This window comes from Populus euphratica, unplaced genomic scaffold, assembly GCF_000495115.2.
Source record: "Populus euphratica unplaced genomic scaffold, PopEup_1.0 scaffold5.1, whole genome shotgun sequence".
In the NCBI taxonomy this organism is placed as follows: domain Eukaryota; kingdom Viridiplantae; phylum Streptophyta; class Magnoliopsida; order Malpighiales; family Salicaceae; genus Populus; species Populus euphratica.
The window spans coordinates 4,590,863-4,652,211 of NW_011499848.1; the positions used below are offsets into that span (position 1 = coordinate 4,590,863).

The 61,349-nt window shown below is 34.2% G+C and overlaps 8 protein-coding genes and 1 long non-coding RNA gene across 17 annotated transcripts in view; 5 read left to right on the plus strand and 4 right to left on the minus strand.

Moving 5' to 3' along the window:
* The window catches only part of LOC105117700 (BTB/POZ domain-containing protein At3g19850-like), a 3,499-nt gene extending 1,242 nt beyond the window's left edge, over nucleotides 1–2,257 (plus strand). For both annotated transcript variants that reach the window (XM_011015459.1, XM_011015451.1), the window contains exons 2-3: nucleotides 1–438; nucleotides 1,690–2,257. The exon at nucleotides 1–438 is cut by the window's left edge. In XM_011015459.1, coding sequence (XP_011013761.1) covers nucleotides 1–438; nucleotides 1,690–2,130 — 879 coding nt within the window. In that variant the 3' untranslated portion in view covers nucleotides 2,131–2,257. The remainder of the gene's footprint in view (nucleotides 439–1,689) is intronic.
* Nucleotides 2,258–7,155: 4,898 nt separating this feature from the next.
* LOC105117737 (protein BPS1, chloroplastic-like) lies at nucleotides 7,156–8,552 on the plus strand. Of its 3 annotated transcripts, none has more exons than XM_011015495.1 (2): nucleotides 7,156–7,352; nucleotides 7,401–8,552. In XM_011015495.1, the coding sequence occupies exons 1-2, from the start codon at nucleotides 7,291–7,293 to the stop codon at nucleotides 8,527–8,529; spliced, it is 1,191 nt and encodes a 396-aa protein (XP_011013797.1). In that variant the 5' UTR covers nucleotides 7,156–7,290; the 3' UTR covers nucleotides 8,530–8,552. The 3 variants fall into 3 exon arrangements, with proteins under 3 accessions (XP_011013797.1, XP_011013805.1, XP_011013812.1); XM_011015503.1 differs by having other exon boundaries at nucleotides 7,156–7,346; XM_011015510.1 differs by having other exon boundaries at nucleotides 7,156–7,316; nucleotides 7,370–8,552.
* A 2,262-nt stretch (nucleotides 8,553–10,814) lies between these two features.
* LOC105117715 (uncharacterized) lies at nucleotides 10,815–17,662 on the minus strand. Of its 3 annotated transcripts, XM_011015470.1 has the most exons (12): nucleotides 16,719–17,661; nucleotides 16,427–16,543; nucleotides 16,145–16,337; nucleotides 15,790–15,956; nucleotides 15,498–15,672; nucleotides 14,820–14,881; nucleotides 13,287–13,368; nucleotides 12,717–12,774; nucleotides 12,428–12,552; nucleotides 11,288–11,371; nucleotides 11,126–11,196; nucleotides 10,815–10,971 (listed from the first exon to the last, which is right to left on the minus strand). In XM_011015470.1, exons 1-12 carry the CDS (start codon nucleotides 17,240–17,242, stop codon nucleotides 10,845–10,847), a joined length of 1,785 nt encoding a protein of 594 aa, XP_011013772.1. In that variant the 5' UTR covers nucleotides 17,243–17,661; the 3' UTR covers nucleotides 10,815–10,844. The 3 variants fall into 3 exon arrangements, with proteins under 3 accessions (XP_011013772.1, XP_011013780.1, XP_011013787.1); XM_011015478.1 differs by lacking the exon at nucleotides 10,815–10,971 and having other exon boundaries at nucleotides 11,166–11,196; nucleotides 11,288–11,361; XM_011015485.1 differs by lacking the exons at nucleotides 10,815–10,971; nucleotides 11,126–11,196; nucleotides 11,288–11,371 and having other exon boundaries at nucleotides 12,434–12,552; nucleotides 12,717–12,830; nucleotides 16,719–17,662.
* Nucleotides 17,663–21,585: 3,923 nt separating this feature from the next.
* On the plus strand, nucleotides 21,586–23,642 carry LOC105117759 (uncharacterized). 2 transcript variants are annotated; one of them, XR_840804.1, is made up of 3 exons: nucleotides 21,594–21,703; nucleotides 21,864–22,107; nucleotides 23,344–23,642. It is a non-coding gene; the product is annotated as an uncharacterized LOC105117759 (long non-coding RNA). The 2 variants fall into 2 exon arrangements; XR_840801.1 differs by having other exon boundaries at nucleotides 21,586–22,107.
* Nucleotides 23,643–24,533: 891 nt separating this feature from the next.
* On the minus strand, nucleotides 24,534–27,090 carry LOC105117765 (cation/H(+) antiporter 4-like). Its single transcript, XM_011015526.1, has 2 exons — nucleotides 26,264–27,090; nucleotides 24,534–26,091 (listed from the first exon to the last, which is right to left on the minus strand). The coding sequence occupies exons 1-2, from the start codon at nucleotides 27,059–27,061 to the stop codon at nucleotides 24,967–24,969; spliced, it is 1,923 nt and encodes a 640-aa protein (XP_011013828.1). The 5' UTR covers nucleotides 27,062–27,090; the 3' UTR covers nucleotides 24,534–24,966.
* A 2,063-nt stretch (nucleotides 27,091–29,153) lies between these two features.
* Nucleotides 29,154–40,303, minus strand: FTSH12 (FTSH protease 12). The gene is made up of 19 exons (XM_011015544.1): nucleotides 39,762–40,303; nucleotides 38,418–38,602; nucleotides 38,060–38,286; nucleotides 37,198–37,475; nucleotides 36,431–36,508; nucleotides 36,101–36,343; nucleotides 35,875–36,015; nucleotides 35,603–35,770; nucleotides 34,669–34,781; nucleotides 33,973–34,189; nucleotides 33,274–33,345; nucleotides 32,527–32,646; nucleotides 32,322–32,438; nucleotides 32,025–32,201; nucleotides 31,704–31,823; nucleotides 31,510–31,584; nucleotides 30,867–30,974; nucleotides 30,439–30,519; nucleotides 29,154–29,983 (listed from the first exon to the last, which is right to left on the minus strand). Exons 1-19 carry the CDS (start codon nucleotides 40,176–40,178, stop codon nucleotides 29,909–29,911), a joined length of 3,012 nt encoding a protein of 1,003 aa, XP_011013846.1. The 5' UTR covers nucleotides 40,179–40,303; the 3' UTR covers nucleotides 29,154–29,908.
* A 3,387-nt stretch (nucleotides 40,304–43,690) lies between these two features.
* On the minus strand, nucleotides 43,691–47,857 carry LOC105117773 (ATP-dependent zinc metalloprotease). The gene is made up of 8 exons (XM_011015534.1): nucleotides 47,149–47,857; nucleotides 46,953–47,012; nucleotides 46,555–46,803; nucleotides 46,185–46,261; nucleotides 45,272–45,348; nucleotides 44,695–44,827; nucleotides 44,419–44,609; nucleotides 43,691–44,315 (listed from the first exon to the last, which is right to left on the minus strand). The coding sequence occupies exons 1-7, from the start codon at nucleotides 47,558–47,560 to the stop codon at nucleotides 44,457–44,459; spliced, it is 1,161 nt and encodes a 386-aa protein (XP_011013836.1). The 5' UTR covers nucleotides 47,561–47,857; the 3' UTR covers nucleotides 43,691–44,315; nucleotides 44,419–44,456.
* Nucleotides 47,858–49,707: 1,850 nt separating this feature from the next.
* LOC105117793 (phosphoglycerate kinase, chloroplastic) lies at nucleotides 49,708–53,604 on the plus strand. The gene is made up of 6 exons (XM_011015555.1): nucleotides 49,708–50,506; nucleotides 51,217–51,294; nucleotides 51,373–51,633; nucleotides 52,179–52,496; nucleotides 52,607–52,765; nucleotides 53,254–53,604. The coding sequence occupies exons 1-6, from the start codon at nucleotides 50,087–50,089 to the stop codon at nucleotides 53,461–53,463; spliced, it is 1,446 nt and encodes a 481-aa protein (XP_011013857.1). The 5' UTR covers nucleotides 49,708–50,086; the 3' UTR covers nucleotides 53,464–53,604.
* Nucleotides 53,605–56,224: 2,620 nt separating this feature from the next.
* LOC105117801 (phosphoglycerate kinase, cytosolic-like) lies at nucleotides 56,225–59,636 on the plus strand. 3 transcript variants are annotated; one of them, XM_011015566.1, is made up of 6 exons: nucleotides 56,225–56,336; nucleotides 56,442–56,650; nucleotides 57,857–58,195; nucleotides 58,435–58,811; nucleotides 58,923–59,106; nucleotides 59,190–59,636. In XM_011015566.1, the coding sequence occupies exons 2-6, from the start codon at nucleotides 56,456–56,458 to the stop codon at nucleotides 59,382–59,384; spliced, it is 1,290 nt and encodes a 429-aa protein (XP_011013868.1). In that variant the 5' UTR covers nucleotides 56,225–56,336; nucleotides 56,442–56,455; the 3' UTR covers nucleotides 59,385–59,636. The 3 variants fall into 3 exon arrangements, with proteins under 3 accessions (XP_011013868.1, XP_011013882.1, XP_011013875.1); XM_011015580.1 differs by having other exon boundaries at nucleotides 58,435–58,752; nucleotides 58,948–59,106; XM_011015573.1 differs by having other exon boundaries at nucleotides 56,242–56,332.
* Nucleotides 59,637–61,349: the final 1,713 nt, after the last annotated feature.

Below are 61,349 nucleotides of genomic sequence, written 5' to 3' on the forward strand. Positions count from 1 at the left end.
GCAGACTACGCTGGTCTTGCAGGCACAGCTGTCCATGGGGTGAGCAGAAATTCATTTTCTTGCAGAGGCCTGTTTTCAGTATTGAGGATAGTGTCTGGATTTGGTCTGAGCACAGATTGCAGAGCCAAGCTGGAGAGATTGATTGGTGGGATGCTTGACCAAGCAACATTGGATGACTTGCTGATCTCTGGGCATGATGATAGGGGTGTTTTTGATGTTAATCTGGTAATAAGATTGGTGAGAATATTTGTTAATAGTGATTTTCTGTCCTCACAGAAATTGAAGAAGGTTGGCAGATTGATTGATAAGTACTTGTGTGAAATATCTCCTGATCAAAACCTCGAGACCTCAAAACTTCTAGGAGTTGCAGAAAGCTTACCCGATTCTGCAAGAGATTGCTTTGATGGGGTCTACAGAGCCATTGATATCTACCTAGAGGTAAGAATTGAAAACTTTTTTTTCCTTTTTTGTCTCTCTTATCGAAGATGGCCAAATAATTGATGGTTCGGATAAAAAAGAGGGAAACAACAGACAAATTTAACAGCTGAGACAAAATCGCCCAATAATCTGTAATTATGGTCTTCATTAGTTTAATTTAATTAAAATCATGCTTTAATTTCTTGAGTTTCCTTCCCTTAGCTGATCATCTGGGGAGAAATACAGCATTTTACCCCTTCAATAACATCGAAAAACAAATCTATAACTTGTCATTTCAAGCCAGACTCAGGTAGTGTGTGTGTGTGTGTGTATTAATTTTATTTTTTTTGTAGAAACAAAGGCATCAGCACTGCTAGACTGGATGCAGTGAACCATTTATGCCATGAACAAAACATCTTACCTGCACGAAACCCAGTTTACTAGAAAAAACACAGCACAGACTCTGCTATTTCTGTGAAAGAATTTCTAACCATCGGCTAAATGTGTTCTTTTCCACAATAAAGGTGGTTTGTCACATAGGGACGGGCCGACCTTTGGCTGTCCAATCCAGCAGTAGTGGATGATAACTTAATTATTTATGGCCCGGCCAACCACGTATAAGTTTGTGCACGTTCTTCTTCTCAACTGTAAATCTTTTGTTTCTTTCCCTTTTCAAGTCCGTGTAACTCACGGCGACTCTTTCTGCTACCATCAAGATCATTTGTCGTGTGCTTAAACAGACAAGAACTCACAGATTTTTCAAACAATGGATTGACAACAAACAATCTGATCTCTTACTTCTCCAAGGGCCATGCTACTCATAGTCTAGTGTTCAGGAAAGTATAAATGCTTGTCTGGTACAGTATGGACGCCAAATTCTTTACCTTGTGCCAAATTGATGAATTGAAGTCGAATGTCACTTGAACCTGGTATGGTATGGCTTATTAGTTTGCTAGCTTGTCTAAAGAGTTTTCGCTATTCTTTCACTTCAAAGCTATATAGGCTAGCAAATAATCCCATAAACAAGAGAATTTGTTTTGAACATTTGTGATGCTAATTGTGCCGAGAAAAAATCACTTTTGGAAAATCCTCATCTATTTTATGAGTGAATCGCCCCATATACCTAATGTTTGGGATTCTTTGAAATCTATTCCGATGAGCAAAATATATAGAAACTTGTTCCTTGATTGATTACGATGAATCATGAAGTCAGTGTGATCAGATTGTGTAAATATAAATCTTTTGATTCATTCTATTTGTGGGAATTTGCAGTCTCACCCAACACTTTCATTTGAGGAGCGATCAAGATTATGCAGCTGCCTAAACTTTGGGAAGATGAGCCTTGAAGCATGCAAAGACCTTGCCAAGAATCCTAGAATCCCTCCAAATATTGCAGTTCAGGCACTCAAGTCACAACATTCTAAAATACCACAAAGTGGTTACCCTGTCTCTGTCAAAGACGTTGAGGGTCCAAGCACGAGCAGTTCCTCCGGCCACATGGTCTTGCACAGTGATAACGTTGAGAGGCTTTCACAGGAGACGCAAGAAATGAAAATGAACATACAGAGGATGCAATGGAGGGTGATGGAGTTGGAGAACGCATGTAGGGAGATGAATGGTCGGGTCTCAAAGGTTGTTAGGCAAGATGTCAATGTCACGAGTAGGACTCCCCCTTATAATTACAGTAGATCACCTTTCCCTAGACTATGTTGAACTTAAACCTCTCCTTCTCTCTCACAAAAGTAAGACCAGGGATACATGTATATCATCCACGGATATCAAATAAAGACTTTAATTACAGCCCGATTTGATGTTATGGTAAAAATCTAACTTTGAGGAATTATTACTGATTCTTTAGTTATTTTAGTAAATTCCTGTATTACCGATGAACAAGAATTCTCAATGCAATTGAGATCTCTACGTAACTGTAACCTTATATTGCTGGTTTTTGAATCACAGTGAAAGGAAGTTGCAAGAAATAAAACAAAGAGAAGCTGGAAAGTGGTTTTCTGTTTGATTAATAGAGTTGCTGCGTATAGACTACGATGCGCAGCATGTTTTTTCCTTCTCCTTTTTTTCTGGTTCACGAGCGCCTAGAATTTTTTTTTGAGAATTTGATACATTTCCAAAAAATAAAACATTTTAAAAAACAACTCACTGTTCATGAAATTAAACCCAGATTTATTGAATTCATTCAGGCTTCTCATCTTAGAAACAGACAAACGTCTTCGTTTCCTTGTTCGATATGAAGTGGAGAAAGGAGCCCCCAAGCACCGATTCGCCCATGGATGTCCTTGTTGATACATTCTCATGACAGAATTGTCACAACGCAAGATGGCCCAGGAAAAAAATGCATTTCCTTAACTTCTGGTAATGGAAAGATACGATACGATCAGAAATTCAGAAACCACTAGTGGCAGCCTGTGGTCCTTTTCAAAACAGTCGGCTCGACAAGTTCTTGGTGGTGGTTTGTCTGTACATATATTATATATCTAACAGATACAGATGAGGGTGACCGGTATTGTCAAGATTAGTAATCCCGTGATCGCATTCACTGATTAACGAGCTGAAACACCACCGTAAGAAACAGAGCACCCACTTAAGATTGTCATAAACTCATGCTCTGGTCTCGTACTTAAACATCACCAACTTGCGTCTTTACAGCTTATCACTCTCTGTAGTCTTGGCCACAGGAAAAAAAACAAAACAAAAAAAAACTCCACTGGTTAATCACGCGACTGTCCTGCGAACTTCACTGGTCGTATCTTTGGTGACCTTTGTGATTTACTCTCGGCGGAGGTCTTGAGGATGAGGCCATCAATTCTCCCAATTGATGAAGCACATGTGGATCACTTTGTAGCTGATGTGCTTAATTTCTTGAGATATTTATGGTGTCCAGGGAGATTTGCTCCTTTATTGTTTTAAAATTTAAATCTTGAGGTCAACTTCTAGGAATGGTTATTTTCACGAACATTTCATTATATTCTTAAAAAAAATATATTTTTAAAATCAACTGAAAAAAAAAATTATTTTATTTGATATATAAATTAACACAAGTATTCTCAGGATCGTAGAGTCAAGCAAAAATAGTACAAATCTATTTGGTTATTTTTGAGCAAAATACAAACACCATCCCATGCCCCAAACATGTGTCTCATTTCAATGGTTTTAAGTTTATTTGAAAGGATAATAATAATTATTTTTTAAAATATTTTATGTATTAAAATAGTTTTTATTTTTAAAAATTATTTTTAAAATTAACTCATCAAACAATCCAAAATATTTAAAAAAATTAAATTTTAATAAAAAAATTAATTTTTTTAAAAATATAAATTACCTTACATTTCCAAACAGATTTATTATCTCAAAAACAAGCACATTATATTAAGCTTTTAAAATTATGGTTTTTAAAACTGTGCATAATCAAAACCTTATATGGAAATATTAAAAATAATTTTTAAAAAATAAAAAATATTATTTTAATATATTTATATAAAAAAAATATTATATAAAAAAACCGTGTTTTTAAATGCGAACTACATTTTTGAAAACACAAAGCCAAACGTCAGGAGTTTGGCGCCGCTGTGATTCACCAAGCCTTGAATTTGAGAGAGGGTAAAATGGTGGCGGCTTTTTATCAGGTTTCACACATGCACGTCGAAAGTGGGGTGCAGCTGCACGTGCGAGGAAGAGACCGCCGCTGGATGATTTATAATTCGCTAGCTCATTCCCTTGAACGAATCTCCTCCTAATGGTGCACAATATCATGACCCCTGATATGTTTCGGATTAAGATATAAAAAAAATTTCAAGCTCAAATAATAATACAAATTCAAGCATTGTTAACACATCTCCTGCAAAAATAAAGTTTAAAAATCAATTATATATTGAACGATTTTTACCTGCGTCAGATAAAATTAACCTGTAAAATCGAAAAGAATAATTTTATAAAAAATAAATTAAAAAATTTAATTTTTAATTAACTCATCATTAAAAAATAAAATTATAAAATAAAGTAATTAATTAAAAAATAAATGAATTTAAATTAACTATCTAAGCTCATGATATAAGTTATACATGTTATTAGACTAAATAATTTTTTTATTTTAGATATTAAATTTTTATTTAATTATAAGACAATAAAGCGCATGTTACTTCTTTTTAATGTGAAATATTTTTTAAGAAAAAAAAAACCATACAGGCACATTGTATTGAAATAGAAAAGGTAGATTATTGATAACAATGAATGAAATTATATTTTTTTTAATTTAAATAAAAAATATATTTTTTAAATTAAAGGATAAAATTCCATTAAACAAGAAAAAAAGAATTAAACATTATAGCTTAACATATTAAATTTGCAATCCAAGGCATGAGCTTAAACAAATTCAATATTTTTTTTAATAAATTTATATATAATCTAAATAAAAAAAACTATATAAAAAAAAGCTAAAAAACATCCGTGCAAGGCCCTATGACCTAGCATTCTTTTTTTTTTTTTACGTGGGGTGTTCGGGTCAGCTTGTGCGCACCACGACTAATCCCCACGGCCCACTGAATACCCTACAAATCCAGTAGGCATGTAAGGCACCGCGGGGGTGACAGACATGCATACTAGAGCTCGAATCCAAGTGCAGTGGAAGGAGACAAGCCCCTTCCACCGCTAGGCCTAACATTCTTGTGTCTATGAAAGGAAGAGCTCGTGTGCATGAGACTTCAAACACATGCCGTCTAGCGGTCCATTGATCAGATAAATCAATGCATTCAGAACAAAATAAATAAAAACATGTTAATTGATTAGGATAATTGATAATGGTAAAATACCCCATTGAAAATTATCTCCAATCCCTAGTGGATACATAGATCAATACAATTGTCAAGAACAATATAGCATTGGATTTAAAGCAAGTAATTTGGATAAATTATTATCCAAATATAATTGTCGATGATAATTAAGCTGGGATGAGCCGGCGTCCCTGATGGAAGCATCTTGAAGCCAGTAGAAAAGGGTGCAACAAGCCATAAACACCTGGCCATCATTTTATCACACTAACATCATAACAACTACTATAATAAAAAGAAAATGACAAAAATGTCCTGAGATGGTCTCGAAAATCACCAGCGTCCGAAATAACGTCTCTAATCCGACAAGAGATGCGGGAGTGACGAGACCATGTCGTTCTCCCTTTTCCTTCCCGTGTCCGAAAACCCAATTACCCAGATTAGCCACTCACCGGACCCAACAACCCGTCATACACTTCCTGCGCTTTCCCAGTAATTCGAATAATTGGTGATTTTAACAATTATTTTTAATATTTTTTTATTTGTAAATATATTAAAATACTAAAAAAATAAAAAAATATTAATTTCAAAAATTTTCAAAAACACTTTTTAAATAATTTAAATATATAATTTTAAAAAATAAAAATTTTCAAAAATACTTGCAAAAACAAATACATTTCAAATTACACAATAACAGCAGCTACAACCATTACTTAAATATAAATATAAATAAAATCACAAATTAAAAAAAACTCCTAAGACAAAAATATTAATTAAATATTTAAAATTCAAAAATATATTTTAGAAGGTGTTTAACAATGTAACCAAAATTATATTTATCTAAAATTTAATTTTTCTAGTATTTTTATACTTTAACACTTAAAATAATAAATAAAATAATACAATATAAAAAATATTTAGAAAAAATAATATAATTTAAAGAGTAGCAAATAATCATAAATATCATATATAATTCTCTTTAATTCTAAAAATACACTTATATAATTTATAATAAAAAAGAAGAAGAACGACGAAAAAAAAAAGAAAAAAACTTAAAACAAATCAAAACTCTAATAATAACATAACTGATATAGTTAAAAAGATACTAATAAAATAAATTTAATAACACCAAAAAATATTATAAACGGTAACCATTCTACCCCATGAGTTATCCAAATATATCAAGAGCTCATTTGCATTCGAATAATTTGTGTGGTATACTCCAGTCGTTGATGACTGTTTTTTTATTAGTCTTATAAATATCTTTCAAACGGTACTAGTAGCATCAATATCGGATCTTTGGTATATTTATAAGGTTTTTTTTTTCTATATATCCATAAATTACAAGGAAAGAAAAAACGAAAAAAAATCTTAAAAACACACTAAAGTTTTGAGAATAAATCAGGAGGAAACGAATCCATCAATATTAAAAAAATCAATGATAATCGGAGTGTATAACTAGAGCCATTCAAAGATAAATAAACCCCAATATATTTAAACAACTCATATAGCCTACTTTAATTACCGTTATTGATTTTTTTATATTTTTATAATAATATCAGTGATATTATCATTAAAATCTTGATGTTTTCAAAAAATTTTTTAGTATAAATCATAATATCAGTGATATTATCATTAAAATCTCAATGTTTTCAAAAAATTTTTTAGTATAAATCATATCAGTTAATTTTTAGAATTATAGAGTCATAACTATAATGGAAACTTGTGACTCAATAATTTATTAGAATAAATAATTTAATGAAATAATAAAAAATATTTTATATCAAATATTATTTATTTTATAATGTAATAGAAGTAGTTAATTCTATAATATTTAAATTTAAAACAATAACCAAATACATTAAATTACTTTTTCTTTGATATTAATTTTAATTATAGTTTTAACCAAATATCTATTTTTTTAAATTAAAAATATTTTTTAAATCAGTACCGCAATACCAACACACTCGTTATCCGGATCTGCACCGCGTCATGAGGTCAAAGGAGCGGGCAGCGACTTTACCATCGAGCATCCACTTCATGCCAACTGCGCGGCAGCTTCCTCTTTTCTTTCTTTTCATCTGCTTTTCGTATGTTTAAAATCCCAGCCACCATTTTCTCTTTTGATTTTGATACGCATTATATTTCCTTTTCATTTCATTTCTCATCATCTCTTTTGATTTTGATACGCATTATATTTCTTTTTCATTTCATTTCTCACCATCATCTATCACCAATCACAATGTTTCTAACAGAGACTTCCATTTTCCCTTCCTTCTTCGATCCGTTTAACAATACGAAGAAGAAGAACAAGAAAGATGCAGCCCATACGAAATTCGACCTTTTCTCTCACTCCTTCGACGAATCCCTTCTTCGTCGTCTCAAAACTTTAACCAATTCCTCCTCCTCATCTCCACCGTCCGTTGCAATAAATCTCTCCTGGCTTTCCTCAGCCCTTGATTTTCTCTCCTTCACACATGACGAAGCCATAAATCTACTTTCTTCTCTCAAGCTCGATAATTCTTTGGATTTTTACCTGGATAACAGTGTTAAGCTCCTCGATCTCTGCAACTCGATCAGTTCAGAGATCGAACGCTTCCGCCATCGCCGACTTGTCCTCAGTTTTGCACTTCACGTTCTTAACAACAGCAGTGAAGATCAAGAGAGGCTGACAAGAGCTAGGGCTTCGTTATCTGATTGGGTAAATAATTACAGAGGACCCATATTTGATAGCAACAGCAATTTGGAGAATTTAGCGAGAGATTTGGCATTGAGGCTTAAGGAGGTTCCACGTGGAAAGATCTCAGCCGATGAAAGGCTTGTTCGCCGTACGATCCACGCCGTTGGGTTAGTAACGGTATTCGTTGCTGGAGCTGTGGTCACGGCGTTACGTGGATCCACGGGCTTAGTTGTTGCCGTCAGAGCGCCGCCTGAGTATTTGTGGGCCGACTCGTTCAATTTTCTCAACACAATGATTTCAAATAGGCCAGACAAAACGAGGCATCTACTCAACGAGCTTGATGAGGTGGAGGCGCGTATTAAGGAAGTGAGTGGCGTCGTGGTCGACGGTAGCAGAGAGAACGGGGAAAGGTCAAGCAGTGCCGTTAAGGAGCTGGGGATGGTGACGGAGAGGTTAGGAGAGGGATTGGATAGGTTGGGTAACGGCGTGAATGAAATATTCAATTCGGTTTTGAGTACTAGAAAGGGGATGCTGGAGAAAATGAGAGTGGGTCCACAGGAGAAACGAAGCGATGCCAAGAAGGTTACAAGTAACCCAAACACTAAGCGTGTACTGGATAATGTGTCTCCCGGTGTTTCTAAAATAGTTTAAAATACAATAAAAAAAATTTATATTTTTTTATGCCATTACATTAGCATTGAAAAATTAATATATAAAGTGTTAATTAAATTAGATTTGCGGTCCGGGTTTCGTTCCGGACATTAAATAAAATAGCAAAAACAAAGCTAAAATAGACAAACCATCTTGACCTCAGCATTAAATCAAGAAGCTAAACTTTAATCAATTTAATATTAATTAGTTAAATCCAACCAAAAAAAACAATAAAAAAACAATTTTAAAAAAAGTTGATTATTTTTAAAATTAGTGAAAATACAAATAAATAAAAATAAAAAATAAAAATTAGATTTGAAAAATAAAAAAATAAAATAAAGAAGGATGAAATAGAAAAGAAATTTAAATTTAATAAATTGTTTTAAAAAAATTTTAAATACTAAAGCATGAAATTGAAAAAATATCAATTTAAAAAATTAGTTAAAAAACTCAACAAAGAATGATAAAGAAAAAAACATTAGATAATCAAGTTATTTTTAAAACCAACAAAATTTTTTATAAGAAGTAAAAAATTACAACCTGGTATCCACTTGAATAAATATTGAAAGATTAAATAAAAAAATATTTTAAACTTGATCAAATCTTTAAGAGTAACAACATGTGAAAGCTTAAATCTAGATTCAATTAAAAAGTTTATTATAAGTCAATTTAAAAAATTTATCAAATAAAAAATAAAAAATAAAAAAATAAGAATAAACTATAATAGGATAAAACTCAAAGGTGGGAGAAATTGTAAAACAAAATAAATTTTAAAAATAATTTCAAATTAAAAAAAAATAGCAAGCAAAGGATGAAGATCAATTTTGAAAGATGAGAAAAATTAAAGAAGGTAAAATTTAAAAGGCATTGTAATTTTAAATTATTTAAGATACAAAAAATTTAATAAAAATAAGAGAAATTAAATATGAAAAATTAATAAATCAAAAGGATATTTTGGATTTTTTAATGGGATGACATGAAAATCTAGGATAAAAGATAGGAAAAGAGAAAAAAAAAATTATTACTAGCATCAAACCTCAAGAAATCCCAGAACACACGTCACCTTATTGCGTAGAGGGCGTTGTAAGGATTTAAACGCTCTTGGTGAACATGACTTTTAATTATCAAGCATCCCTTACTCAAATGGTGCAAGGGTTGTTCACTTGAGCATATGCCATCAAGTTTTTTTTTTAAAAAATATTTAAAATTTATTAAAATACAATAATACCTGTGAATGTGACCATAAAAAGACCTAAAGACTTGCAAGAGAGTTTATTTGATTGTCTTACAAGGCAATAATGTATTTGCACTATTTTGAAAAAACTAAAATACCGGAACATTCACGAGTGAAAAGTGAAATATATTATATTTTTTTATTATAAAATTAAATTAGTAATTTTACAATGTAAAGAATCAAGATGACTAATATAACACCATATAATTTATAATATATGAGTATATCATCGTAAAAATATCAATTTATCCCGAATACATAGTTTATGATTAAGGGATAATTACATCATTTCATTATTACACTAAACAGTGTCATGAGCAATGTCTTGAAACGTGCACTTTATAGGAATTCGTCCAAAAAAGTCTCTGGAAAAAAAAGCTCTAGAAAAGAAGGCTTTGTTATAACAAGATCCACTGTGTATGACTAATTCCATTACATTACCACTCACCAATTCAAAGTTCCTACTTTCTCAATTTTATTTTCTATTCGAATTACTGCACGTTAAAAACAACAAGTGATTTGCTTGTTCAATCAGAATGAGAAGCTTTAAATAACTTACAAGCTACGGAGACAACCATCGGTTCCTTCGTACCCTTAAAATATTAGTTCATCAGAAACAAAGCAAAGGCTACGCGTAGCTTAAAAGTGGTAGATACAAACCAATTGGAGTTCAATAGTTGTCAGGTTGCTTTCATGCAGTCGAGGGTGTGCGACAGGAGGAGGGAAAAACATTAAAAAAAAGAGGCAAAAGAAGGGTACTTTCCTCTCACAAATGGGAAAAACCAAAAAGAAACGGAAACCAAAAACAGATGACATTTAATAAAAACCATTGTCCGGTGTGCATGCCCCTCTTGTTACAAAGAAACGGAACGGCCGTGTCATCCTCGATCATCCTCTCTTTACAAGCTGCTAACTGGAACTCTGGCTGCATATAACCTACACCTCTATCCTAGCTAAATACTCAGATACAACAACTTACAAGAAAAAGACATCATTTCCTTCTTGGCATCAACAGGACAAGATCTATCACTAGTTGAGCCCTATAGAGATGGTAAGTGTACATGCAGAAAATTAATGTCTATTAGCTGCTGTTTTGAATCGGTTGTGAAGCACATCTGTCTTCAATGGCTTCAGAGTTCAAAATTTTTCTAAGAGAGCGATATTGTAGACGAACATTCTCACCACTACCAATAATCTTAAGCAAGTACCTGAAAGAAAGGGAAATATCTTTGCACTTTGCATCTAACATCCAAATTAAACAACGATTCTCTTTAATATCCACACAATGTTTCAATTTACCAATTCTGTGATTATCAGAATGCAAGTAGTGTTTAACTGCTCTAAAAAGCCATCTCAACTCACCAGCCATTCAAACACTGTGAAGTGATGATTGCTTCCTTTCCAACAAATTTTTCTGGTGTCCTCCTATTTCCCTGCATGGTTCAACACATCGCTCAAATTTTCATTCATTCAAATGACAACAGCTAAAATCAGAAAACAGGCAACAGAATGCTAAAAACTAACCTTAATCATTACTTTCTCATTTACAGAAAAAGGATACTGCACTCCTCTATGCAAGCCATCAGCAGCAGCAATATCTACATTCTCCTAGGGACAAATAAATAATCAGTTAAAATGCATAACAGAATGCACCATTCACAGTAAAAATTTCAGCAATTCATTACGGTTTTGATCAAAAGATTATTTGCTGATAATTTCATGATTTAAGCTCGCTTAACAGCCTCTGCTAGAAGCAAAATTTAATAATAGACATATGAAGTGGCAGTCCAACATCACCAGCAATTACGTTAAAATTAGGTCAGATTTGATACCCTATGCAACATGTAGCAGTTTCAGAATTAACATAGTTGCCACAAAACATTCACCCAAGTACGTTGGAGGTTCAACTGTGGGAGATAAACATATTCTAAAATTCAGATAAAAAACAAGACTGTAAACAGCCAAAAGAGGAAAAAAAAAAATCATTTCAGCAATCACCAAGGAGAAACTGTCTTCCACAAACCAGCTACCTTTCCAGCATGCCGGTTGTGGAAACAAAAAATTTACAGCATTGATCATTGAAAACATCAAACATGCAGAATCCTTTTGATAATACAATGCTCCTTAAAGAGTTACCAATGTTCCATATCAGTTGAGGGAAAATATACCAAATTGAGGTTCCTCACACCAATTCCTAATGATTCAATTGTGGTTTCAGTCATCATCAGATTGTAATTGATTTCAAAGCATTTAAAAAAGAATAATAAAAAAAGAGTTAAGTAGTTCTGATCACTGAATCACTGACAAAAATCAGAACAGAACCCTTTCAAAATAGAACGCTACAGGAAGAGCTATCAATGTTCCATAACAGCTGAGGCAAAATATGCCAAAATCAAGGTTCTTCACACCAATTCTTAATGCCTCAATTGTGCTGTAAGTCACCATTATATAATTATGGATATCACCTACTGTCTACAGAGCCAATGCCTATGTTGAAATTTATACGAATTTTCTAAGTCACACATCCAAGTTCCCTTTGCATTGCCTTCCCGACAACCACTTCAAAAATAAGTAGTTGATGATTGGATATCCTTGCATGCTTGTATCAGTGCATTTACAGGATAACTAGATAATAAAAATATCAGGCTCTGATTCGAAGCATACCCTGTGTTGTCTCTTCATGGAATCTGGGTGATCACCCATTTCTTTGCGACGCTTCCGCAGGGTTGCGTTATAAAATAGCCTTCGATCATCTTCATTCTTTACAGCTGCAGCTGCAGCTCTAAGAGCTGCATACAAGTTAAAATATTAGAACAAAAACACAAAAAGATACAGTTAGGAGGTTCAGAAAAGGAATTGGTATGTAGCAAGACCAGGCATCAAAAGGATTTGTGTGAGAGAGAAAGAGGGCATACACAAGACAAAATACTCAAACAAGTCAAGTAGAGCCTACCATAATTAGGAACCAAAGATCCAGCCTCAATTTCTGCATTGCAAAGTGTACATCTTGACTGCGATGCAAACAACTGGAGTTATGATTCTTGTCTCCTATATAGACTAGAAAAGTCTATTGTACAAAAGCAGCGGACTAGTACTCATAAGAATATATCAAAGAGTATGTCGCATCACAGGGTAGCAATCCTTGAATAACAGAAAACATAAACAGGCTACACCTCTGTTTTTGTGCCTATGCAGTAAGAGCAATAAATACTAGCTGAAACAGTTGATGAAGCGTCAATTGAAATCTAGGTGGGATGGGGATTGTAATTCTTTCCACTGCTCGGGGTATAATGACAGACCAAGAGCAAGGAATTTGATGGGTGTCCAAGTTTGTTGCTTGCTTTCATGTCATGCCATAAGAATATATGAAACATGCCCTGAAACTGCCTTGAATGTATGACACTACATCCAATACAAAAACATAGAGCATCTAGTGTTTTTTACAATCTTACATATTCTTCCTAAGCTGCTATGAAAATTACTTCTAATTTCCATTAAATAAATAGCAGATAATCCTACTTACCATGTCAAGGACTCTTCTCAGCATCATACCACCAAATGAATGTCCACAGGAAACAACCACGGCATCCTCAAGGAATGCACCTCTGAGGCATCATTAGATAAGTGGGCGGAACAGGAATGACCCATTCAGTATTCACATAGCACACATTAGAATAGCAGTCAATTTCTTTGTATCTCTAAACAAGAGAGGTAAAATCGATATATGGATAAGAAGACCATGAATGTAAAAGTGATTTTATCATAATCACATAAGAAGTCACGCAGCCAAATAGAAAAAACTTTTCGAATTACTCTGATTTTTAATTCAACATTTCTTGCTTTTCTTGTAAACTTAGTCTTTTTAGTAATGTCCAGCTTAAGAATTTAATGCTACTTGGGAATTATGGTTTATTTAGGAACTTGGAATAATAATGAGTGCCATGTATGGTTTTCCTTTTTCAATTTGGATTTCTATTACCTGTTTAGTTCAGAATTATTAGGGCTGTGGTGCCTATTATAGTTATATGTAATAGATGGGGACTTCAATGATGAAATTATAAGTCTTTCAGTTTAGTTTGAGCAGTAGCCTAAGAGTGTTTCTTTTTCTTTTTTCTTTTTTTTCTCTAAGTGCTACTTTCTTCTATTTCCTTTTTTAAGCTACTAGTAACTTCGGTTAAGGGTTTTCTATTTTTTTATGACAAGGAACCCAGAATTCTGCTGAGGGCACCAGTAGATGAGTTTGTCCAAAAACTTAATGCATATAAAGTTGGTCCTTCACAACTACTTCTAGGAATACTCTCATGATGTATACATCACAAGCACAGACACAATGATTCACCCTTCCATGTTTTCTATTTTTTTTATGACAAGGAACCCAGAATTCTACTGAGGGCACCAAGAGATGAGGTTATCCAAAAACTTAATGCATATGAAGTTGGTCCTTAACAACTACTTCTAGGAATACTCTCATGATGTATACATGCATAGGGAGACCAGCAGTGCTGCAAACTTCTCACTACATATCAATGAAAAGGAAACATCGCAGAGATGAAATATAGACAAAAAGATTCATCACCCATCTTTTCCACCAACAACCTAAAAGTCTTAGTTACAGAGATATATAACCATACAAATTCCATGGCATGTGAAATAGGTTATTGTGTTTGATCCTAAGAATAATTTCAGGTTACGTATTTTTCTTTTATTTCTGAGTTACTCTCGAACTTAACACATGGACAGAAACACCATTAGAGAGGTTGATTGTGAAAAAACAGCAAGAAAGAATCTGCATAATAGTTTCTTGCATTGTTCATATATGTTTATAAAAATTGCCACTCTGTATTAGTAGCAGGATGAAGTAGGGAATAAAGATATCTTAACCGGGTGAATTTAACAATATAATATAAGCCATGGAAAGAAAAAAGTGCCAGTATCACATTGAATTGGAATAACCCACTTGATTCCAAGATTTGAAATTGTAACCCAAACTTGGATGCCAGTATATCAAATCCAACAAGCATAATGAAAAAACAGAAGCAAAGACAGAAGAACTCACGATAGGGGATCTGAGAGAACACTTCTTAGTGATGGTTCCTTATTCACATCATTTTGAGCAACCTGTAAATCCAAAATTTAATATGAAATCTCGTGTGACAAAATTACAATAGAAAGTTTCAGTGGATCAGCAAACAATAAAAGGTAAAGCATTAAACTAGACAATAAGAATGAAAGTCTTGACCCACATGAATAAAGAACAAGGGCAGACAAGAAACCGCATGATGATCTAATATTCTTTCACATTGTGTACCTTAGAGAACCACCTCATTTCAGCTAAATTATTCAATATTTTCCTTTTCTCCAGATGTCAAAGTCGAGAAATATTAGTTTTGCAAACCAGTGAAAATCACAGAATAGGAACTTGATCAATTACAACATGAGTTCCATGATTGTTACTTGTGCAGGGTCTTTGAGATCCAATGTTTGCAGTGCAAATTCTATTTGTTGAATGAAACTGACTGAAAACAGGGTGGACAACACAGATGTCTTATAAAAAGATAAACTTTATCCACTTCAGCACAACCTACTCTTAACAACCTTTAGAGAAGAATAGAGAAAAAGGAGAGGACACAAAGCACAACAAACAAAGAAGGGTAAATCTAATATACAAAGTTTTGGTTAGTGTACATTCTTTTTACTCTTACAGCCTTACAGGCAAACTCCAGTTGGAACTTACATGAGTATTGTCAGGTCGATTGCAATTTACATCCTCCTCAGCAGAAAGGTCATCCAAAAACTGACTCACAGATATAGGCACATAGCGCTGGGGAATAACATGACCAGCTGCTGCAATAGGAGAACAATCTAAAATGGCATTGCCCTGTGGCATGAGTCTAAATGCCAGTGAAGTCCTGTAGCAGTTAAGTTAAATAAGCAGCCTAAAGATGAAAAAGAATTGTAACAAATATAACATTTTTAAACATAAGATGCGTGAGAATAATTAGTTTCAAATAAAAAAATAGTTATACCTGCCACCACTGTTAGCACCGGATGAGTAATCAGAAGCAGCTCTATATAAGGCAGCAGGACGAAGTCCTGCAGTAGTGTGGCCAAGTGTCTTGCCAGTAATGAGTAAAAGATTCCCTGGAGCTGAACTACAATCAGCCAAGTACCAATGACCATCGGGGTCACAAACCTAGGGCGAAAAGCATATAAGATGGTATAAAACAAATTACATCTATTACTCATGGCTTGGGAAAAAGAAAGAAGAAACTTTAGAATTAACTTGAACCCGCAAGTGCTATACTAATCGGGAATAAATCTCCAACACTAAAGAATAACAATTGTTATAGATATCATTTTGTTTAAAAGACAGAAAAACACCTGCAACCCAGGACTGTCCGAGGAAATCAAAGTCAACAGTCCCTTTTCAGCTTCCCCATTAACTGCCAGCTTCCCTCCTCCAATAGCCCCTTTTCCATTTTGTAAGGAAGTATGAGAATAAGAGGCAACAAGCACCGAAGAAGACACCTCGCCAGCAGGCAATGGCGTATCATCAAGTAATTGATTGAAAACGCTGCAGTCAACAAAATTTGCAAGCTTCATATCATTCATAAAAGTCGTAGCCACCACAAACTTTTAAAATAAAATATCCACCATCCTTACTCGCTCCTTAAACGAAGATGTCTTGCTATTGCACATAAAGCAGAACGCGCTGCCTTTCCCATGCACCTAAATATTTCAGCCATACACGGCGGAGACGAATCACAATCTTCAACTGGCCTGCCACGCATTTATAACAAAAGAAAAATCAATCCTGACAGAAACCACAACTATTTACACACTCAAAGCTTTAAGCTTTACACTAATTACACACAAAACCATTTAAAAGTTTCAAGTCTTCCACTAATTACACACTTCCAATCAAAATTCACACTAATGAAACAAACATTTTAACCTTCCAGCCCTGTACATGTAAACTCCGCGGCTGCTACAACCTTTAACGACACCGTTTTGAGATCGACTCCTAAAATACAACCTTGCAGCCTCGAGGCCACACCGCATAAGTGAGGCTTCTGCACTCCCCAATTCAATAACCGCAGCGTTATGCTTCATTAATGACCCCGATAGCGCCTCAACCGCCCGCACGTAGGGCCCAGCAGGAGCCCCATCGTAGGGAGAGATATCGGAGAGACGAACCCTAGCCAACATGAGGGCTGGCTCGGCGGAGTGGTGGGCCGCGCAAGCGATCGGGGAAATTACATGATCGAGGGACGGTGGCGGTGGCGGTGGTGGTGGAGGAGGAGGAGGGGGAAAGCGGTGAGAGGAGGAGGAGAGTGGGACCAGAGAAAGGGGGGTTTGGGATTGAGTGTGGGAGGGTGTAGCCGGGGATCTATGGGTGGGAGTGGAGAGAGGGATTGGGTGTGGTGCTACCGTGGAAGAGGTTTGCTGGTGCTGATGTTGGATCATCATCAAAACCATTAATCATTGTTTTGGTGTTAGATTAATTTTGCTTGGTTTTTGGGGGTTTTGGTGGATAATTGTGGGAAATTAGGGTTTTGAATGTCAGGTTATTTTTGTTTCTTAAAATGGAAAAATTGTACAGGTAACAGCTAATAACTAATACCCAGGTGAGGTGGGGACTTGTGTTTTTTGGAGCTTTTGGTTTTGTTTGTGAGAGAATGAGAGAGAGAGTTACTACAGGCCGGGAATTGTTAATGGGTCCTTGTATTTCATGGCTGGGTTTCAGGCTTTTCTCTGAGTGGAGGTGGCTGCATGGAGGAGGGAGAGGATGAGAAGCTTTTTGCTCGGCCCTCTCTCTTGTATGATAAAAGTTTCCCTGCAATCTGTGAACTTCAGAGGTGCGGGAGCTTCCTGCCCTGTTGGGAATTGACTGTTGATTGTTACTAATTCGAGATAACATGTAATATTAAAACACATATTGTTGGATAATAGACCATGTGGATTATAGCTTGTGCATATTAATAAAAATTAGAAAAAAAAAGCCATATAAACTTAATTAACTATATTAAAAATAAATAGACCATGTGGATTATAGCTTGTGCATATTAATAAAAATTAGAAAAAAAAAGCCATATAAACTTAATTAACTAGATTTTAAATTTATTTTTTAAAAATTCCAAATTTGAATTTTATAAATTTTATCACCTATAAAATAATTAAGATACGTATAAATTCAACCGAATATTTATATTAATTAAAAAAATATGCTGTACTTCGTCATTATTTTCCAAAGTTCACAGGTTCATGTGTTAACTCTTATAAATCTTCATGTGCTGAATCGGAATCACGAACATGGACAATCATTTCATGGACGAGTGAAAATCTCTATTACGTGTTGAATAGCAGAATTAGAGGTCTTATTTCAATAATGAGCACACAAATTGACGATTTTACTCGAATTTTTATGGTGATAGGTGGGTGACTCTAAAAAATTATTTTTCAATATTAATTATAAATATTTTTAAAAATATTTATAATTTAAAATGCTTGAAAATATAATAATAATTATTTTTGAAGTGTTTTTTAAATATATTAAAATAATATTTTTTATTTTTAAAAAATAATTTTAATATTAACACATCAAAATGATTTAAAAATATTAAAAAAATAATTTGAATAAAAAACAATTAATACTTTTAAAATATAAAAACAAACTATTTTTTTAATCTACAAAACCACAAAATTTTAAAATATCAGATGAAGGATGAACTAGACATTTATTATTTTACTTGCAGCGAGGAGAAAATCTCATAATCAATTGGAAGAAATATAATATAGGGAGATACTCTCCCCATAGTTTTACGTGGTTCGGCTGCAATGTCCTGGTGGCAAGAACAACAAAATGTAAGACTATGCAGGGGTCTCGCATCTTATAGTGATAAAAAAAAATAAAAATAGATGAGGGACCAAATCTGAAGATAAAAATAATTAAAGGAAATCGTTGAAATTTTTTAGATACAAACGACAGCCATCCAAAAATACAAAAAAAAACGTGTTGCCGGTCAAGTAGAGACTATTGAGGGGATTCCATTGCCACCCTGGATGCTATCATTTGGCCACGTAAATTAAAATAAAAAAAAATTAGTCCTATGTGTCACCACAAATTCGGTGACCCCATGCTCCTCTAGATTAATTATTTATATAATATTATATATGTGATAAAAGACGCAACAGCCCCTCTCTCAACTCGATAATTATCGCGGAAACTAAAAGGAAAGTACATAAATGCCCTTGCACACCTGTCTCTTGTTTTGGATTCCAAGAATATGCTCGACAATTTATTGTGCAATTAATTCTGAAACGCTTAGAATACATTGTGACTTAGGCATGCCATTTTGCTGTTAAAGGAAACAACGTCATTGCAGTGTGAATAAGAATGCATGAAGACCAATCTGCCCTCGATTAATTAAACAATGCCAAGTAAACCTCCGTATGAAAAGATGAAAAATACCCTTAAAATAAGTTTTTATCAAAAAGGACATGGATGCCAGTATAATGTTTCACTCTACGGTATTATAAGTCCAAGGCCACGATAAAAATTAAAAAGCCGGTGACTTCGGGTTATTTTTTTTATTTTTTTTTTGTGATTGGCAATTTAAAACCGGCCAAAATTAACCCTTGCAAAACTTTCCCCTTCCCAGACCACAACAACAGGATGGCGATTTTCTTTTTTGGATAATATAACTCTCAACAATTTATATGCGAGAAACAGTGGGATAAATTGGGCCCGCGAAATTAAAAGAAATAGCAAATTAATCCTATCATGTTTTTTAGAAACAATATAGTTAAACTGTGCCTTTTTTTCTCAATATATCTTAACAAAAAAAATTTAAAATTATTAAAATGAGAGAATTTTAATAAGATTTTTTATATCTAAATATCTAACTATATAGTGACATAATTGTTATTATAATGAAAATAATCTATGAATTTTTTTTAAAAAAAATTAAATGTGATTCATTGATAAATCAAAAGTTATAATATTTTTAAACTGTCGTTTTAATTTATATAGTCAGACCTCCTTTTACATCTAAACCTATCTTAATATTATGTAAATGTATTTATTAAGCCACCTATATAATATATTTGAAGTATATTAATATTTAATTATAACAAGTTAATATATAATTGTTCAAAAATACTCATCATTACATGAATAATAACTTATTTAAATTTTTATTATAGTCTAATTTTTATTTAATAAGTTGTACAAAAATATATATTGTGAATATAAAATATATTTTAAAATAAAATCATAAAATTATTATTTTTTATATAAAATAATTTATCAATTAATATAATTGAATTTAAATAATCAACTAATTTAGATAAAATAAAATAAAATTTAATTATATCATCTTTCTAAAAGATGATATAATTAAAACATATTATTTTACCAATTTGTTTTAACATGTATCAATTCACCCATTTTTTAACCGTGCTAATTTCTTCTTCTTTTTTTAAATCCGCAACAGTGTGGTTGTAGCCAAACACAATTACAATGTCCAAAGCAGGCAAAAAGAAGGTGGCAAGATCATGATGGCCTGTGTACGCCGCGACGTCCTCTGTACTCTCAAAAGAATACTAAAAGATATGAGTGGAACGCTGTTGCCCGTTCTCAATTCTCACACCTGTCATGCCATGTTGAACCGGTGACAAGTTTTAGATAAACACAAGCTACTTTATCAACACTTTACCGTATATTGTAATTTTGTCTTAACAAATTGTAGGGTATGTAAACTATTTTAATATATTTTTAACAAAAAAAATTAAAAAAAATTAGACAAACATCTAATTAAATATAAAAATAATTATCCATGTAAATAAACAAAAAAATTATCAATAATAACAACATTACAAAAATTAAAAAAATATACAAATTAAAATACTTAATCATATCAAATAAGATATTTATTCAATTGTATTTACTAAATTATTTATTTAATATAGTAAAATATAATTAAAATAGAAATAGAAATACATATAAGGTTGCGCATATCAAAAATATTATTTAAAAATAAATATTTTTTATATTAAAAAATAAAGTTCATTTGAATATATATATATATATATATATAAAAATTAAAAAATCATATTAAAAAATCAAATACAAACAAAATAATTTTAAAATAAACTTACATTAAAAAAATATCTTCAACTCTCGTGGTCAAGATTATGAAACCGAGATAAAATTATAAAAAAAATTAAAAATAATCATATAATCAATATTTTTTTTATAAAAAAAGGTAATGTGGAGCGATAAGATCATAAAAGAAAAAAAAGATATTGAGCAACATTAACTTTTTAAAGCCATGATCCGGATTATTAGATTGTAAGTATTATAAATGAAAAAAATATAAATATTAATTTTTAACAAATCAAATATTAAATGATAAAATAGAAAAAAATTGACTACAAAAAAATAAAAAAAAAATTTATAATTAATAGAATAAGGATGGACATCAAAATAAAAAACAAATTAAAAATAAAAATTTTCAATCAAAAGGTTACATTGAATTAAAAAATAAGTTCAGTAAAATAAAAAAACAAATCAAAAAAATAATAATCAAATTAAAAAAATAAAATAACATAAATTTTAATTAAATGATAAAACTAAAAGTAAATAAAACTTCAACAAATGAACTAGTAAATTTGTTTATAAAAAATTATAAGAAAAAATTACAAACATATAAATTTTTAATAAAAAATAGAAAGAGTAATCATATATTTATTTTAGTAAAAAAAAAATAATCACCAACAAGAATTCGAGGATCATATATCGCTACACGCCACACCAGTTGAAAAAAGTAATGATGCCGCTTCCAATAAAAACAGGAGCAGCAAGCATGGCTCCTGTCTTTTCGTCCGAAAAAATGGGAAGGAATCATGGCAACAAAAACACTGCTACCAGTAAAAAGTGTACTGGATTAGACTGCCACAGTTTGCATCTGTTTTTATGTTATTTTCTTAATTAGAGTTATAGTGTGGGGAGGCAGATTTTAATTGATTTTTTATATCTCATCGACTACGTGGCTTATTCGAGGCCAAGTTTTAATATTTTTCCCTGTTTTTCGACCAGAAAGAGAAAGACAGGAAAGTTGAAGGAGCATCTGCACATGCAGAGGAGGGAACCTGGAAAAAAAGGTGTTCTTCCCAGGGGCTGTTTAGCATGGCAACAACCAATCAACCGGGAAAAAAATTGATTGGGAGGCTTAGGGTTTGTAATTTGTGTTTTAATCTGGTAACTGGGGTGGAATTTGAGAACTAGAATTTCATTGACTGACTTGGAAAACAGGAGGAGCGACACGAGAAGCAGTGGCAGGGTCAGTTCTTTCCTATGGCTTGGCACAGTTATTTTAAAGCACTAATAGTAACTCGGATGATCATGATTCCTTTTTGTTTTTTGTGTTTTATGTACAATGACGTTGATTCCTCTTTGTGCTGCATGATCTTAGGAGGTTTTTGAACGTTGTAAAGATCTCTTGCTTTCTCAATTTACTGTATTTTGCTGCACTCTGTTTTTTCTGCATCTGTACTGAGTTTGAGCATAACCAAGAGCAGGTTGCACTGGACACGGAGGATGTCAACTCTCCTGCTGCAAATATAAGTAAATTCTCATCAAGTTCACAAAAAGAGATTGGTTCTCCTCTAATACCTTAAATGGCTTTCATGTTACTCAGATACTGATGCTGTCCATTGTCTGCAATGACTGGAACTTTGCTTCCCACTTCTAATGTGCTGGATAGATCTTGGGTTTCTCCCTTCGTTCTATGTTCCTGCTCAATGGGTATAGAGGAGGGCAACACAAAGCTGCATCAATTAGTTATAAAAGCCATCCTTTTCCCGTAGTATATGATGACCTTCATGTGTTTACTGTAGATGCATAATTACACTGGTTGATGCGGTTGTTGGAGATCAGAAACTAGAACCGAGTTTATAATAATAGTAAGCTCCACCATTATAACAAATTGCACTTCCGTCCCCTCACTGGCCGGGTTCCTGGATACCAGTCAGCTTAGAACTTCATCAAAATTCAAGCTTCAGCATTGCTTCCCAGTGGATTTAAAACCAATTGCACAACTATCATTTTTTGGATCTGTTGCATCTTCTTAATTATGATCAGTTCAACAATCTTTTCGTTGGCCTTTTCTGTTCTTGCTTTGCGAGACTGTTTAGAGTGGAAATCACCACTGCAAATGTTGTCAGGTGTAGGCTGCAAATTTGTTTTCATCGCATTTTTTCACACCAATTCTCCACATTCTTTGACTGCTTAATGGATATGCCATGGTCTCTGTTTTTGCTTTGCCATTCATGCATATTGAGTGTTCAAGCAGCAGATGCAGAGTTCCAGATCAGATGTCACTCAAAAAAAAAAAAAAATCTAGCTAGCTATAACATGTTGTATACGAGATGATCTCCTGCTATTGAAATAGAAATTCGAATTAATTCTGAACAGCCACCTTTTTTTTTCCGTGTTTAAGCCTCGGCCTTGCCAAGTATAGCATTAATCTATTTAGCCTGTCATCGATCCACCTAATTTATTTTGTTTTCTATTGCAGAAGCAGTGAAGAGCTAGGCGGCCTGCACAGACAGCACATTTTGCTAATGACTCTGTAAACAGATGCAACTCTTGGGATGCTTCTGGATTATATCTACCAGGCTAGCTTCTGAAGAACTAGGATACCAGTAGTTTGCTTAGAATCAGTGCAGCCTTTTGATCTTGGTTAATGACTTGTTGACAGAGTTATTGTGACAATTTCTTAAGCTGCTCTACTAACTCAAACTTAACGTTGTGCATGTTTAGCATCTAAAATTTTTTTCCATAATAAACTTCTCCAGTAACTAACATTTATGAGTCTGCACGTTCTTTTTCTTACGAAAACTGTCACAGAAAAAAAAAGTTGAAGTTTCAAATCCGATCCCAGCACAGCGTCGGCAACAGAACCAGCCAGGAAGAAACTACAAGAGGATGGATCGCTTTTGCAGTTTCTCAACCTTAAGCGTTAATTTATTAGCCATTCTTTGTTGGAAAATATTTTTTTAATTTATTATTTATTTATTTATTAGAAAATATTTTTTAAAATAAATTATAAAAATTAAATAATAAAAAAATACATTATTTTTTAAAAATTTATTAAAATAATAAAGAATAAATTTTACAAATTAAAAAGTTGAATGAGAATGAAATTGAATTTTTTTTATAAATTATTTTAAATAAAATAAATAATAATTAAAATAATAAAGATCAAATTTAAAAAATTAAAAATTAAAATAATAATAATTATCATTTCATAAATTATTTAAAATAAAATAAGTAATAATCAAAATAATAAGGGTAAAATTTGATAAATAAAAAATTTTAATTAAAAAATGATAAGAAAAAAATGAATAAAAATTATAAAAATAACAATCAAATTTAATATAAAAATTAAATTTTAAGAGATGAAATTAAAAAAAAATTATTCAAAACAAAATATACACAGCAATAAAAAATTTGAAGATCAAATTTGATATAATCAGTAAATAATATAATTTTTTTAATTTTTTTTAATTTTCAAAAAATATTTTCTATTAAAAATATTTTCTATTCAAAATAAAATAAAAAAAAATACTTTTTTAGAAATCACACTAAATTTTATTAAAAAAAAATATTTTTTTAGAAATCAAACTAAATTTTATTAAAAAATATTTTTAAATTTAAAATATAATTTTTTAAAAATTACTTTATGAAAAATAAACGCACCTACATGGTCTCCAAAACTCAACCCACGGAAGCTGTTGTTGAAGCAGTATCAGCATTATGAATCCTTTAATTCATCTCCAGCTTCGTGTATCATTAACAGATTTCAAGATTTCGTTGTTGATGCAAACCAAAATTCTATTTCCACCACCTATTTGCCAAATCGATTCATGAAATTGGGGCCGAATTAAATCATTAGAAATGAACAAATAGGAATTCGTTAAATAATATATTAATATGGTGCCTAATTTTTACAGAGTCACTTAAATGAAGTTATCAACACACAATTAAAGCTAAAGCCGTGTGAAGCTTATCTTCACAACTCACAAGATTTGTAATAAACAAGGAGGTGTTCTGAAAGTTGTAACTAGGATGAGTGGGTAACCGTGTTTATTTCTTTTACATTTTTGGCAAATGTTTACCTGCATCTTCGAACCATTAATTAATTTGAAGCTGTAACATTTACTTTCTTCCTTTGTTGTTGAACCACCAAAACTGAAACTGGATTAGAAATATATTCAGATGCAAGCAGGTCCCCCATTGGCCCAAGCTCTGGAAAATCAATCCATTCTGCAGATAGGCCTGCTAAAGCTTGAGGTTCATTGTCATGTTGACGCCCTACCATGATAAGGTCGCGATCCTCTACAATTGATTGAATTACCTCAGATGTATCAGATCCGTCTCTCACTGTCTCCTCTATGTAATCGATGTTCTTATTGCCTGACATTTCTGCTTTCACTTTTCTTAAAAAGTCATCATTGACCATATTCTCCCAATTATGGACATCGTCATTGTGTGCGACGAGATGCATGATTGTTAGATGAATTCTGGGGCTTCTTGCCATCCTTAAGGCATAAGATATTGCCTCCCTGTCATCTGAGCCTCCAACGAACAGGGCGGCCACCCGGTAAATTGTTGACGTGGCAAAAATAGAAGACAACCCCTGTGCTCGATTACGATCAATGAGGGTTCCTACAGAACAAGGGGCATTTTTCAATACGTTGATGTTCAAATTCCTCAAATCAGTATTGCTTGAAACCATTTTGCCTTTGCTATTCCATTTCTTATGAAATGGAATTATTACTAGGGAACAATCCTTGTCGAAAGACAGCCAGCAAATGTCTTCGTGCATCTGTTTAAATGGTGATATTGCAGTGAACACATGCATCTGGACTAACTTGTTGTGTTGCGTTTTGAAGTACTTGAAGATGTCAATGATGGGTTGCGACCGGGATCCCTCTGAATAAGAAATTTTTTGTCCTAATTGGTGGTTGATTAGAACAGGGATAAAGCTGCTAACAAGTTCCTCCAGGCAGAGTCCATAAATGGACAAGGGATTCTGTTTTGTTGGATTAGAATATTCTAGGAGTGTTATTGCTGCCACGGCGTCTTCCTCTCTATGCGCACATACCAGTATCTGGAGCTCTGCGTCATTTGAAACATGCTCGATCGTTTTCTGCTTGTAGCTTACGTAGTGCTCTGCAGGATGGTAGAGAGTCTTGACAAGAAGTGGCTGAAAGGCTTGTAACAGAAATAGTAACAAAATCCCACTGGTACTTTGAATTTCCTGAAGGGGAGAGAGAGATTTAGTAGAATGAGAGAAAAAAACCTTCAAGCTAATCATCTTTTTCATAGCAAGGAATGCACATGGAGTAATTAGGTGCTTCTTTCACGACCAGAATTTCTCAGGTATTTAGATACTAATCAATGGGAAGTAGTGAGAAAGCATTCTTTTATACCTTAAGTGGATTGAAGCTGATAAAAGTTCCCACCTCGTAATGGCCTTTGGCATTCAAGATGACTGTAAGCGCAGCAGCATGTCTTAAAGGTAACTTGTAAAAGTACACCCCTAGAAAAGTTACCGCCACCTTAATTGCGAATCCAATCAATGAGATCTTGAAGGCGACCAGAGTGTGGAATTGCGAGATGAATTGATGTAAATCAATTTTGGAGGCACAGAACATTGTCATGAGCGGGAGAAGAAATCCTGAAGCAGCTGTATTAAACTTTTGTACCAGGATTTCAGCTAATGGAGATCTTGCAGGCACTATCAAGCCAAGTATTAAAGGGCCGAACACATAATTTAGCCCTACACAATCACCACTTGATGCTAAAAGAAACACGCAGGCCATGGTAATGGTAGCATAAATTTCCTTCAGAGGCTGACCTTGCGGTGTTATTCTAATGAACGTGAATATCATCTGCCTCAAGATGATCACAATAAACAAGATGTATGCCAAGGATAAAATAATCATCTGAACTCCAACACGAATTGATGTAGTTCTGAAACCCCTTCCAAAACCATTCGTAATATTATATACCAGGCTCATCAACTTATAATGCATTGATGATGCTAGAGCAAGGCGTCCGAGCTGTGAATTTATAATCTGAAGCTGCATTAAAATGTAACAGACTCCAACGAATTCGGTCTGGGTCATTGATTCAAAATACATATTCCCAGTGAAAATCATTCCACCCTTGATTCCGATAGTCAAGCCATTATCTTTGGGGAAAAAGATAGCAATAGAACTTGCCATTATGAAATTGGTTGCAAAGATGAACACCCCTAAAGAAAAAGCTTTTCTTCCTGTTTTCCATATCAAAGTCGTGTCCATTTGTACTCCAGCAAAGAAAACGAAGAGAATGTAACCAATCTTTGATAATGAACTAAGGACTTGATTGGGAATGCTTGTATGGAACAAGTCATCTGATGTCCTGCCAAAGTAATATCCCAATACAGTCGGTCCCACTGCTATACCTGCCTAGAAGACATTAAAAGAGAGACAATCATTGATTCACCTAGCATAAAATTTGAGATCTTTTTGATTACTGAGCTTTCAAAATGGAAAGAAAGATAAGCAGATTGACAGGCATTTTAATTTGTTAAGCTTCCATCTATGTCCTGTGGAGAATTACAACTATGTCAAGCTACTGGGAAAAAAAAATAATTTGTAAACCAGCATATATTACCAGGACATCCGAGGTGAAACGTGAAAAATGAAATCGTTTGAGGAAAAAGTGAAGTGAACCGGCGAGGAAGAACATCGCAAGTAACTCAAAATGGAAACGAACCAAAGAATGTTGTAGAATACTCTCTCCAGGTTTTACACTCCACAATCCTTCCGAGAATACTTTAACATTCTCGTAGCATTTTCCACTTACATTCACGATGTCTTCTGGGGTGTCCATAGATGAAACCCTTCTTGATTTCTTGCTGGTTTTGTCTTCTTAGATACCAACTTTGACCCAAGAAAAATGGAGAGATTGAAGATATGACCCAGCAACAATATTATGGATGACATGAAAACGGTTCATGGAAAACTCTTGTCCGCCATTATTAATTTGTTGGCATCTACAATTTTGGCTTTCTTGGGTGTATCCAGCTCATAATTACCCCATTTAGAAACTAAATGAGAAAACATCGTCATTCAAGTCAATATCTCCATTTGTGCTAGTTTCAAGATGATCACAAGTTGGATACGGCTGACAACAAGACCAATGAGTTTCGTTAATTAGTATTTGCTGTAAGGCTTCCCAGCCATCTCTCTGCTGGGTTTAGAATTATATTTTGCCAGCATCTAGGTGTATCAACACATCCTCCCTGTCTAGCTAACCTCACTTATATACGAGTATACATGTGCAAGGAATCAAGAAGAACCGAGTTCTAGAAATTGCTGGGACTCTCAGTTTTCTGTTTAAAGAAGTGAGCTAAATTAATAAGTGATAATAAGGGAACTTGGTATGAACCGTTCTTTCCTGTTTGAAATTTGTTAGCTTCTCTCCTTACTACATGCAGAGCCGGCTTGGTGAAATGAGTTCTTCAGCAAAATTATAAATAAGATATTTTAAAATATTTAAGAAATATTTTTATTTTTATGTTTTTATACATGCTTATACGTAGAGTTTGAGCAATTTTATTTTTCTATTTGAAGCATTTTGTTTTCAGAATAATTTTTATTTCATAAAATATAATTGAAAAACCTTGAATTATGAACCTTGAATCCCAAGTTGCGCAGGCTCTGATTACATGCGAAACCTATCTTATTTTTCCCCAATATACCACAGGACATATCGATTCCATATATATCTGCAGAGATCGAATCCAGTTCGCCTTTAGGCTTGGATACATGCAGAGGATTTTAACTTCGTAATTCATATAAACGAACCCTGGTGAAATTTTTACTTCAATCCACTCGCTACAGGTTTTCCAATAAAAGGTTAGTCAATTAAGGTTTTTTTTTTTCATAATTAGGATGTATTTTGTAATAAAATTAATTTCCTGAAGTTACCTGCTTGAGATAATGGTCGAAGAACAAAAATACTTGTTGGCTGCATCATCCTTGGATTGACAAGTATTTAATTCAATTTTTGCTAGCAAAGGCATGAACGCAGAACATAGGTTTTTTCTTCCTTTTTTTTTCCTCCAATCACTTCTAATTGGGTTGGCATCCCATGGCTTGTACCATCACATTAACAAGCACTTGCGATGCTGCTGCTTTTCCTTTACAAATTGTAGTTGCCAATTGATCTTGCCGGGCGCCCAGCCCAAAAAAAAATTAAGGGTTTTGTGCTGTTTGGCACTGCAGTAGTTTAGGAAAGGCTAAACTATATAGGTAGGCATGGTAGATCTTTGAAAAATCTAGAATTTCTTGTGATAATTCAACATCAGCTCCAAACTTCAATTCATCATAAATAGCGGCTAAATGGCCTGAAGAAAACAAGCAAGGAGATGAGAATATTGTCAAATTGATTTTTTGGTATATGCTGGCAACGCAAGTATATTCCGCCATTTGTTCATTTCCCCTTTCATTTTCCATTCCTATGTTTTTTGGCTTGCTTCACCTTTTGAACTGGTGTACAAAATGGATTTTGAACATTCGAATCTGTACACAGATTGACAATCTTCAGAAGCGATACAACAAACATTTCTGGTGAGCAAAAGTCATCATCAAGCAATAACTGTTGGCAAAATTGGCATGAATAACACAAAACTGGTAGCGACATGTTGCTGAAACCCATCCACTGTCCAAAGCAATAACTGTTGATGAGGCCAAAACTACTCCAAGCAACCCAACTGAGAAGCATCGGGGCCTTCAGCGCATTGAGCGTGCCTAAGAATTTCCTAGCCTGGAAACTTCTGCTCACCAATTAGCCAACACGCCCTGTCCGCTACAGGGCTGAGATTGGCTTCAAGAATATAAGTGTCAAAATCGCTGCTTGTTGACTTTTAGCAGCAAAACAACAAACTTCTTTTCTCAACTCCATAGTCAAAGTAGCAGACAGAAATTGCAATTTCAGGGACTACGATTGCCATCTGAAGTCTGTAAACCTTCGACATCAATGGACCGGCATGTGTGTTCAGAGGCTGCTAGTGCAATGTCTCATTATCGGTGGAGTGGTGCAGGATATATGTCCAGTGGTTGATATCGCAACTTGTCATTGTGTGGCAATGGTCCCTCCTAAAGAATTGAACAAAACAAAAGCTGATGACCAATGGTTGGAGTTTGAATTCAGTGCAAGGCAAAGAGGAATAAAGATTTGTTGTGTTTAGAGGAAATGTAACCACATAAATCCAGGGAAAATGCCATTTAGAAGAAACCAACAAGGAAAAGCAATACACTACCGTAAAATTCTAGAGACATATAACAAAGACATTTCCATCTGTGCGACTGGGTGCACCTTGATAAAAAACAATGGTGCAGGTTGTGCAAATAATTTAACTAGCTGAAATTACATTGAATTTTTACCTTCCAGGAGTAATAATTCAAATGTGATTAACAGCAGTTCTATTTTTTTAAATGCAAAAACTGTCTAGAAAATGATAATGCAGATGATAGCTCAAAGTTTATCTCAGATCTCGATAGAAAAAAGAACGAGGAAAAACACTGCCTAACACTGCATTTTAAAACAGTACCTCATCTATATTTATCTGGAATGGCTTCACAAAATCCTCGAACATTGTTGGAGAGAGCTCCTTCATTAGATCCTCAACATCCTAATAAAAAAGAACAAAGGAGAATAGTCAGAAAGGGGCATAAATCCTCATTTCATTGTGAAATATCCAAGGATAATTGGGATGCGAACTGTTTACAAAAAAATGAAGGAAAAGTTTTGGAAACCCATGGACTATACAGTCATGGCCTCCATAGCATCATAAGCCACGAAAGAAGTTGAATTTTTTACCATTTAAAATAAGATTTCCAGAGTTATAAACATGTGTCAGAAAGCAAGAACAGAACTCAACAATTTGGAGGCAATACATCCATACAATAGTGAAAGAAAATGCTGTAAAACCCATTTTAGTTAAAGAGTAATGTAAACATTGCGTAAGATATAGCATACCAATCCAGTTATCCTTGACTTCTCCAATAGTTCCTTGGTAATCACATCCAGTACATGCCTGTTGTTCCTCAATCCTTCCATCGCAAGTTCTTCGGTCTCTTCAACATACTACCACAATACCACCAGCATCAAAACTCACTGTTTTACTAAATAATTTTATATAGCTAGCAAAATATTACAAGAAAAGGTGGATAAATGTTCAAGCAAATTCCTTTTAAAAGATATAAAATGTCTCGCTATCTAAAGAGATATATATCCTTTGATTTGATCATGTGAACTACCATCATAAAGAGTTGTGTGTGTAGTTATAGCAAGCACATTTATCTTCAGTTAGAATCGCATGAACCATTAAATTAAAGGATTAATTAAATGAATGCTTGAAAGATTGCCAGTCTCTTTTTTTTTAATTCCTGTAACAGCATATATTATTGCACGCATATTGGCAAGGCCACAGTTAAACATGACCTGCCAGGTTTCTAAAGGTGATACAGAAAACAGCACACTGTCTCTGCAGTACAGGAAATTAAAACTTGACCCGGATCCCTTCCCTCACCCCAGCTACTTGCACCCAGTACTTGAAAACCTTTTTTATGTTGTTGTTAAAGAGCATATGGCTCTAGTACAAAATGAAGCAAATACTTACCCTTGCCATTTCTCTAGTAAATAGCTCAGATACTTCAAGTGTCATATTCGCAGGAATCACATGAGGATCATCCCACTATCATCATGAAGGGAATACAAACGAGAATCAGTTCATCAAGATCATTGAGTTAAACAAAATATGAGAATACAGAGTATACTTTTAGTTGGAACTCAATAAAAGTTCAAAGAACATGCCCTGTATTTTATCAGCTCGCCATCTGGATTATCTGGTCTATCCATGAGTCCAACTCTTTTTGTTAAAGCAGTGAGGCCCAGCTTTGCATTTTGAGGGCTGATTGCCATCTCTCTAGCGATCTGGTAAGAAGATGTAGAGACGAAAGATAACAACCAAAATGCCTACCTTTTACCATAAAATCTTTATCTAAGAGACTTTAACGATTCTTAATTGCTACCTTATTCCTCTTGCTTCTTTCTGGTAATCAAATGGGAATAGTGGCAGGCAACTAGGCCCATGAAAGTGCCCAGACAATATTATACTCAAATTACCACATTTACCTTTGTTATCTTTTCAAGATCATCACTTCCTCCATCGGTAATATCCTCACCATAAACAAGGCGTTCAGCACAACGTCCACCATGAGCCACCACCATTTGCATCTTCATGTAGCCAAAGGTTGTATATCCTTGGTCAATCATATCTTCTCGTGGGTAGAAAACAGATATTGCAGTTTCCTGCTCATGTTGGACAAAAAGGATAAAAATTAAAGGTAAGGAAATGAGAAATGGTCAGAAAAAAACTGCAGCAGTTGAGTAGCAGCAATCACAAATCCAGTTTGCAAACAGAAATTTCACCTTGCCTCCAGGAAGGAGCTGAGAAAATGCATGCCAATCAAAGCGAGGAAACAAGTGAGCTAATACTATATGACCAGCTTCATGTACAGCCAGCAGGCTCTTCTTTTCAAATGAAACCTAATAAGATAGATTATTGACTCAGAGGTTAGTTTAAAACACAATTGTAGGCCCCCCTGTCACTTCATGAGAATGAATAAAGACATACATTTTGTTCACATTTCTGCTGTTCTTCCTCTGTAAGAAGTACGCCCATGCCCTCAAGCAATTGTTTATCTAACACATCAACGATGTCTTGCTGGCAGACCTTGGAATGCCCTTTCCTTACCTGCAATAATGATCAGACATTATGTTTTGCATTGCTAGAGAATTCAGCAAAACTTTCAACCAGTTCAACCAGTATAACTTTTATGTAATATATATGAAATACAGGATCCTCGAAAGTTAAGATCTCAACTGAAGAAAAAGCTTCCACGACCTCGCTTGCTACAATAACTAGCAATGGGCCCCACCCCTATTAAATGGACCTATTACTTGTCCTCCCTCTCTCACATAGGAACCATTTTCTCATGCACTCATCAGCCACATTCCATTTCTCTTTCTAGAGAACCAGAAAAAAAGGGCGACGAGTCAGGAAAATGAATGATGATATCCAACCAATCTAAGATGAAAGGCTAACATGGAGAAACAAGATGGAAATGCCATGTACTTCTTTAAACCCCTGCTGTGCTGAAGGGTAATATTATAAAAAGCTGTGATGATGCTCCACATACAGCAATAAGTGTTCAGCAATAAAAATATGTTTTAATATATACCATAAAGATAAATGGTAGATAAAGATATGACAGTAGTATCTACACATGCCAATAAGATTATAAAATGTTTCTGCCAGAGGTTTACCACGGGAATATTTCCACTAGTAACTATGCTTTTCTGACAAGATTCAGATACTTACAGACATAATTGCAGCTTCATTGACCAGGTTCCGAATATCTGCTCCTGAGAAGCCAACAGTACGGAACACAAGCTGCAGAGTGAAAGGCATAGACAATAACAGTAAGCTAAAAATTAATAGCATGAAGAAGGAAAACCTCAAACGTAAAGGGCTAAGCATTCCATTTATTCATGAGAAATGTGGTGAGCATATCATATATTGCATCACACACGCAAGCCGTATGAGACCAAAGTATTGTGAAGAAAAACTGCTCAATTTCCTTTCTACAAGGGAAATTTGTAAATGCAAAAGGTTTTATTTCTTATGGAGAAAATATCAATGGATTAGAGACTCCTTCCCCTGCCCTGTTAAGATCTCCACACTGTTATACAGTAGAAATCAATTGAGATCTTCAAGCACAGAGCTACTTAAACAAGAGTCTGCCAGTCTGATCTAATCTGAATTTTGATCTAGCATGCCTGTTTTTCAGGAAAAAATGAAGAATAGTCCCAAATCTGGGCAATAAAATGAAAACATTGTGTATCAAGATATATTCAAGATGATAAAGTTTCACCATCAAATGTTGACCATGTTTTCATATTAATTTAGATTCAAATCATGCCGCCAACATCTAAGCACTAGTGCATTGCTTATAGTTCCTCACATTTCTTAGACAAAAGTTACTCATGCTAATGCATTCTATCATGTCATAACACTTACCTTCCCAAAGTCCACATCTTCTGCAAGTTGCTTTCCTGCACTATGAACACCGAAAATTTGTACTCGTTGCTTTGCATCAGGCAATCCAATGTACAAACGTCTGTCAATACGTCCAGGACGAACAAACTCCAGGTCCAATTCATCTGGCCTATTGGTAGCACAAATGAATATCACAGCCTGTCTAAGAGAAAACCGATCTACGCCAGTTTTTTCCTTCCTGTATGGAACAAAGTGCTCAGTGTGAATATCCCTTCACAAGTAGTTGAGTTCAAAATAAGACAGAAAAATGATGCAGCATTACAGTAATGCATAGCCAAGAGCAAAAAAAAATATTTGATTCTCTTCCTATTAAGTTAATTTTCCATGGTTGTCTTGCATCACTTTTATACACAAACATCATGCTTAAATATTTACCAGCAATTTTCAAATACTGTCAAAGAAAAGCTGGACTTGGGCACTAATTAAAAACAGCATATGTTTGAGAAAAATAAAAATCATCACAATTTGTGTATTTTGGTCGCCTTCCTTTCCCAGCTTTTCAAATCATGATATAGTAACTACAACAAGTTAGTTGTAAATAAAATAATCAAATAACTAGATGAGAAATATATGAAAGTTTTATTCAGAAAGTTGTTTTGAGCAAACTTAAAGGGGGGGAATGAAAACATATACAGGATGTTGAACTAATATACTCACTCCCCATCAAGCTGTGCAATCAGAGCCTCAAATGTTGCCCTTCTTCGTGGATCCTTCCTTGCATGCCTTCCAGCAATGGCATCAATTTCATCCACAAACACAAAACAAGGAGCCTGCATGGAAAATAAATTTTTAAGATCTGTACTCTTCTAGACTGAAAAAATATGCAATTTCCATCTTGACCTAATTCCTACTACTACTGTAAGAACATTAAAGCTCTATCTTGAGAAACGGATAGATATCTTAACCTGGAACCCTAAATTCCATCTTACACAAAAGAAAGCACTACTATCAAACAAATACATTCAATCAGTAAACTAGAGAACCACCAGTGCGAAGCAGTACAGGGAAGCAAAAATAGCAAGAAGCATATTTAACTCATTTTGACTTGTTCTTTCAAAAAAAAGATATTAGAGAAAATGAAGGCAATGGCAGGAATTCTGTGACTCGTATATGACAGTTATCCACCTACAACATTCTCCATACAACATCAATGGAATGGCCCCTTGTCATCTACAATGCAAAGCGCAATTTAAATCTTACTATGATGATTACATGCAAATAAATTACAAGTAAAAAGGAATACCCAAGTCCATTTAGCTGTTGAATAATAAAAAATAATCAATCTAAAATTTTGGACTTTGGGAGCACACATGCAGACTAGGACATATCAATTCCAAACAGATTAATGCCTAAAGTAAACTGCACATCCAGAACAAACAAAAGAATTGAAAAACATGTACATAGACATCAGTTACTAATGCCCGTCCTTGAATAAGGCAGAGCATTAAGGTATTTAAATTATTTTTCACAGTTACAGTGAGTGTGATGGCATTAGATATATATAAAAATCATAAAACACTACAGGATGATCTAAAAAAATGCTTTTCTCTCATCATATTGCTTTGGAAAGTTATAATAGGAGGGAGCTTACATTTCTCCTAGCAATAGAAAACATCTCATTGATCCTTGCGGCTCCACTTTTCTCACTATCTGTAAACTCTGCACCAGAAGCAAAAACAAAAGGCAATCCACTTTCCTTGGCAAGTGTCCGTGCAAAAAGTGTCTTTCCTGTTCCAGGAGGTCCCGAGAGAAGGACACCCTGTTACATACATACCACTACGCACTTCATGTTTTATCATAACTTTAAAGATTTAGTGCACAGCAGCAAGAAACTCAAAATTTTTACTAAAAAATATTAGTTACCCGAACAAACTTCACCCCTCTTTCATAGTATTGCATGGGATTGCCCATGTAGATCATTATCTCATCAAGAAGGTCCCAGACATCGCCCCCAAGTACCACTTCTTTATACATTGTTTTGGTTTCACCAACATCTCCAACTGGCTGGATGAGTCCAAGACAATGATGCTTTGAGGGAAAATACACAAAGGAAGAAAATGAAACACACAGGGAGAAACTAAATCAATACCAGGATAAAATTTTCAGCATATGCCATGTCAAAAAGTTGATTGTACTTTTTGTAAAGAAAACGCTTAGAAGTGATATGTAATAGCATAGCAGCCTCCCTTATGAGCCACAGGATCAGTAATCCAGGCACCAATGCCATGACAACTTTCAGAAAGTAATGTATCTGCCTTTTCTGAAGGAGATCTACTTCTACGCCAGAACCTGAGATAACCTCAAACAAGTATGGATCGAGGGGAATATCCACCTATCAAATGCAAATAAAAAGTATCAAAATAAGCCAAGAAGGCATGTGGTTCAGATTCACAGTTGCACAAACAAACCCCAAACTTACAACATATTCTAGTGGAAAACCTTCTTTCATGGTTACATAAAGTCTTTTCAGGTCCTCTGTGAAGACAACTGCAGCAACCTGTAAGAAAATAACCCACAGAATTAGAAAAAGTCTGCATATCTTTATATTAGAATTCTACATGTTTCCATTCCACTGTAATTTATAGCTTGGGTAGCACCAGTTTTAAGTATTTTATGTATACATCATTAAAACTGGTTAAATCAATGTCCCTTCTTTCTTTTCCCATGAAAGAAGAAAATTTATTAATGCTTAATGAATGAAAAAGCATAAAATTGGAGGGTGATGCATTCACTCTCCAAATGCCAATCCCACTGAAAGCTCAAGGAACCTGTCAGAAAGATCTAGATGCAGAACACCATAAAGAAACCAAAGAAAATCAATACCCCCAAAGTATCTAATTAGACAAATTGTTATTCAAAGATCCTAAACTATCTAACATTGAAGTTAATTGAAAAGCTACATATCAGATTAGCCGAGAAAAAACAAAGTTACCCCAAGTTAGAGAATAAATTTAGCCATTACAGGCTACTAAAAACCAAAAAAGGGAAAGTTTTCTGTTTCTTGGGCACACATGGGTTTACACTGTATGCACTCAATAGTTAAATATTTGAGAAATCCAACTCTAACAAAACTCCACATAAACCTAGGTTCTATTTAAATAAATTAAGAGCCATGCAACTTTGAACACCATACATCGAGGAATATACCAAAAGAAAGCAAAAAAGATCACGAAGAATAATACTTGCCTCAGAGGAATCAAGCTTTTGAAGAAAATAAGTGTATGGAAGTTTGGGACAGTAGCGCCACCATCTCTTAGATATCCATAAAGCCCTTGCTCCTTGCGTGTCTGTAACCTTTTCCACCACATCCTTGCGAAGGCTGTTTTCAACTTCTTTCATGTCAAATTCCACCACATATTTAGCATTCGAGGAATCTAATTGCTCAGCTAACTTCTCCTTTTTGAGAACCTCCTTCCATATATGAAGCCTCTCACGCCACGTTCCTTTACTTTCCTGAACTTCGCCTAATAAGAACACATGAAAAAACATGCAAGCATGATCACAAAATTAAACCCGAGTCTCAGTCATTTCTTTTTTTCTTTGTTCTTTTTTTGTGAAAAAATATCCTCTAATTACTCACTACGGTCACGCAGAAGACAAATATCACTAGGTTCACCAGTCATCCAGTTCATTTTTGCTTCTACTGCTAAGGGAATAGATTACAGAATAAGTCTATCTAGCTAAAAACAAGTAAAAGGAATCCAAAAACACATGGATAAATAGAATAATTTCTCCAGTTTATTATAAAGACAAGGTAAACTTTAACATTTTATCATCTAGTATTGGCAACAAAATGCATATAATTTCCTTGTACCATTAAAAAAAGAAAAACATGAACCAAAGAAATGTTCTCAAAATGGCTTTTAGTGTAAACTTCAGATAGAAGATTCCTTCAGGAAAGAATTTCCCATGCTTAACTAAGAAAGCACTGACCCAAAGTTCCAGTGGAAATAAACTAGAAATAACAAGTTACAGGCAAAACACTAAACAAAATTGAAGCATCTATCATGTTTATGCATGTCCAAAACCAACAGAATCACCAGCTCACCTAAAATGCCCAAGTATTCTTTCAAGTTTTTCTTTAGTTCTGCATTTAATCTCACATCCTTGTCAATGATTTGTTTCATATTTTCCTGAGGAGGTTCCTGATCATCTTCCCATGCATCTTCTCCAACATAGGAAGTGTCCTGGATCAGTGTTCCATCAGGTCCTTCAATGAACTTCTTCATTTTCAGGCCTTTTGGTGTTGTATTTCTCCACATACCCTTTTTAAACCTACATGTAAAAATCAGATGCAGGATTATTTGTAAACACAGAACATAATTAGCAACTTGATGTTCTATTAAAATATAGTCCTATTCATCTCTTGTACATTGCATTTGCAAATAAAAACCAAACTGCTGTACTTTCTAATATTAATAGGAGATGGTTCAGGAATCAAAGCCTCCATATAAGCTTCTGTCAACTCTCTTCTTTCTTGGTCTAGAAAAGGAGCTCGAATGGCACCATATATTCTTTGACAAGAAAACATCACAGCAAAAATATAGAGCAACAAAGCACCAACTCGTTTAGGCTCCCAATTCTTGAAGTCCTGCAAGTAGAAAATGTCCATGTTATAGTTTCAAGAAATTTTCTCATGGAACGACAGCAAAGGAAAGGTTGAAAAAGTTCACATTAAGGTTTTATGTTTTCAGTGCGTGAATCGCATTCTTCAGTTCCAATCTTCAAAAATGTCATTTCCTTGTCATTTTCTTTGGGATTTGAAAAGCAAAATATCAAAAAATAAAATATACACGTATAAAGGTTTTAACTCTTAAAAAACACATTTCTGAAATAATAAGTTTTTAAGCCTATGTTTTATTCATAACAAATTGTTTTGTCCTTTTCTTCTCCAAAAGAACAAGTATTAGTTCCAGGTTACCTATTTATATTTACTAATCCTTTATTCCAAACTGTTATAATACTACCTATCCTTTTGCTTGAATATTAAATTTTCTCAAATCCAATGACCATATCCTCCAGGTGCTTTCAATGCATGCATCACCCATTTTCACTCGCTTGCAAAGTTGTGTGGAGCAGAATGCTTCTCAAGTGATTTTTTTCATCATATTCTGGAAGGACTGAGGATTGGAATCTCAACCTCAACCTCAAATCAAATTTCATTAATCTCGCATACCCACCACCATTTTATGTTCACACCGTGATTAATTCAACATAGAACTAGTTTTTTGAGAATCAACTTGATTGTGAGATGTGTTGGCAGTTTTTCACAGAGGTATCTTACTTCCATGATTGCGGTCCTTTATCCTCGTCTACTGAAACCCTGATAGTATGTTCCTTGTTGAACTTTAAAAAGAATATAGATGTTGCCATATTATATTTCAATTGCTTTAAGGCAGAAAGACAAACCGTGATGAGCAAAACAGCATTACAGAAAGCATGTGATCACTTATTGTGCAGGACTTGCTTCCATAAGTTTATAAGATTCACAAAATAGAAAACGTTGTCCCACGGCTAGGCCATGCATATCATAAAAGAACATTGGTTGCTGTATCTGTTCAAAATTCCAAACATTCAACAAATTTTGACTCGTTCTATATAAACAAGTTAAATACTGCTAATACCATGGCCATTTTTTCACCAAGTTCTTCACTCATTAACTTACCTTCGCACACTAAAATTCAAAATCATGTCAGGTTCATCTCATCTCCGAACACCTTCCTAATAAAAAATAAATAAAGGTGTCTTACCTTCCAACGCTCCCATCTATTCCAATCCACGAAATCAGTTAACAATTCAGTCCTGAACCGAGTCAATGCAGCGTCACCTTTCTTGATATCACCCTTAATGCGCTCCAAAAACTCACCAACCTTCACATTACCCACTTCTACATCAAACCCAGTTTCCTTCTTGACGGACTCACCGAGTTTCAACAAAAACCGCTCCGTCCCCAGGCGAACAGAGCGAGTGAGAATCGGCCAAGAGAACCCATCAGACCCATTTGCATTGGCAGAGGAATAGATTCTAAAAATGGGTTTTTTGCGCGAAATTCGTGGTCTTTGATTTGTGGGTAATCGAAAGAGAATTGGGGGGTTTTGAGCTGTTTGGGTTAGAAGAATTGGAGAGTGGAGAAGTGGGTTTTGTTTGTGAGGAAGTGTAAGGTTCATATTTGGTTTCGGTATGTTACGACATGAGAACTTCTTGAGGTTTTTCGAAGAGGAAACAGAGTGTTGCCGTCTTTTTTTAGCTGCTGAAGAGAGAGCAGCTGGGCTGTTTTGGGTTTTGGAGGTTTATCTGAAACTGAAAGTAATGTTTCTGTCCAAAAATCACTAGTGGTCCCTGTACTTGAAGTATTTAGTCATATTGACGCTTGTGGCAGTAATTGGGCCAAATTGCCAGATTTTTCTAATTTAAGGCAGTTCCAGACCTTTGGCCAACCCTGCTGTATATTGATATTATGATTAAAAAAAAATATTTTTTTAAGTGTTTTATTTAAATAAATTAAAATATTTTTTTATTTTTAATATCAACATACCAAATATAAAAATATATATATAAAAATATCATTATGTATCTTCACGGTCAAATCTTCAACATATTATCGTATTTTTAATTATATTAAGTATATACTACTATTTGGTATTCAATTTACTAATTCCATCCACTTTATTCAAAACCATACGATCATATTTTTCATTTTAAAAATATCATTGAGCTTTACAGGAGTATAATTTTGATTTTTTTTAAATCCTTATTTTTTTAAAAAAAAATGATAATTTAGTTCCTACACCTGTTATTTCTGGAAACATTTTTAACAATTTTGAAAAATACTTATATTGTTTCATTATATAACTCAAAGACTGATTTGAAAAGCAAAATATCATTTCATCATTTTGAGTGAAGAAATTTAATCGAATAGCATATCAAGGAACTAGATACCATGTAAAACTGTAATACATATAATTAAAGATGTAATAATATAATATAAACTTATTCAATTATATAGGTAACTATTAAAAAAAAAAAAAAACTCAAACTCGATGGACGTAGCTAGTATTTTGGGGCGTCTAAAACTCGTGCGGGCAACATGGCTTTGGGTGAAACTTGGTGGTTCAGATAGAGCCAGCCCATAAGGCCACGTTAGATCCAGTTGATACAGGCCCATTTTCCTTCCATTGCCAAGAGTCACGCACCATCTCCTATTTAGGGAGCATGCGCTTATGATAATTTTCGTGAGTGTAATTTAAAAAAATTTATTTTATATAAAATATTTTTAATTGATATTAATTTGATATTTATATATATTTGGTTAAGATTATAATTAAAATTAAGGTTCAATAAAAAATAATTTAATATATTTGGTTAAAAATATTTTTCAAATTAAAGTAATTAAGTAACTAGAAACATACATATATATGTATATATATATTGATGGTTTGTAATTTAAATATTATAGATTTAATTACTATTATTGTATTATGAAACAAATAATATTTTATATAAAAATATTTTTTATTTTTTTTAAAATTATTTATAATTCCATCACGTTCGAAATTCATCTGACAAGAACTTCAATCTTTATAATTGCTTGAGCATGCAACAACATTAATCAAATATCACTATAAATAAAATTAAAATTATGATCAAATTTTATAAATGTGTATGTCATTATATGATATTTTTTTAATTTATATAGTGTCATTGAATAATATTAAATACTAATTTTTAAGTAAAATATAATTAAAAATAAAAAAAATAAAATTTTTTACTTGATCGTCAAATATATTTAGATTTGATTCGGCTGAAACAACACTTCATCGTTCTCCACTGTCCATTTTATAAAAGTGAAGAGTGAAGAGTGAAATTAATTCACTCTCCACCATTCGAAGAATGTTTTGATGGGAGAAGCAAGTTATAGCTTCGATCGGCTGCCTTGCATTTAAAATGCAAAAAATGATGGGTCCTACCGATAATAAATAATGTTTCCTTGGTTATCAAATATAATTTTTTTTGTAATTTGTTTTAAAAACAGAAATAACCGCAAAAACAAACATTTTATTATGTATTTGAAAATAAAATTGTGGTTGTTTTTTAAAATATTTTTCACTTATAAATGTATTAAAATAATTTTTATTTTATTTTTTAAAAATTATCTTTAATATTAACCTATCAAAACAATCCAAAATAATAATAAAATATTAATTTTAAATAAAAAAATTTAAATTTTTTAGAAATATAAACTACATCGTGTTCTCAAATAATCTCACATTAGTAACCAAATTTCTCCGTAAAAATATGTGAATGAGTGTTTTTCAATAACTTGGAACTTTTCTCATTTTTTACATTATTGCTTCTAGACATATTCAGATAACATTAAATACATATTAAAGAATTTTATAAAGTATCAAAAAAGCTCATAAGTAAAAAATAAACTTTTTATGAGTTGTATGATTTTATACCAGAATATGAGATTTAGGGTTTAATTGTCACTGCTCTCTAAATGGAGGTTAAATTTTAACATTTATTTGTTGTTTAAAATTATTTTTTTTATGTTTCTAGATTTTTTATATGCTGTTATTAAAAATAATTTTTAAAAAATAAAAAATATTATTTTAATATATTTTTTTAGTGAAAAAGCATTTTAAAAAATAAGTATTCATAAATACCCTTGTGTTTGCCAATTATTGGATTTAACGTGTGACTAAAAGTTTGCCTTGAAAATATGAATTGACGAGGGATTTTTTAATGATTAAATCAATAAATATACAAGAAAACTGAAAGAAAATGCAAGCATTAAAAAATGCGAGTTTAAGAAAAATGTTACTTGTTGTTTACATTGATATTTACTGAATGTATAGCATATTACTTACCATGTTCTGCATCAACTACTACTGCTGCTCTATAAGGTGGTGATGATCATTCATGTTACAAGGCCAGCTCTAGTTGAAGCTTCATATCATCTTGCATTGCTAGCATACTTTCGCCTGAAGAATCATGGCACAACATCCAACTGGAGGCAACTCTGTTGGATTCAGTGAGTATTTGTGATCTTAGGATCCTTGCAAAACACTGTCATTGCTTGTGTGTTTAATTTGTTTAGCTGTGCCATTAAAGATTACTTCTGTCATTAACATAGTTTCTGTTGGTTTTTTATTGTTGCAGCCATGGCAATTCAGCAATCACCTCAGGAGATGGCACGATGGTATGGAGACATGTGCAAGCGCCTGAAGAGAGAAGCAGAGGAACTTTTATTGCACTTCTATTGTTTCGTTTTCTTGAAGAACAAGCAGAATTTGCAGCGCCAAGCCACCATTACCAAATACCACCCATGTGTCAAAATGACATGGGAATCTACTTATGCTCAGGCATCGTACTTATTTTAATTTATGCCATGCAGTTTCTAAGCGTAGTTCACGCACATCAATATCAGATACTCCATTGTTGTAGTTGTCATGAACAAAATGGAATATTTGTCACTGCAGAGATAAACAACCCACGTTCAGGAACAACCGTTACTTGCGCTTTACAGCCATCTTCCTACCATTGTTGACTGTCAGCAATACATTAATATGTTACAGTTCGAGTGATTTGACCAAATCGGTAAGACCTAAGCTGGTCAGGTTACACTAATTTCAATCCCTCATGACCACTAATCACACAAAAAAAGGGTGAACTTTTCTCCGAGCACAAACAAAATATCGTCAATAATGATTTATCTAATTTACAGCATGCATGTATAACGGATGATCCTGATACAAACACCACGGACAATCCAAATGGAAAACGTACATATCCAGTAAAATCACACTAAAAGGGGAAACAATTAAGAAAGAATTACAGTTGTTGCTCCGCCCCACAGCAAGTGCTAGAGGATCTTGGTCTGTTGTTTACCATTATTTCTTCTGTTCAATACTAAATGTTGAACCAGACTGAAAAGCTGGAAGTATGACAGGTTTCCTAGTGTAGTGGTTGCTTTGTGGTAGGAAACTGAAAATACTTACACGCAGCTACAAGTTGGACTAACTTCAAAAACGCTTGCAGCTTAGGACGGCCTGACACTTGTATCAATCTCTAGAGTGCTTCAGTTATAACTTAGGCCCGTGTACTGCATAAATCCGTCTCCATTTAATCCCACTTCTCACCCTATTTTTGCTCCTTTTTTTTTATTATCCTATCATAGAACTCGAGAAAGAGTAACTAAGAGCATCAATTAGGGCAATTAAGCGGCAGGAGAAGAGAGGAGCAAATGAAGCCATATGAAACGAATTAAACTTTCGATTTCTTGCCACAAGGCCCATCTTGTCCTGCCAGAATAACAAGTCGAGACATTATTACAGGTATATCCAAGTAAAACCGGAGCAAGCCCAGCAAAGAACATGCAAAACATGAAAATGGAATCATTATTACCTTAAAACAACGTGGAACAAAAATCAACAGTCACCTCATCAACCGGAAGACATAGCTTCCTCAATCCTCCTAATTACAACACTTAGACTGCCACCACTTTCTAATGCTTTAACAGCAGCTCGATGAGCATCCCTATGCCATTTTAACAAATTAAAAGATTGTAGAACAGACCACCTTGCTTGATTTGACATCTATACAGGAGGAAGCCAAGAGGAGTCAGAGTTAGCATTACTAGCAACGGAAAACACAAATTTTATATAATGGTGAGAGAGATACCTGGGCTACAGATAATGGGGGTTGCAGAAGAACACAGGTACTCCTAAATAAGTTTTCATCATTTTCTCCACCCTCTGCCTCACCGTAAACCAGAGCTTCAGCTGCAATGCCAGCAAAAAGCACCATGCAGTACCTGACCACCATTCCAGACCACGCATTTTGGCAATTTGAGACCAGAGATTAGTATGCATTGACGTGAGAAAATTTATATGGATGACTTACACAGCAAAAACAATGCTCATACAGATGGGGAGACGAGTAATCTAGTTGCAAGGACACCAATATCATCCGGCTGAACACCTTCCATAAGCAGGTGCCTGGACAAAATGCCCAGTGTCTATTTGATTTGAACTTGAAAGAGTTAGCAAGCACAGTGGCGATTTTCATGTTGTTCAGAAAAACCACTTATATTGCTGTGCTTAAAGTCTTAATCCATATGAAATTACTCGTGGTAGTGAAAGGAGCAGCAAAAGCAGTTAAAAATCTAATCAGCATATGACTGACTGTTGTTCCTTCAATTATATTGAACAATAGCATTAACCAAGCAATCATAAATAGCTCTTCACATCATACCCACCTGTCAAACGAAGTGCCGCTGAGTTTCCCTTCAGCAAGCTCTTTACTCAGCTTTTCATCCCAAAACTGAGTTCCTGCCTGTATGAATGTGATATTTTATAAGTTGTTGCTGGCAACACTGTTGCTAATTTGAATAAATGAACATATGATACCAATGCAGATGTTATAGCAATCATTAGGGTCAACAACAAGAACAAAGAGATAGTAGGAACCTTAATTATCAAAGCCAGCATCAAATGGTATTCCAAATAAAATGAATTAAAGATACATATAATCAGGCAACAAAAACCAAGAAGGACAAATACTCTGACCTGCAACTCAAGGAAGCAAATAAAATACATCAACTTATTGCCCTCCAGGCCTTCACGACTATCATCATAACGTTTAACAAATACTCCAAATAACACAACCAGTCATCTATTCTGAAGACTCATTCCAACGAGGGTGGCACTACCAGAATCTTCCATGATTTCCAACAGTAATTTCAGGGGAAATGATCAAGTTTAGCATGAAAAATAATCACCGCAGGAAGTGAATTGCATCGTAGACAAAAATAATGAGTATATGGAAACAGGCCGCTGATCATAACAATAGTTATCATCATATAATTATTGTGAATATCTTTGGTTCACCATTAAGGAATCAGAATATAAGCTTGTATCATTCAAGAATTCTTTTCCTCTAATGTCAGAATGCTATACAGGTATATCTGGAAGGGTTCCTTACCTCCAATAGTGGCATGGTCAGCCACATATAGGGAAGGATTTTAACTAGCCAGATATATTTAGCAGCTATTAATCAATAACTTATGAAAAATACAGGGAGTAACAGCAAGTTTGTCCAAAGTAAGAGCAAATGACAAAAGTGAAGATGGAACTGCCATAAAAATCAAAACGAGAGTAGTAGGTGGATACCTGCCCTTGAGTTCCCATTTGCATTGCAACTATGGGGTCTAAAATTACACCTCGAACCGGGCAACCCATAAGATATGCTGCAAAAGCAATTTTACAAGTAATTACATAGAATGGTACCAGCAAAAGAGAGGAACGATCTTTGAGAGTGTTAGCAAGGTTACTGGCAACTGTTTGAAAAACATGTAAGTCAATGGGACCACTTAGTGGACAGTGCTAAATGTGCAGAACCACATTAGATACTGATATTGTTTGTGTACAATCAAAATACGCACCACAATTCCAAAGGAAAAAACATACTCTGATTTCCCATTTCTTATAATAGAAAATGTCATCCAAACAAAGCATTTAAATCAAGTGGAAAGGTCCATACCTACCAGAAGATGGCCTGCTTCGTGAACTAAGATTCGACGCTTATTGGGGGGCCAGTAGCTTGAGATTTGAGCTAAACAAGCTCCGCCAAGGAAGATAGAGTCTAAAAAGGCCAATCCTAAGATAGCCGCGAGGTTAACTCTGATATCAATCCCTCGGTCAACAAGAAAGTTTGCTCCTCCAGTTAAAGCAATGAACACAAGGCTTGAGGTCCCAGTCGCACCCCACTTCTTTGGTGAAAGTTTTGTCACTAAATGAGTAAACGGGAATGAAGCGTCCACACTTTAGTGTCGTTTAAAATAAATATGCACTAAACCAAACTGCAATGCGAATTGGATGCAAAGAAATTAAGAACAAAAAAACCAGGCAGGGAAAACAGTACTGTTTTCATGCTAGCACCTTCTAGACCAGTAGAAGACTGCAACAAGATTGGTGTAACTTCTCTAGGTCCTTCCAACACTGCATAAATTGTAGCCCAAAAACATAAAGTAAGCATCTAGTTTTTTCTATAGCCATTACATCCAAAGCCAGTCTATATTAGCAGAATAAAAGTTTTAAATCTTTGTACAAAAAAAGAAAGAAAATATAAACTTACCAATGTTGCTGAATTTTCCAAAACTGGGCAAGAACCCCCTGTTCTTGAGGAACCCGTAAGCACTGGAAACGAGTCTCATATCATCAGCATTCAAACAAGTGTCCAAAACCTCCCAATCCCTCTCCAACCCATCAAACAAACCCAGGTCACCGAGTCCAGACCGAGTCGCTGAGTCATTTGAGAAAGACCCGTTAACTGAATCAACTAAACTATCATTGTTCGTCTGAGTTTCTTTCGATTTCAAGAACCTAAGAGCTCTGGCAAGGTCTTTTCTTTTCACAGCATCCTCGTACTCTTTCCATTCTCTAAGAGCTGCTCTTGGGATGGCTTTAAGATTTCTATTTGGCGGTGTTCGGGGGCAAATAAGGGAAAATTGGCTAGAAAATAATAGTTGTTGGGACGAGAAAGCCATGAAAGGGAGATATGAAAGCTTGGGTGGTTTTTGCCAGCACAGAAAGCAGATAGATATTCATGAAAAGAAGGCCGAGCGGTCAATGTGGGCTTTAGCCCGATTACATGTGAAGAATAAACTTAGCTTCCAAGGACGGTCCATGGCTAACCTTGGCCAGTTAGCCATGCTCTGCAAGATGTCACCCGTCCGTTTATGAAATTTGTGCTGTGATAAATATTCTTCAGGTGGCTCTCTAGGCCAGATATTTGGTTTTAATTTTCTAGAGAGAGCCAGTTAGCCTATTTACTCTTGAGTTGAGTTTTACGGAAACATGATTTCTGGGCGTGTTGTTATGCTTATGAATCTGTTGTTTACAATGATATGCATCTAGCTTCTGAAATCTTAGGTATGTTTCTTAAATATAACGATAATAATATCTGCTCTGTGCTGTATATTTATATTATTTTTCCTGTAAAATATTTATATATCGTAAGCTGTGTCGAAAATCTAAAATAAATTACATATAATTTGTTTTTAATGGAAAATACAACTATAGTTTTTAAGCTTCTTGTGTATTTTTAGATCCATCATAAATTCAAATAAGCCTCGCATTAATAAAACATTTTTTTCATGTGCAAGTATATCTAATATAATATGTATGAAAACTATGATGAGATAATAGAGTTCAGTCAAGTATTTAGCTGCGTATCCTCGATATGATTTAATTTTGTTATATATAAAATATTTGATTTTCCTAGCAAATGGATTATATATCTACACTTTCTATATTATACGAGATACAATTACCGACGGGACACGATGAGATTTTGACCTGTCTCTCTCTCTCTCTCTCTCTCTCAATATATATATACCTATAACGTTTCGGTTCGAAGTTCGTAAAAAAAAAAAATTCCAATAGAAGTTCGCGATTTTTGTCTCGCACCCAAAATTTAAAGGCAGGTAGAGCTAATTATTTTTTATTTAGATTGTTTTTTATTAAAAAAATAATTATTATTTTTAAAAAAAATTAAAATAGAGTCAAATTAATCAATTTTGTTTTTAAAATAAAAATCAGTTTGGTTTAATTTTTCTAATTTGACTCGGTTTTCTTAATTTTAGCTTGATTTTTCTAGTTTTGGCTCGATTTTTTTTATTATGGCTCGGTTTTTTTAGTTTTAGCTTGATTTTTCAGTTTGATTCAATTTTTTTTATTTTGACTTGCTTTTGACTCGATTTAGCTAAATTTTTTTTGTTTGAATTCAGTTTTTTTATTTTCTTGATTTTTTAGATTTTTTCTCACCTCTAACCATACTATCTAAATTCTAAATAAAGGTGTTTTTCATTACTAATGTTTATATTTTTAGATATTTTTTAAAGAATATTTTTAGTTTAAACCATTACATTAGTCTGCACACTCTATGAATCAATAATAATTTTTTAAAAAAATTTAATAAAAATATTAAAAAAATAAATAATATTTTAATAGCACTATTAAAACTAACAAAATAAATTATTTTTTAAATATTCATCTAACTTTTTGTTAGACTCAGATAATTTGAGTCTTGCATGTTAAACCCAATCACAATTCTGAATATCTTGTATTTAACAGTCATGCCAGATCGTTATGGCAAAAGCCACCGGCAAGAACTCCTCCTGCAAAGCAACTGGGTAGGCATGTAAATAAAATCACGAGTAAACATGCTATTATAACAAGAGAAATGCTTGCTGTGTATGTCAATGAGTTAAAGGCAGAACTCAAGCGGCTGGGTGGTTATTAGACTCATGTTGCTTAGATTTAATATAGCTATCAGATCCACGTTAAAATAACAGAAAAAACAATAAATGAGAAAATAAAAGAGTCAATAAAATATTTATCTACTTATGAAAAGATAAAAAATAAAAAATAAAAAATAAAACTATTATAATTCATAGTAAAATATTTCTCGATGTAGAGATGTTCCAATAATATTTAACTTTTGTTATAATATAATATATATTAAAATAATATTTTTTATATTATACTTTCAAATAAAAATAAAATTTAAAAATTAATATCGTCCCAAAACTGAAGCACCCTAAAATTCCAACATCCACTGACATGCATCCATAGTCCAAATGAGCTCGAGACAAGGTGGCCGAACCAAATCGAACCTAAACTTTTGTGCGAGGAGGACGGGCACCTGCCACTGAACTAACCAAACCTCCAGGCAATCGGCACCGTAGTTGTTACTTGTGGCTGTTGCAGTAAAGCCGAAACCGTCAAGAGTAGTAGTAAAGTAGTCAGAAGTGACAATCTTAAAGGCATCGAACGTCAACAACCTCACTTCAACGATAAGAGAAAATCCATCGCACATCGCCCATTCGTTTCCTCCTTCGTTCTTCCCGTCCACATCCGCCCCCTTATTTTTTCTCTCTCCAAAGATCAGGGAGAGAGAGAGAGCCTCATTTCCCACCCATATAACCCTCCATCCCCTCCTCTTCTCCTTTTAGTCCACCCAACTTCTCTCACAAAATTCACACTCAAAAACACTCCACAAACACCGCCAAATGGCCTCCGCCACAGCACCAACAACTCTCTTTCTCCTTAAAACTGCCGCCTCCTCCACCTCCACATCTGTCCGGGCCTCCCTACTCCCAGTGTCCACCTCCGGCCTCCGCACAACCAGCCTCCGGGGTCTTGGTTTCTCTGCTGCAGACACATTGTTTAGCTCTCATGTGGTGTCAAAAATACGATCTTTCAAGTCAAATGGTAAAGCACCAAGAGCAGTGGTGTCTATGGCAAAGAAGAGTGTTGGTGACTTGACAGCTGCTGATTTGAAAGGGAAGAAAGTTTTTGTTAGAGCTGATTTGAATGTGCCCCTTGATGATAATCAGAATATTACTGATGATACTAGAATCAGAGCCGCTATCCCTACTATTAAACACTTGATTTCAAACGGGGCTAAAGTTATTCTTTCTAGTCATCTGGTACGTGGGTTCTTGTTCAATTTTAGTTTTTCTTTTCCTTTTTCTGGTTTCTGGGAATTTTGTACTGGTCTTGTTGTGATTTGGGTTTTGTAGCGGTTCTGTTATATTCATTTCGTTGATTCTGTTGGTTTGTTGAGTGTGTTAATTTTTTGGTTATTGCACTGAATTTTGATGTTATGCGACTAGAATTATAGCGTTAACCTTTTAGTTTCACAGCACTCTGTTTTCTATTTCTTCCCTTTATAGAATTTTTTTTTGGTGCTGGTTTATTGGAATTGTACTTGTGTGCCACTGGGTTCGAAATTCAAGTAGTGATCTATGACATGCAAAGTTCTTCTGTTGATTTTGAGAGAGTTAGCGAGAATGACTGCAGGTTTGCAATTGATAGTTCCTGGTTGATAGAATGCTATAGCTTGTCTTCTACTGGTTGGGCGATATTGTTCTTCGAGAATTACTTTTCAGTAAAGAATTACATTTAACTGCTGGATTTGGTGTGGAAGCAGGTTCTTGTATTTATAAATTTAGCCTGCATGGTGTTTTTATACAAGGAGCTCGATTCTTTGCAGAAATCTCTATAACAAATAAGTTTGCAGATTCTTGTAGATCTGATATTAATTGGTTATCTGTGAAAATAATTCGGGTTTATAATCTCCGCATAATGTTCATTGGTCTGCCCATATGAGCTGAAGTGTTCTTTGATTATTTTTCAGGGAAGACCAAAAGGTGTTACTCCAAAATTCAGCTTGGCACCTCTTGTACCCCGGTTATCTGAACTCCTTGGAATTCAGGTACAACTTGTTCATCGAAATATAGTTTAAGGGAAAAAGAAACAGAGAATGCATGACTAATATATGCTGCTTGAGCAGGTTGTGAAAGCTGATGATTGCATTGGCCCAGAGGTAGAAAAATTGGTTGCTTCACTTCCTGATGGTGGTGTTCTTCTTCTTGAGAATGTCAGGTTTTACAAGGAAGAAGAGAAGAATGAGCCTGAATTTGCAAAGAAGCTTGCTTCCTTGGCAGATCTTTATGTAAATGATGCATTTGGAACTGCACATAGAGCACATGCCTCCACTGAGGGGGTCACGAAATTCTTGAAACCATCTGTTTCTGGTTTCCTCTTGCAGAAGGTTGGTTTATAATAAGTTAATGACTGTGTGAGATTATATACCCTAATCTTTTGAATGGACTAAAAAAAATTTAAGCAATCTCCTCTATGAGTATGACCCAGAGGCAGTTTTATTTAGGGTCCTCATCTAAACTGCCTTTAGGTGCCATAAGTAGAAAGAATGATTGACTGTTTTGCTTCCCTTCATTGTGCTGTTTTCTTTGATCATGTTTCCCTTTGAACACACATTCAATCTTTAGCCTTCTCTCTTTTGCCATTTTTTGGTGATATCTACACAATGCCTCCAGCTTTCAATCTTTTATGAGACTGAATTGTCAATATTCCTGGTTATTTCGTGTCTTTTTTGTGAGTTTCAAGTACAAAAGTGGTAGCATGTGACTGAAAAAAACCCATCCATCCTGCATATGCTGCATGCATTTTTGTTGTTAGGGCCTGTATTCCACGATCTCATATAAAGAAAGCAGCCTCGATATTTTTTTTTTATCTCAGTTTCTCCTTAAACTTCTGGTCACTTTGGTATTCAGTCTCTCACTACCTTGTTTTTAGGAGCTGGACTACCTTGTTGGGGCAGTTTCAACCCCAAAGAGGCCATTTGCTGCCATTGTGGGTGGTTCTAAGGTCTCATCCAAGATTGGAGTCATTGAGTCACTCCTGGAGAAGTGTGATATCCTCCTTTTGGGTGGAGGTATGATTTTCACATTTTACAAGGCTCAAGGCCTCCCAGTAGGTTCATCCTTGGTCGAGGAAGATAAGCTTGGTTTGGCAACATCGCTCCTTGAGAAAGCCAAGGCGAAAGGAGTGTCTCTTTTGCTACCCAGTGATGTGATAATTGCAGACAAGTTTGCTCCTGATGCAAATAGCAAGGTTTGTGGTCTAAGCTCACACAAGAAATTTCCCTGCAAGTTGTTCATGCTTTGACATTTTTTATACTCTCTGTAACTGAACGAATTTGAATGCCATTTTGTTCACTACAGACTGTACCTGCATCAGCCATCCCAGATGGTTGGATGGGACTGGACATTGGACCAGAATCTGTGAAGACATTCAGTGAAGCTTTGGGAACCACCCAAACTGTCATCTGGAACGGACCCATGGGAGTGTTTGAGTTTGACAAGTTCGCAGTTGGGACAGAGGTATGCGAGAAATGGTGCTTAAATTTGATTTTTGCTTTTCATCTGTTCAAGCTTGGATGCTACTTTTGGTTCCGCTATCTGATAGGCATGGTATGATGCCTTGTTAGAGGCTCGGATGCACACGATTATATAGGGAAGCGTGAAAACTATCTCTACACTAACGCAAATTTCTCTAACCAACTCTTTCTATTACTTGGATTAAACGTACAGTGAAAACAAATGGTCATAGTGCTTGATGCAACTTTGTGAAGTAGCTGGCTAAACCCATTCTAACTCCATATGAAACTACATTTTAATGCGTTCCTGTCATATTCATTTGGGTTTATTAGCTGTGATTGGAGGGTGAACTAGAGTTGAACACTTTCTTGTAGCTGGGTAAACCCATTCTAACTCCATATGAGACTACATTTTAATGCGTTCCTGTCATATTCATTTGGGTTTATTAGCTGTGATTGGAGGGTGAACTAGAGTTGAACACTTTCTTGCAGGCCATTGCAAAGAAGCTTGCTGAGCTTAGCAGCAAGGGAGTTACAACTATTATTGGAGGTGGAGATTCTGTTGCGGCTGTAGAAAAAGTAGGAGTTGCCGATGTTATGAGCCACATATCAACTGGCGGTGGTGCCAGCTTGGAGTTGCTGGAAGGGGAAGAGCTTCCAGGTGTCCTTGCACTAGATGAAGTCGAACGAGTTGCTGTGTGAGATTATTTGGTTTTTTTCCCCATTCCCATGCCGATGCTTTTATTGTTACGAGAGAGAGATGCGTTGTTGCAGAAAAAGTACGAGTCATGCTATGCATTTTCCGTGTCTTCAATGGGAGGGGTCTGATTCCACCATTGCCTTTCTTAAATTGACATTTTATGATTTGAGAAGTAAAAGTAACGTTGATGAATCCGGAAAGGAGGGAAAAGGAGAGAGGCTAACTTTAGACGTTGTCTTCGTGTCTCTATCCCATCTTTGTGATTCAGTCCTAGCTTTGCAAGATTAGCCAGCCATTGGAGGCAAGATACCGGTCTCTTGCCTGGATTAGTCATTTAGGCAATTCACATGAAAGTATTGTGCAGATAATGAAAAAATTGGATAATCAATACAAGTAGTTGGGAGAATTTTATATCATCTACTCGGAATACTACCATATCTGTCCATAACATGACTGAGTTGAGAAAGCTTTAGGGCTGTGTTATCGCCAAGGACATCGGTTCCTTTCAGCGTCCTCACCAAGGTATCTCTCTCTCTCTCTCTCTCTCTCTCTCGCTCTCTATAATGCTTTCAAGTCAGCAAGCTCCCCTTTTGGCGATGACAAAAATATAAAGGAAAGGGACATTCGAGCAAACCTAATCACAGAATCTCCGTAAGTTTTAAGCCACAGGAATGAAAGGCGGCTTGGGTTTTTTTTTTAAAAAAACAAAAGGAGTGCTCGGTTTTACGATTTTTTGAAGTTTTTTTTTTTTATATATAAAAAAAATAGAGTGTGGCGGCCAAACTATTGAAGTTTTATTTATTTTAAAAAATTTATTGACCTCAAAATATAATTTTTAAAAGTACTTCCAAAATACAACTCATCGCAGCATGCTTTTTGCCGTCATAAACTTCACTATTTTTGCAATTCATTATTCAGTTGACGAGGCATGCTTGTAGTCTCAATCAAATTGTTAAACAAACCATTTATTTTTTTCTGAATAAATAGAATATCAGCTAGCCCTAACGCAGATGAGATCAAACTCAATAAAATAATTTCAAGTGGCTGGAAGGACGCCTGGAATAACTAAGGCGTCATTAAGCATCTGGTTTGTGCGTTTTACAAAATGCTTTTAACGGTATATTTTGTTTAAGACTCTAGGAAATCATTTTTAAAAATATGTTCTACTAATTTTGATGTTAAAACCATGAAAAAGCATATGTATAGAATGATTCAAATATTTTTGAGAGTTTAGTTATGATTGTTTTTAAAAATATTTTTTATTTTAAAAAATATATTAAAATTATTTTTTATTTTTTAAAAATTATTTTTAATATCAGTATATCAAAATAATCTAAAAATATCAAAAAAATATTAATTTAAAGTAAAAAATAAAAATTATTTAAAAAAAAACAATTAAAACATGGTGCATCTGGGCTCAAAACTTCAATGCACTTAGAAATACTTTTAAATAGAATCCAAACAGGGTCTTGTGTTAATTTTTTATTAAAGAATAAAAAAAATAAAGAAACACCAATGGGGTAGCTACCAAAGTGGTGCATTCAATTTGTTAAAATCCTTCAATTTTATAGAGCAAAAGGTTCTCTTCGCCAAGCCAACTTTTTTTTTTTTTTTTTTTTATCCATTGTATCTTGATTTAATCTAGGCAGATGAAATGCTCAATTTCTTTGTTTATGCTGTGCAGCCGTGAGGGCACATGAAGCCGTGCAAAAAGTAATCATTTTGACCCTGTTTTTTGTATTGTATACATTATATTTTAAGATATATTTTTTTGTTTTAAAAAATATTAAAACATTTTTTAAATTTTTTTTGAAATCAACATATTGAAATTATAAAAAAATTAAAAAAACATTAATTTAATAATTTTTTAAAACCAGACACAATTAAACTTAGTATAAAACGCAAAATCAAACAGCTTGAAAGCGAGGGAACCGTGTAATAACAGGGTGAAAACTGTCTTAAAGTTTTGAACCGTGATTAGCTAAGATGTTGATGAAGCTTCGAATAATTAGCTCAAGAACTTGGCTAAATTGCACTCATCTTCGAGTAAAGGAAAGAAAATCTCATTATCATTTTTATTCCCAAAACAACTCTTTTTGTAACTGTTTCTTTGCCCTAAAACTCATTTCCTAACTATTTTTTTATAATAAATTTGATTTTTTTTCAAGAATAAGAGTATTTTAGGATAGTTTACGTATTAATTAAAATTAAAAATTAAAAACATACATTTCTTAATATAATATATTTAAATAAATAAATTATTTTAAACTATAATTTCTAAATTAAACTTCAAGAAAGCATGCACGTGTAATGATCAAGGGTTGCGTGAGAATGCAAATTCGAATTTAAGACGTATATTCTCGAGCTTTACCCAATTTATCAACCAAAAACCGCCCAAGGTTTAACTTGAACCCACACCACGCATATTGGCCCAGTGGGCACCCCCAGTAAATATCTTATGTGGATATTTAGTGTAATTTATTTTTTAAAATAAATTAAAATATTTTTTAATTATTTTTATTTTTAATATTAAAAATTATAAATCTATAACTTTAATATTTTTAAGATAAAAAATATTATTTAAAACAAAAAGTCTAAAATATCCTGGTGGTCCGAACCCACTTTACCTTACACTTTAAATTTAAATTTATTTATTTTTATATTTTAAAAATATTTATTTTTTTATGTAGTTGATAGTTTGGATAGATTAATTATAAAAATAAATTTTAAAAATTAATATTTGTTTTTTTTGAAAAAACCGACAATACCACACGTACTCTTTATAAATCGCCTAGTATCATCCACCACTATCCAACCCCTGTCTGTTATTGATCTCAATTGAAACCCGACTCTTTCGTCTTCTTTCTCTTGGCAAGTAAAGTTCCAATCTTTCTTTGACAGTTCAATCACCTTTGTATGAGCTAATGTTCGTTTTTGTGTTTCTTGATCCGGGTTTTTCTTTGTTTTGGGTTTAATGCAGGATTTATTGAAAAAATGGCCACTAAGAAGAGTGTTAGCAGTTTAAAGGAAACAGATTTGAAGGGAAAGCGAGTGTTTGTGAGGGTAGATCTGAATGTTCCTTTGGATGATAACTTTAATATTACTGATGATACTAGGATCCGTGCTGCTGTTCCCACTATCAAGTACTTGATGGATCATGGTGCCAGAGTTATTCTATGCTCTCACTTGGTATATGCTTGACGACTCCCTGATTTTCACAGTTTAAATATTTCACATTTTTTTGGGTTGAAATATGTTTTTGATTGTTCTATTTGGATTACAGATTTGGATTTTTATGCAGATTCATATGATGTTTGATTTGTTGCTGTTTTGTGTTTTTTTGGGATTTTTTGTTTTGTTTGTTGAGGTCTTTGTTTTTGGAGGATGCTTGGGCAGAACTAGAATTGCATGGCATGTTTATTCGCAGATTTATCTGGGTTTTGATTTTTGTGACATGGCTTCTGTTTTTCCGATTTAGAATACTTATTTGCATGTAAGAATATTTGTCTTTCGCTCTATGTTCTGCCATTGTTTTAGCTGATAGATTTTTTTAGTTCTCTTTCAATTGTTTTCTGCTAGCTTTTCAGTTGTTTTGATATACACTAGAAGTTTTTGCCTGAATTTATGTTCCAAGGCGGATTACCATTTATTTTCTTGTCCAGGATGTTTGACAAGACAATCATTTTTCACCTTTCTGGATTAGCTTGTCTTCCTTGGTTCTTTAACTACCTCTGTTCTACCCAAGATGAATTTAGTAAAAATTATTTTCTTAATTCTTTTGTTGGAGCTGTTGTTAGGTGACTAAGGAGAATGTAGCTTTGATAATTGATTCCTCAATAAAGTCTTATTATGACAGTTTTCACTTGCAGTTCTGGCAGCCCATTGTCATTGACTGTTGATGGTTTTCAATCCATTGTTTGAGCTGCTCGTCTAAAATCATGTAACACGATTGGATGTAACTCACTAGCTTTTACAAAACTATGGAGTCGAACGCTTTTGGAGTGTTCTTGACATCCCATATCCAAGGCCACACACAAAAAATGAAAAAAACCTTAAATTGTTTTTACAATGCAAACATACTTCATTTTCCCCCCCTTCCTTTCCTGCTTTTGATGATGTTATTACAATCCCAAATAATTTGAACTTATGTAACAAATCTCAATAATGAACTGCTTTCATGAGAATGCTACAGTGATGCTCTAAAATGATGAAAATCTCATGTATTCTTTTCTTTGTTCCAACCTCTCATTTCCTGTTTGTAATTAAATTTGCTTTGGTACCACTCTTTGCATATTTTAACTGATATAAACACTGGAGTAATTAGCATGATTGGATTTTGCACTAATCTTTGTCAAATGGTCATTCATATACTCCTTTTTTTATTATGGTTTCCAGGGACGCCCAAAGGGTGTTACACCTAAATACAGCTTGAAGCCTCTTGTACCAAGGCTATCCGAACTTCTTGGTGTTGAGGTTAAGATAGCAAATGATTGTATTGGCGAGGAAGTTGAGAAATTGGTGGCTGAGATTCCAGGAGGAGGTGCTTTGCTTCTTGAAAATGTAAGGTTCCACAAGGAGGAAGAGAAGAATGACCCTGAATTTGCAAAGAAGCTTGCTTCTCTAGCAGAAGTCTATGTGAATGATGCATTTGGTACTGCTCACAGAGCCCATGCTTCGACTGAGGGAGTGGCTAAATACTTGAAGCCTGCTGTTGCTGGTTTCCTTATGCAGAAGGTATGGTGGTTACATCTTTATCTTCTTTAAAGTGCTCTTCCCAAGAAATTTATATCTTTTGAAAATACGTGTGTACATAAAAAATTGAAAGGAGAAAATGCATTATCTTTGCATTGATAATTAAAAAAGATGCGCAATGTAAATCGATTTTCTGTTTGATCCAATTTAACTTGTTAAATTCATGGCTGCACACTTGACCATCTTGTGCACTTATAACCTGTTGTTTGCTCTGGTTTTAGGAGCTTGACTATCTTGTTGGAGCTGTGGCGAATCCCAAGAAGCCATTTGCTGCAATTGTTGGTGGCTCAAAGGTATCATCCAAGATTGGTGTGATCGAATCCCTTTTAGAGAAGGTTGACTTCCTCTTCTTGGGCGGAGGAATGATCTATACTTTTTACAAAGCCCAAGGGTACTCAATTGGGTCATCCCTTGTGGAGGAAGACAAGCTTGATCTTGCAACTTCACTTATTGAGAAGGCCAAGGTCAAGGGGGTAAAACTACTGTTGCCCGCCGATGTGGTTGTTGCTGACAAGTTTGCTCCAGATGCCAACAGCAAGGTTTGCATCATTGTCCGTTTAAATTATGTGCATTCCCTGGAATATGTGCATGTAAACCTGTGAGTTGCTCTTTTGAGTTACCCGGAGCAGTTTTTTAGTAGTGGGATACACAAGATCATACTTGCATGCACACAGAGGATCGGAATGTAACGTAGACCAATTTTGTTCAGGTTGTTTAGTGCAATTTTCTTGCAGGTGGTACCAGCTTCTGAGATAGCAGATGGTTGGATGGGTTTGGATATAGGACCTGATTCTATCAAGACATTCAGTGAGGCATTGGATACAACCAAAACCATTATTTGGAATGGACCAATGGGTGTGTTTGAGTTCGAGAAGTTTGCAGCAGGAACTGAGGTATCTTATATTTATCTAGATAATACAAGGTTCAACCACAGGTATTTTAGCATTGTAATCAAGCGTTGTTTTTCCTTTTTCAGGCAATCGCCTGGAAGCTTGCTGAGCTCAGTGGCAAGGGAGTGACTACCATCATTGGAGGAGGTGACTCTGTTGCTGCTGTGGAGAAGGCTGGGCTCGCTGATAAGATGAGCCACATCTCAACAGGAGGTGGTGCCAGCTTAGAGCTTCTTGAGGGGAAACCATTGCCTGGAGTCCTGGCTCTTGACGACGCTTGAGCTGGATTTTTCTTTTAGTGCTGGTATATGTTTGGTTTTGCTACTGGAGTGGGCTGAATGAGCGAGCTGATCTTATGGAGGCTGTAGAGTGACCGAATAAATGCTCTTCCAAGTATATTAAACTATGCAATGGTTTCAGAATTCAGATCGGATTCTTTTTTGGAACATTGTTTTTGATGATCCAGTTATGTGAATTTTCTCTCCCAAGGAAATCTTATTTCAATCTGAAATCTTAATGCTGATTCCAATGTTGAATCCAAATTGGACTAAGCTGGACTAAGAGGAAGGGAAATATTAAATCGTTTCTGGTTTCCTATATCGCCAGAGTGAGAACAAGAGAGAAGAGAACGAGGTTTGGTCTTGAAAATGCTCGGTATAAACTACACCGTGCTGTGATTTCCTGAGCGTAGCAGGATTTGGAGCTCTTATTCCTCTCCTTTTTCTTGGCACTGAAGATCCCTCGAAAGGAACCCAGAAAAAAAAGTAGAAGCACAGAGAAGTGAGATATAGAATAAAACCTGTGAGATTAATTTTTTTTTAATGATGATTCCATCCAACACTTAGAATCCAACCCTAGAACTACAAGATTTATTCCGAACACATTAATTCAGCCTAAATCAATGGAAAATGTTCGGTCTATGGGGACATGGTGGATCGCTGGATGAAGTGACTTATCACTCACTCTTAACAAGGAAATTACTCCATTATCCGGATTATCAATTGCTGTTGTTTAATGGAAAGTTCATTTGGTTTGGTTTAAGGGTTTCAGTCTTATGGCTAGGGCATTGTGATCATCAGTCCTAAGTCAAGACACAGCAGAGAGAACGATTTGGAATACAAATGCAGTTTCTTTTTTTTTATATATAAAACAGGGTAACCATCAACCACGACAGCTTCCATGATATGTTGCGGCAAAACCTAGGTGACAATTGCCCATTCTTGTTTTTTTCACAACTTCCGAGTCCATTGCTACACCTTGTTTCCTCAGGAGTACGCAATAAGAGATAAAAGAAGTCTTGATATTTTAACCTGCATGAACCGTACTAATTATAAAAAATTCTAAATGGTGTGACCTGTGCACAACTCATTATTTACTCTTATACATTTCATTGTAGATTTATTATTCAGAATTTTGCTCCTTTTTTTTCATGATTGTATTTTTTTAGGTTAATTTCAAGGAAAATTGAGTTAAGTTTGTTTACTAAAGATAAAATTGAAAGACAAATTATTAAAGTAAAAAAAATACCATAAAATGATTGATAATTTCAAAATTCATATTAAAAATTTAATTTTATCCTCAAACTTTATAAATTATACCTATTTGGTCCCTTAATATTTTTTTTTTTTAGTTTTGGTTAAAAAAGGAGAGATTATTGACCTTTAGATCACTTATTAGTATTTTATGTATTTTGTTAATAAAAATTAAATAAAAATAGACTAATAATATACTTGAATGAGATTAAGTTTGAATAAGTATATATGAAAATTACATCAACAAGCATAAGAAATTAAATGTAAAAATTTATCAACAAGTCTAAAATATAAAGTAAGTAAAGACTTAGTTCTTAAGAATTTATTTAAGTGCTTATTGTTACATCTTTATATTTTACTCCAAAATAAAATGAACTCACTAATATATTGCATGCATAAACATGATTGATATACTTTTAATGGATTCAATTTTTATCAGGTTTGTGATTGTCAAAATTGATTTTTAAGCTAAATCGGTCAACCGCTTAGGCATACTTGAGAACCAGTCGACTATTATTTATCTATGATGAACATCTAAGAATTCTGCATAAACTAGTCAATCGAATGATATGGTCATTTGAATTGGTTTACCACTTTAATCATTAGAAGTATTCTGATGACTATAAATAATTAGTTTTTTTTAAAACACATATACACACATATACAGCTCTTTTTTGTGCAAAATAAGAGATTTTCTGACCATACATGATATGA

Bases quoted from the DNA above. Each gene is read 5' to 3' on its own strand.
- LOC105117765 (XM_011015526.1), bottom strand. From the start codon at position 27,061: ATGGCAAGTTCTATTGCTATCTTTTTCCCCAAAGATAATGGCTTGACT. The intron at 26,092-26,263 runs GTATAAAAGAAT...TCTCCCCTTCAG, and splicing joins TCAGCTTCAATCCACTTAAG to GAAATTCAAAGTACCAGTGG.
- LOC105117793 (XM_011015555.1), top strand. From the start codon at position 50,087: ATGGCCTCCGCCACAGCACCAACAACTCTCTTTCTCCTTAAAACTGCC. The intron at 51,295-51,372 runs GTACAACTTGTT...CTGCTTGAGCAG, and splicing joins CTGAACTCCTTGGAATTCAG to GTTGTGAAAGCTGATGATTG. The intron at 51,634-52,178 runs GTTGGTTTATAA...CCTTGTTTTTAG, and splicing joins CTGGTTTCCTCTTGCAGAAG to GAGCTGGACTACCTTGTTGG.
- LOC105117737 (XM_011015495.1), top strand. From the start codon at position 7,291: ATGTTTAAAATCCCAGCCACCATTTTCTCTTTTGATTTTGATACGCAT. The intron at 7,353-7,400 runs ATTTCATTTCTC...CATTATATTTCT, and splicing joins ACGCATTATATTTCCTTTTC to TTTTCATTTCATTTCTCACC.
- LOC105117715 (XM_011015470.1), bottom strand. From the start codon at position 17,242: ATGGTTTTGATGATGATCCAACATCAGCACCAGCAAACCTCTTCCACG. The intron at 16,544-16,718 runs GTTAAAATGTTT...AATGCGTGGCAG, and splicing joins TACATGTACAGGGCTGGAAG to GCCAGTTGAAGATTGTGATT. The intron at 10,972-11,125 runs GTGAGTTGAGAT...CCTTTCTTTCAG, and splicing joins TCACAGTGTTTGAATGGCTG to GTACTTGCTTAAGATTATTG.
- LOC105117773 (XM_011015534.1), bottom strand. From the start codon at position 47,560: ATGGCTTTCTCGTCCCAACAACTATTATTTTCTAGCCAATTTTCCCTT. The intron at 46,804-46,952 runs GTGCTAGCATGA...TTACTCATTTAG, and splicing joins GTCTTCTACTGGTCTAGAAG to TGACAAAACTTTCACCAAAG. The intron at 45,349-46,184 runs GTATCCACCTAC...ACATTCATACAG, and splicing joins AAATGGGAACTCAAGGGCAG to GCAGGAACTCAGTTTTGGGA.
- LOC105117801 (XM_011015566.1), top strand. From the start codon at position 56,456: ATGGCCACTAAGAAGAGTGTTAGCAGTTTAAAGGAAACAGATTTGAAG. The intron at 56,651-57,856 runs GTATATGCTTGA...TATGGTTTCCAG, and splicing joins TTATTCTATGCTCTCACTTG to GGACGCCCAAAGGGTGTTAC. The intron at 58,196-58,434 runs GTATGGTGGTTA...CTCTGGTTTTAG, and splicing joins CTGGTTTCCTTATGCAGAAG to GAGCTTGACTATCTTGTTGG.
- FTSH12 (XM_011015544.1), bottom strand. From the start codon at position 40,178: ATGAACCTTACACTTCCTCACAAACAAAACCCACTTCTCCACTCTCCA. The intron at 34,190-34,668 runs GTGAGTATATTA...TGTTCCATACAG, and splicing joins ATTGCACAGCTTGATGGGGA to GAAGGAAAAAACTGGCGTAG. The intron at 30,975-31,509 runs GTAAGTATTTGC...GTATTGTGGTAG, and splicing joins TTACTAGAGAAATGGCAAGG to TATGTTGAAGAGACCGAAGA.